The sequence below is a fragment of the Brachyhypopomus gauderio genome, chromosome 11 (genome assembly GCF_052324685.1).
Source record: "Brachyhypopomus gauderio isolate BG-103 chromosome 11, BGAUD_0.2, whole genome shotgun sequence".
NCBI lineage: Eukaryota > Metazoa > Chordata > Actinopteri > Gymnotiformes > Hypopomidae > Brachyhypopomus > Brachyhypopomus gauderio.
Genome location: NC_135221.1, coordinates 8,930,198 through 9,002,286, shown reverse-complemented (window position 1 = coordinate 9,002,286; position 72,089 = coordinate 8,930,198). Strand labels below are relative to the sequence as shown.

Below are 72,089 nucleotides of genomic sequence, written 5' to 3'. Positions count from 1 at the left end.
TCAAACCCAAACGTGATCACATGTGGTGTTAATGACCCCAGTAGAAGAAACATCTCACTTGGTGGTTAGACAGTGCATCATCTGTGGTTAATTGTTAATACAATTATGCCTTGCCCATTTTAATATATGAAATTTTACATGGATCTTACATGGATCTATATACAACCTATTCTCAAACAGTTGGTTTTACAGTTGATTTAGTGTGAAACGCTACTACTCTCTTGCTCTTTGAAGTTGGAATTGGACTATAAAATTGTCCAGAGCAGAGCTGCAAAGAACAGGACTGGCTCTAAATCCTTAGAACAGACATTTATACGCAGAGCATGTCAGAATCACAAACGATGTCCTTGGCGCTCATAACGTGCTGCATCGACCACAACAGGAGCAAACAGCATGACTCACAGTAGCATGTTAAGCTAAGATGCTAACCCTCAACCTATTAGCAGCCAAGCATAATAATTAGCGGTGTCTGACAAAATCCTCTTTCATCTCAAGAAAATACCACAATGCCTAGCATGGAGGAAAAGATCACAGCAGACTTTCTCTTTGTTGGAGTGCTGTGTATTTGTCAGACTGCAGTCTTTCTTTCTATATATCCATGAGTCCTGTACTACTCTGATGAGAATACAATGCAGCTGTTTCTGGGAGTGGGCCAAACCCAGAGGGACAGGCAAACCCCCTCCAGGCCTACTTAACATTAAATTTCCAGTACTAACAATACTAATAATGTCATAGTACATAGACACACAGGAATACAAACACACTCAGACAATCAACTCTCCACCGTTCCTTTCTATTTAAACATCGTGTGTTTGGCCTTGTGAGAGAGCAGGAACCTTTTCAGCTTACTCACTTGAGCTGGCTTTTTAAAACGGGCCATCGGCAGTCCCACACTCCTGACAGAGAGACCGAGCCTCGCTGAGGATCTGTGAGCCAGTCCTCCCAAACACATGGTCCAGAACAGCTGTGGATAATTCAAGTGGCTAGGTAAGTGGATTCAAAATGGAGCTGGGATGTCGTTTCACCTCATAAATGGGAAGGAACTAAGGAACATCTATTTATAACCTCCGTCCCATTTCTTCAAGTGTGCCAACACCGGTAAACTGAAGTGAGCCCTGCAAATGCCCAGTGGGTTTTATAATCTTGTTGAAACCTCTTCCCTGCTATTGCATTTTTTTTGCTTGATATTACATGACCAATGAAAACAGCAATAGTGAGCGAGCTGCTCAAAGTACTGCAATTAAGTTTCCCTCAGAAGCCAGTTAGCCCTTGGCTTTCTGAAGCACTAAACACAATAAAACAGAGAGAAGGGACACCCACTAACAGTGACAGCATCTGAAATGGTGTGAAGCTTAACGTGAAAGAGAGGCAGAGGAGGAGGAAGAGCAACTGTGTGAAACCACCAGAAAGTGACTGAAACTACCGCAGTTTCTGTTCACCTTGGAATTTTAGTGCAATTATCCAAGCTTACTGTTAATCTCCCTTATGCCAGGAAGCAAATGGAAAAAAATAATTCCCCATCAACACGTCAACATAATATATGTGGTTTGGACAAAGCTGGTCTCTATGTGTTAACCATGCAGAGTGACATGCAGCATATGTTGTAATTCTGGATTTTGAAACACCACCGACTCTGATTTCTGCATGCTGCAGATTTGCAGAATTTTCCAATGCCTCAGGTACAATGACTGGTCTTTGTAACAAGGAAAGACCTAATGCAGTTTGACAGCAGAGATAAAACAAAGATCTGGGCCCCCCATCTTGCTCCGTGCTGAAACCCTCAAAGCCTCACAATCAGCTCTTTGAGGTGTGAACCCTGCGTATACTCCAACCACGCAGGGTACTTCCCCAGCTCATTAAAGAACTGTGATTCATAAGGCATCTTTGTCAGACTCCATAAGACGGAGGTGTCTTGGCTTAATGGAATGAATGGCTCTCACTGTATGACAGGAAATGAATAGAGTAGAGACTCTATCTTAAGGATCAGAGAGAAGACATTTCTCATCCAGTGAAATATTATGCCTGTTTATTGATACCGTTTCCACTAATGGAAGACATTAGAATACATTGTTTATTGTGTCTGGCTCTTTTAGTTTCTTTGTAGGATTTCACTACAGCCCCTCTGTCTTTTAAATTATCTCCTGGCAAATTTCCCACTTTCACTTCTCACTTGCTTTTTGTCTTCAGATTGCTTCGTGAAAAGCAATAGAGCACTTCCAAGACTTTCTGCCCCTCGATACAGACACTTTATTGCCTCAATAAAATGAGAAAGGTCAATGAAAATTGATAGTGGTATATTTAATTCGGACGCAATTGCTTTGGAAAATGCAATGAGGTTTAAGGCTGTCTTGACATTTGAAATGAACCAAATATTGGAACATATGAAATTTGGCCCACTATTCCCATAAATGGCAGCTGGTTAAAGCGTCTCTCAAGCAACTCTTCCCCTGCGTAATGTAGTGCACTCTAATACATGAACTGTTTATCTTTCACACATTCAGACAATATCTGAATAAATTAAAGATGTACAATGCAACCTTTTTAGCTTAATGTTTTTTTTTTAATGAATTCTGAATAGCTGAGTCTAAACGCCACAGTCATACAGCACTGCAGTTTGTGTTAACGTTAACCCAAATTCCAGCATGACCTTGCAGTCTAATCACCCCTCTAGTGGTAATATTGCCACAGTCCTAGAGGGATGTGTTTGCAGAACTTGTGCTGACCAGAAATGCCCACATGGGGCTGCTAAAGGGTTTCATTTATTATTTATTTATGCACATTTTGATCACTTATTTCTGAATGCATAACAATGTGCAAAAGTGCATAAGAATAAGAGAAGAAGAATGAGGTATTCAGCCACAGCTACAGAAAACGTGAGTGTCCCTTTTCCAAAGTCAACACAAACACTGGAACTGAACAGAAGAGAATTTCCAAAACAGTGGAAGGCTCACTTGGATTACTAATTTTTCACATACATTCAGGTTAGTTTGTTGTTACTAATCAAATGCTATGGAAAGCCATCTAATTTTTACCATTCCTAACTGAATTTATGAGAGTTTTACCCACAAACGTATCTTAATGGGAATGGGACCAGTTTTGTTTTGTTTTCTAAAGAGCATCTGCTCTTTACAGCTGAAGTCATTATGGTTTCAAAAGCCATTTGGAATCATTCATTCATACCAGATTACTTATTATAATGTTATTATATGATTATGAATCTGTGATATTCTATGAAATGCTTTGTATACTACAGGTGGGTATACGACACTTGCACATTAATATCCATCCACCCAATAACAAAGGTCAGATGGATTTAGATGTGTATGAACTTGGGCTTGATGATATACTGCCAAAAGATTACATCATAATGTGCCTTTCTGAGAACATTAGATGTGCATACAAAATTTATTTACAGCAGACATGGATAAAGATAGCAAGATTATCCATTATGGGTAACAAGATTAAAGTTTAGTTGATGATAGATGTGGAGCTGGCTAACGACGGACCCAGTAATAGAACGGGGGGTCAAAATACAGCAACAGTGCATCTGAGGTCAAGAAAAAATGACATTACTTATGTTATTGCAACCTCCATCACTTGCATCACTTGGCATTTCAGAAGAGGGTGTGAGCAAACATGGATTCAGATGGTGCATCTCCAGGTATTCATAAGTTTAATTTCTACTGAACAGACCTGCCTAGACCGTCCAAGTAAGTCAACAATATTCTCTCAGTATGTGCAGTTGGTCGGCAGCTGAGTAATGAGAGGAAACTTTGAGCAGACCGTAGTTTGTTGCAGTTTTCCACTGGCCCTATTCTTGCTGTTAATAATAATAATCATAATAATAATAATAGTTGGTGTTTAAGAGTGCATGCCTTCAAGATATTATAACTCCCTCCAGAGCGGAGATTAGCTACAGTGATTAAAGTGCATGTTTCTCAGTTATTTCCTCTTAGAAGTAAGTCTCTTCTCAGGAACCAGTAACACATATATCAGCATAGTCAGGCCTTCTCAACAGCCATTTGATAATTATTAATATAGATTTATACTGTTAACACAATTGCCATGGACCCACTGTATGGATAAAGTCTGGGAACATTTCAAACATTTATTGTGTTGTTTCCTGGAACAAACTTTGCACAATTTCTGATGCGCCCAAACCAAAGAGCCGTAATGGCACTTTTAGATTTCACGTGATGTTTCACAGTAACTACAATTTTGCTAGGTGGTTTTTTTTTCTAACTTTTTTCTATACCCCCACAAAAAAGAAAATAATTTTTTTAAATGCAGGAACTCCTTAGAGTAACGTAGCATGCACCTATAAGACCCTCCTTCTAATCAATGGAACCAAAAACATGTTTTTCATCCTATTTACAATCCAGTTCATATGCATATGCATATGTATTCACATATTGCATCATCAAATTGTGTGTGAATATGCATTCGTACTGCCATCTAGTGACTGGGGGGGATGACATCCCTCTTTAGGAAGATACAAGGCAATACATCAAGTGCACAAACATGAGGTGTGTTCGCTAATTCATATTTGGTAAGAAATAATACTTCTACCAAGATTAGTGATCTACCGCACTGCAGTAACAAGAACAGGAATCGAACCACCTAAACATTGTCCTCTTGTATTTCTATATGATTTACATGTAAATACTTATAACATGGTACCAGACATCAGTGATCCTAGCACTGCTCTTAGTAAAACAAACAGAAACAGTGTTGGTATATTTTGGGTTAGGCATGTTGCCGCCTCACATTACTGTAAAGGTGAGACTCTGGAAGTCAAATTAGTGATTAGTTGTTCTCCATATGGGCCTGATAAAGTGGGGTGAATAACCGGGCAGTGTGAGTCGTGTGCTGTGGCAGGGGCCACATACTGAGAGTTCACCTGCTAAAGCAGCAACCACAGGGGCAAGAGCAAAGCTTCATCATGGACAGAGACCCTTTTCAATCCAATTAATCAGACTTTAAATGACCTCCTTCATTTGGGAAATGACTGGAAATGCATCGGCTATATAAAGACCATACCTTCTGTTTCAGCAGTGTTAGGCCTGCTATCTTACTAGGAATAAGATCTGAAAACGTACAACCGTGTTTCCTACCAACCTGTTACGCGTCCAATTACGCCGAACTCATCCGGCGCTCAAATGAAACGTTTTAAAGCTTGATCATTTTTCCATTTGAGGCGAGAGTGAGACCTCCATCTCAACGTTATGATAATGTAAATCCGGATGGGAAGAAAACACAGAGTGCCTGACAGTTCCTCCATCACATTAGAGAAGCTCTAAAGATGCGCTGTGGCTCAGGCCATTACGGCTCCATGTTCTGGCTGTGGCTCCGTACTAATGGCAGGAGCTCAGGTGCTGCTTGGGATCTCAGAGGAAATTTGATACCCCCTTCACTCGGGGAATTTGGCCCGGAGAGAGTGACCGTGGCTTGGATTCTGGCAGGGGGGCCAGCAGTGGAAGTGGAAAGTGAGCTTTGGGGAGGGGGATAAGGGGAGAGGCGTGGAGAGGAGGGGAGGGGGGGGCATAGCCTACCGCTGAACCGCATGGTTCATCCGAAGGCCAGCCACCTGTCACAAGGCTATCCTCTTACCTCTGAAAGCCTATGCCTGGCCGGACGAGGCACTGCTCCCTGGGCGGTTTCGTTGCCACACTGGCCTTCTGGTGCACACACACACACACACACACACACACACACACACACACACACACACACACACACACACACACGGACGGCCTGGCTAGCCTTCCGCATGACTGACACTCTTCCTCACCCATGGTGAGTGGCTGTGGGGGGATGGTGTGACAGCACTAGCATAACATTTCTGCTGTCCTGCGGGTGCTGTGCTTCATAATGATTGACCTTCGTGCTTCATGACCCACAAGGCATGAATGCGAGTCAACAATTATTGTCATAACAAATGCCAACATAACACATGGTGTGCAGCTAAGTGGAAAGGCTAGTCTAACTTTGGTTTATCATATTACAAATCATACAGTGTAGTCAGTGGAGCCATTAGATTGGAACCCAGTGAGCACAGAACACAGACCCCACAGGGTCTATTTAACCACTTGTTGCACCTTTGCCTTCAGGTAAACCCACTATTCTTTTGTGCTATTATTTAGCTAACAAAATCTCCTTTGTCACATCAAAGAAAATTACTGGCTTCTGGGTCAAAGTTGTTGCCCCAGGAGAGACATGAAGAATGTTTTGGATGAAGTGAAATAAAACTTTGCTCCAGCACAAAGGTTTTTTAATTCTCAAAAACCCTGGCAGTGATTCTCAAAGACCCTGGCAGTGATTCCCAAAGACCCTGGCAGTTTTAAGATTAAAATGGAAAATAGACAAAGGCCCAGAGCAGAGACCTGCCAATTAAATATACTGTAAATGAAATGTTAAAATGAATGCCATGAACAGAAGCCATGAACAGAAGCTGTGTCTATTATTACAGAAAGAGAGAGAGAGAATGAAACAATGAGGGGAAAAGAAGAAGAGAGACACAAAAGCTGTCACCACTGCCTACGCTGCTTACACTGATTATAGCAGAAGCATGTCGTACGATGCCACATAAATAATCATCTCAACCTAAATCAAGCCCTAATGACTCTGAAGTACCACACTTAGCTGTTGGAAGTCACAAATAGCTCTTCCTCATTGCTAATTACTCCAGGCCTTCTGGAGGAGCTGCCATGCCAGCCGATCTGTGGGCAGAGGTGCAGAGCACTGGGGCCAACCGCAGGGGCCACTCTCTGCCCACAGCTCCCAACACTACACAACATGGCCGCCCAGTTTAGGAGCCCAAGCCTTGCACACTAATTGGTGACTCATCACAGAAAGACTAAGGATAATATTATCTTTCACATTTGTGAAAGACAGATGCTAAATACGTCGGGAGCATCTCATGTTCACGTCCGTGGGTGTTTCTCAGTCGTTCTCTGGAGCCAGAGTAAAAAAAAAAAAAAAACTCTTTCCTCTCACCATGAGAAATCTCAGCTTTCACCATCGTGCTGCCATTAGGGTCTCGGCGGGAATGCAACATGCTGAATGGTGACCACGTTTGCGACGTTATTTTTCACACACAGTGGCAGGGCGCTGCCGATGAATGCGATGCTATCTGGCATCATGTTCCATTTGAAATAAAAAAAAAGGGAAAAGAAGGAAATGCTGAGATGGGTAGAGACTTTCCCAGGATCCCTGGCTAATTTGTTAAGAGGTATGCAGCTTCACTTTTGTTCACAGTGTGGATAGATTTCCTCTCCCGAGCCCTGGAATCCCGCGGCCGGAGCAGGAGGCAACAATGCCGGCCTTTATTTGTTCCTTAAGGCGCAGCGAGGTGCATTTGCGCATGGGGAGCGAAACACTGTGGTGACCCATGAGCTGTGGCCGTGACCTGGCAGAGTTTGAAAGCAGCCACTCCAGAACCACAGGGGACAGGGGGAGCAGGGGGCTCAAAGACGGGAGCTACAGAGGCGACACTTCACGCGCTGGGCACCGGCGCCCGGACCCGCAGGCCGACTTCATTGTAGCTAAATGTATAGCACTGGAGGATCGGAGGTGCCACTGACATTTGGCAAATCCCTTAATTGGACAGCTCGTGAGTCACCGGAGGTACTAATACGACAGGAAGGGCAGAGAGCAGCACATATACATCATTACTAGGAGAAAATGAGGGGAATTTAGCTCATGTGAAAATCAGAGAATTAATGATCAACTTGATGAGATTTAATAGCTGCCTTAATATATGCTAATTGTACGAGTCCAAAGTGTAACTTTTACTGATGGACGCAAATAAGCCATGTGGTATTGATGAGTTGCAAGAGCAGAGCTACAAGATGGATGCTAATAAATGTTATTTATATCTCTTGGAATATGGGCTCTTCTTATGATGGAGTTTGTATAACTGCAGGAAAAACTGCATAGATGCTGTCTTGGTCTCAAAATAGAGGCAATGCCCACAGCTGAGCTGTAATCAACCTTTGATCAACTGTGAAACGCCTCACGAGTTAAATTAACACCTGAGGAGTAAAAGGTAAAGGCTGACTGACAGAATGCAAATTACTACACCGCACAATGAAATATGAAAATATGCCTGGAATATGCATGATTATAAGGTGGCAAAGTGGCACTGCTTGTTAGAGCAACAACTCTGGCATCACAGTGGCACTCTCACAAAGATGTGTTTGAAAATCTGCGCCATTTTTCATTGTGTGGAAAATATAACAGCAAGTCGGTACAAGAGTAAAAAATAATTTCACGGAGGACAAAGCAATTGACACTGACTGACTAAAAAATTCCCTTGAAACTCTACCAAGTTGTCAAAAGAAAGAAACCGCCTCTGGAAGAGAGACTGAACTAAGTGAAAGGCACGAGGGCCTTCAATTCAAACTTGAGAAGTGTGTCTAAGAACAAACAGGTGCCATGAGACAGGCACCAGAATTATGGACGTCTAACGCTGACCCAATCATCACCTATAATCTCCTGCTCGGCGCATCTTGATTCAAGTGGCTTTGGTTAAACAAAATTTAGAAGGTCATGCTCTGCCTGTGTCCAGCTTTTTTCTAAAACACTCAAGTCATCTTAACGATGGCTATTTGTATCTTGGTCAACATCCACCCTGCTGAAGCCATTCAAGTCTCTCAGCAGACAAAACACTAAATAACAGCACTATGTGTGCTTAAGCTCTCCCTGTAGGACAAGTATTTTTATGTTCTGGACCAAAGCACTGTTGCCTCTCTGCTGTAACTAAAGTGCTTGTCTTGTTGGGTCTGATCACAAGCTTTTTGTGGCTTCCATATGGATTAAGACAGGAGGTAAGTAATTTGTTGGCAAGTTTGTGTAGCCTCTGGCCTTGAGTGTATAAAAGTGACTGATTTCACTTATCACCCTGAATTATTTTTTAGATCATCTGGATTATGATCATGGAAGCAAGAGGTCAGATATCAATCAAATAATTCTACCACATTAGTGGAAAAAACAGCAAAAGCAGATGACACAATGATCATTCTTTAGATTAATTTCTTAGGCCGCCACATGCCCCTTCCTTCCCCAATTCCCTCTTTTCTATCCAAATTTTAGCCACTAGCAAAGTGTCAATCGTGGCAACAAAGAATGTGATATTGTGTGAAAACGCTGAAAGCAATGCTCTTTTCCTCTAAGGTTATAGTATATCTTAACATACAACTAAGTGATACAGAATGTACATTTACAATAATTATTTCAGCCAAAAAAAAGGCTTACCACTTTTCAGAAACAATTCAGTGAAACCACAATGAGAACTACAGTAAGAACAACTCTCTCATATAACTGGCATATCTCACTAAGAATGAATAATCCACAAGTGTCGAAACCTTATGGTGCCAGCTGCCAGTCAGGGGTCATACATGTAATTTTCAACATTTAGTGTTTGTGGCCCCAGTTTACAATTGTGTGGCAACACTTAACACTGCTGATACATTCCAGACCAAGTGTCATACATCATTTATTCAGGCCACAGTCCAGCCAGTATCATATGCAATTTGGCCCTACAACATTTGGGTATAATCAAATGAATTTGATCTTCCCACATCAACCTCAAAACCTACAGAAGAGGATAACAGACGTTTTATGGGAGATGTGGTAGTTTGAGGCAGACCTCTCATGTTGACCATGATGGTAGTCCTCTCAACTGGGCCCTTTTTCAGGTATGAGATGTGGTAGTTTGAGGCAGACCTCTCATGTTGACCATGATGGTAGTCCTCTCAACTGGGCCCTTTTTCAGGTATGAGATGTGGTAGTTTGAGGCAGACCTCTCATGTTGACCATGATGGTAGTCCTCTCAACTGGGCCATTTTCAGGTATGAGATGTGGTAGTTTGAGGCAGACCTCTCATGTTGACCATGATGGTAGTCCTCTCAACTGGGCCATTTTCAGGTATGAGATGTACAACTGCCTTCATGCTACAAATAAAGCGACACGCCAGCAGAGCTCAGTGCAAACGACCACGGTCAGCTGCTCGGCACCAGGAGGTGGATGCTATGCTAGAATGAATTTGCCACTCTATGCCAAATTGTTATCAGCACTCTCTTCTGACACGTGGCTCGGGGGAACGTCAGACATTTAGGCTGAGCTCTAACAAACCCACAAAACCACACTGTTTGGACTCATACTAAGGGGGGATGACACTAAGGATCCCTTTCAGCACAGTTGTACTCTTACAAGGTTCTGTGTTCAAAAACAAAACAGTAGTAGCTGAGCTTTGCAATTACCTACCACAGTAGCAGTAGTGTATGTTCCATTGAGTCATCATTCAATGACTGCTGAATGTGTAAGGTATATAACAATAAAAGAGTCTATAAATCATCACATCGAGTGTAAATAAGGCACAATGAGTACGTCACGGGCATGAGAGAAAATAGAGTGCCTCAACTGGTTTTTGAAAACCACAGCAACGGTCCCAGAAAGGCAGACTTTATTTCAACCTTTATTTCCACAATGCAAGGACAATCTGTAAGTAAATTAAAACGAATTCTATCCCACAACCATTTCTTCTTGGGCCCTTGGCATAGTAAAGTGAATTACAGCAATTCCAGATACAAAAACTGTTAATCAATCAGGTCTGGGGCTGCATTTACATAAAACATTGGGCTCAATGTGAACTCGAGACCCTCTAATTGAATAGCAGACCCCTGATGGGACACTAATAACATTAATGGACTCCTTGTGGATTCTTGGCATTGGGAATATGAATAGAAGATGCATCTCCATGCTCTCTGCAGACACAACCTCTAGCTCTGTGTGAGAGAGCGATTGGTGGGAATAGGAATAGCCACCACAAAGCCCCGAGAAATATATCTGACACACTAGGTCAGCCGTTGAAAATTACCTTCTGCACTTTCCAATATCAAGAAACTCTTTTTTTTCCTGACCTGGTGTCATAAGGACACCAGACGAGATTTAAGCTGAAGTCCATGGCAAAAAAGCATGAAAGCAACATTTTCTCTATTGAAAATGCATGAAAAGTGAAGGAATTGGACAGCAGCTACTTTAAGCAATTATTTTCGGTTTGAACATCACCCAAAACTACAGAGAGGAAGATGAGGAAATTTAGCATAAGCAGAGGCAAAGCTGAAACATCACTGAGGAGCCCATATGAGGTTCCTTTCCTGCCTAAATGTAATCTTAAATGCATAATTTGAACCAGGCAGGGTTTGGAGGGGATTGCTGACAGATACCTGCCAAACTAATGCCAGGCTCTTTCCCTCGGACAGAGAGCGTCATCTGAGCTGTGACACCCATTAAAATTCAAACAGTACCTCCTTCAGCAAACAAAGGATATTCCAGATGGCCACAGAGATAGCCACCAAGGAAAAACACCTATCATGCACAACCTTACATACAGAGGGTTATCAGGGTGGAATATTGGGTTTCTCCTGCTCTTCTGATGTTCTTTATCTGTATACGCAAACATGAAATGTATTTATACAACAAAGTGAAATAGAGTAAGACCCATTATGTCACCTGTGTAAAGGTAAAAAAAAAAAACCTTAGCTACTGTCTTGAAGAAACCTGTGATGCTCACCAAATGCTCAAGTATGAAATCCCATAGGAAACTGTCAGCCCCCTAAGGTCATGTTCTGAGACACTGGTAAGAGCGTGACTAGGCAAGGTTAATTCTGCTGTGTTTGATGTGGCAGCTGATGCAGCAATGTGGGTGACGGTTCCTAAAGTAGGCAGTCATCGCTTTGTGAATGCCTATATGTTCAGAACAATACACAGATTCAATAAATTTCAAATTCAATAAATACTGCATAAGCAAAAGACACACAAACAAACAAACAAACAAACAAACAAACAAAAACTAAGAAGGTGAACTTCACTACATCAAAATATTTCACATCAAGCCCCAATTAGTTTAATTTAAAGAGCTTATAGAGAAATGGTTGGTGAAGTGTGTGTAGTTTCATAAACTCTTGGGGATTCATAATGCTGTGAAGATGTTCAGAATGCGGTTAACAGGTTGTTACCTCTACAACATTTACACATCATTTCGAAAGCAGCCTTTTCCAAAAGGCTCATAAGGTTATTTGACAACATAAATGGCACAACACTCGATAAAGAAGAATTTAGATAGCATGCAACATTACGCAGGAAATAAAAATACTATTTGAATTAAATCATTAAAGTTTTACTCTCCAACTTTTGACACAGGACAGTTAGAAGACTGTATTTTTAAACACAACCCAGCGTTAAAGCTAGTAAATAAACACACAGTGTTTGTACAGTGTGGCGTAGTGGAAGTCACATGTAAGTATTTTGGTTCTGTAGCTACAACACTGTAACGCGAGCGGCACCGACCGTCAGGCTGCCCAGCACTCACATGTAACATAACGTTCACCAGCCTCATGACAACCGTACGAAGACGTATAAAGGTTTATTGTCTTAAACGTTAACGTATCGTTAACGTATCATTAACGTATTATCGTTACGTGCGCAGTACTGATGATAAAACACAAATAAGTCGCTTACCTTGACTCGCAGAGACGCTTTCCGGAGACTTTACACTGGAGGTTGCGAGTGGACGTTTAGAAGACTTAGAAGTTTACCGAAATTGTCTACGTGATGTTGGACTCAAATGCCCATTTTCACGTCGCTTCACTCACGGACTTTGACGATGCTGTAAAACACTGTGGAAATATCGTAAGGGCTCGGCGACTGAAGTCTCCCAAACGGGAGCGTACAAGTCATTTGACGACATTCCCAAAGTCAGCGCTCCCCGAGGTCACGTGACTGTCCCACGGGGGTAGCTTTCATCTCACCCCGTCGGGACTCCTTATAAATAAGACGAGCACATCCTTACTAACTTTCATCATTCGCCGATGTGTGGGATCAGTTTGTCTTTGTCGGTGTCACTCCTTCATACATGGCCATCCATTATTGCAACTACGTCGTCTAGATGTAATGTTAGGCCATTAGACTATGTAGAATTCCTTCTACCAAATATAATAGACTACACTGACAAATGTTTGCTGCCTGTTTCACTAAATGCAGCTGATAATTGATGTGTTTTTTTCTTCTTAGACATGTTATTACTGGTAGGTACGCTGGACATTTTTCTATGCTATTTAACAATTTCCTAATTAGTATTTAACTGGCATTGTTGAGAAAAATAAGAAAACTAAAAGCTTGATTGTGATGGATTACACACTGCTGTAAGAATAATCAGAAAATCTATGACTAAAATTTGAATTTGTTCCACAATACTCTGTAGAAATCACATGGTGCGGAAGGAGGGCCACATTCCTGCAGGAAACCACATTGGGCCCTGTTCAAAGTGGAAAATCTCTCTGGAATGTCTCTAGACTCAAAAGCACACTCACTCTTTCACATTATGTAAGCATTCAGTGGGGAGAAATGTTGAAGAAATTAGTATTTAGTACAACTTAAACTGCTTTTTGTTAATCTTACAAAAATGCTTTTGTCCCTTGGAATTTATGCTACAAGCATGAAAAACCTTTCAAATTAGTTCCAGAGTGTTAAATGCACTAGGAAACCACTCAGTGACAGAACTGGCTGTTTATGGACCTCTAGTGCAGCAGTGGGGGTTCAGACTCTCCCCATTTCAACACGACGCAGAATGCATGCAAAATTTGGAATGGCAATAGCTATAGACTGCAGATTCCAGCTGAAAAGCTAGTAACTTCACACACCGCACTGTGTGTGAAACATAATACACTCCATTATGGAACACCGTTCTGACTGAGCAAATTATTATGCTTGACCACAGCTTCCAACATTCTCTGCTTCCAAATCCACCATACCAATGATCACATCGGCATTTGTCCTCAATGACTCTGATAATTCCCATTTGATTCAACGCACATATATTTGCAGGGTGAAATGATGATGTTAAATGAAAGGCCAAAAAGGGATTAAACTGCTAACGAACTACAATCTCTTGAGGGGCTGTTGAAAATTCTTAACACAGTCACTTGGTTCTCTGAAGGCCTGATATATATTATTTTCTTGTGAAGACTTTATGAGATGGATTTTCACTGATATTCCCTTCTCTTGCAAAACTATGAAGTCAGGATTGGAGGAAATGACAATATGATGCTGATCATCTAATGCGGCCACATCAGTGCAGTTATATCTTGTTTTTGTTTTATAGCCCCTCTGGTGCAAACTCACCCATAATCCGTTTGGCAAATGTCACCTAAGAATACAGGAGCTCACATCAACATCTGCCTTTAATCAGCAAGGCATTCAGTGGATATGCTGAGTAAAGGCTGGGAGGGAAGGATTATAACAACATGTGACTAAATCAAAGCTGAAAGTGAGGGGAAAACGCCTGACTATAAGTTATGAAACAGAGTGGCATTAGTATGCAAAGGCACATATTGGAGATGCCTCCAGTGTGTTTTCATGTAGACGGTTGAAACAGCTACTCATGCAGGCAGAGGCGAAGGGCAGGGCTGGGATATTGGAGGTGACAGATGCATCTCATAGTTTAACTGTGCAGAATGTTAAACAGGTCCTCCTCCTCCTCTTCATCATCATCATCATCATCATCATCATCATCATCACTAACAACAACACCAACATCAGCCTCTAATCCATGCTGATACCTCCCTCTCCGCATTGTGAACGTGTGGAGTCACCCGTACACTCTATTACTTGTGTAATAGTGAAAGGTTTGTGCATGCATTGGTGTGTAATCGTAGGAAGTCCTCAAACAGGTGTGTTGGTTCCGGATGAGCCAAAAACGGCATTTTCCCTGGATGCTCGTTAGTGCTGAGCTTGTTGACAGTGAGCATGTACGCATGGGAAGTCTAATGAAATTCCAGCAGGACAGAGTCATTCCCCTATGGAGTTCCTGCAGGGCCAAAGAGTATGCCATCACGTTTTCAGCTTCAACGGCCTTCTGTTTCAGAAAAGAATCTATTAGGTCATTGCCTGGTATATGTACCCATCCTTTTGTTTGTTCACATGAGTTTACATTAGTATATTATAAAATGCATACGTGCAACCTGAGGCAAATGCAGAATGAACCTGTGTGACCATCCAAGTGTGAGTAGTGTGAAAATGACTCCACCATATGAAACTAGTATAGAACTTCGATAACCGATAGGAAGATTGTGCCTTAAAACATATTTCAGTTCTCCAGGGGCACTGATTTCAATGGTGAATGTTTCCAGTAAAATAGATTTTCCTTAGGAGAGGATAAGTTTAATCTTAGATTAGACTAAAGTGTAATTAAACCAAGATAAAACATTTTGTTGGAACTCTGGGCCATGTGCCTTATGGATTTAACAAAGCAATCTTGTAAAGCTCTCTTTGCTAGTATTCTTAAGATTAAAGTACATGAATCTGATCTGAGCAAAAGGCATATTAAAGTACCACCAGCTCATGGCCAAAGCTTTTATTTAGTGATTGCTAGCCAAATTACAAGCTTGGCAATAATAAGAAAATCATTAAGTAAACTAGGAATATACGTCAACAGACCAAAAGCACAAAATCCTCTCTGGTTGAATGTCTCTAATGTCTTCCTATTTTTGCTGGATATTTGTCTGTTCGGATTACAGTTGGAGTGGCAGCAGGAAAAGTGACTGCTATGACCATCACTTCTCATGTGAATATATAACAAATATAACAGTGCCCCAAGATAAGACAATGTCTAATGAATTACTCCAATTTACATAATGATTAGTCCTCTGCATATTGTAAATCATTAAAGGTTTATAAATAGTTAATCAGGAATGGGAGGATCCGGCAGAATCTTAGGAATAATTGATGAGGTGGGCTACAGATGGGACACAATGCCTAATTAAGTTCTAATAAGCCATTTTCTTTAGTTATGGCTCAAAAACATTGTTTCAAGCATAGGTTACACCACATTTAAAGCACGTGAACATAAATGGTTTACTGTACAAAATGGAATGATGAATGTAATGTGTACATGAGGGATTGTCTGTGTTCTGTCCATTTACAAAAAGAGATTAGCATGAAGGATCTGAGGACAACCCCTTGGTTGTTGCCATGGTCATTCTTCTTGCTCTTTCCAACTGTCAGTAGATTCACTGGCTGATAAGGAAGTAGCTTAAGAATGCCAGCTGCTGTCCCTCTGTCTCCATATCTAATAAGGATTTTACCACAATCTGATCCCTCTAGTTCTCACGTAATGGTCTCTGGCTAAGGAACAGCCCATTGGGAGGAAACTGACTGGCCTCTTAAAGAGGAATATTCCACTCCAATGTGTCTTTCACTGATTCTATGAAAGGAGGCACAAAGGAATGTTTAACTGCCCCATGCTTAGCAAGGAATCACGCATGTGGAGTAGATGTACTGTATGTGAATAATGTATGTGAAGCTGGGAAAAACATAAACAGAAATGGACGCATGAACTCATGATGAGAATTTGAACAATTTAGAATAAAAAAGATGTGGAATGTAATTTAAAGTGTATACGTTTCATTGCTCTGTTTTTAATAGTTTCTCCACCCAGATTTCCTGGCTTAGACATTTACATCCCATAATGTAAAGCCTACCCTCCCTATTTTTAAAGATTTGGTTCCATTTAAATTCTTACTGACACCATAGAAAGACACCTGGGTGTTTTTCATGCTTAATATAAAGTAATTAAAAATGTCAAAGCAACATCAGTCTTGCCTCTGTCCTCTCATCATCAAGAGTCTGTCACTCACAACACAAGAGTTTCAGTACCACCTCGAGTTGGATCAGAGAAGATAATTACTTTCCCAGGTTTACTTATTCAATGCACAAAACAGAGTAGGGATGCTTTGTGTGGCTAGAGTCCTACACCACAGAGGAAAAGCAAACCATAATTTTAATGAAGTACTAACCCAAAACATTGCCTCGGAGGATGGCAGGTTTTAAAAGGAGTTTCAGAAAGAATAATCTAAAGAAAATATGGCTTGTGCTTATGTGTTATGAAGGAGTTTTCTGTTGTTTGTTTTTATGGCTGGGGTAAAAGGAGAATCTGGGGAAGAGGCACACAAGGAAGTCATGCTCAGCTAGATATAGATGGCAGGAGCCCAGGAACTAATAAATGAAGATCTGGGTTCCTGGTGCCTGAAGCTACCGTAGAAACACATTCTCCTTACCTTGACCTTGAGTTTGAGCACGAGCTTTGCAAGTGCCAGAAAAAACTAAACAGTGTTGTTTCTATGAATCTCAGATGTCACAGTAGTTCAGATTTCATCCACTCGCAAAAAAAAATCTATATAATATAAAAATATCAAGCCTCAGGTTATGAGACATCAACATACTGACAATGCTGACAGTCCAAGACTCCAAACTGGTGTGCATATTACCTGTCTAGTCCCTTTGTAACATGAGCAATCATGAAGCTGTTTTCATAATGCAGCTTCAAAATTGCCTCCAAGATACCATTACACTAGGAGATCTGTCTGGTATCATACTAACATACTAACTTCAGAGCTTTTTAAGTTGAATATGTGAACAATATGACCAAAAGTAGAAATATATGATTGCTGATAACCCACTATAATTGTATATATATATTGTGTTATATTCTTGTTCATTTTATTAGTGTCGTTTTCCTATAATATTGGGTTTATAGGACAATTTTAAACCCTTATAGGAATATTAGTTTGTTGACGTTCACATATGCTATCATACAGCATATCTGACACTTACTGTATTAGTAGTTGCATAATGTGGTTTTACTTCTGTCCGTTCTACGCAGAGGGGGCACCATACTCAAAATCTCAGGAAAGGTCACAAATTATCTAGGCAGGGTTGAAACTGTGGTCCATCAGCATGCAGTCTGTATTGTGGTCTGGAAATGAAATCAGACTGCGTTAAAATGGTGCACATGTCCCAAGCACAGAGACTTTATCAGCCTATTAGATGGAGCACCCGGTTAGGGCACAGCGAAAACAGACAGATGGTGCCTGGCCACTTCTCTTATTGGCTGTTGAAGGTCACCTCTCAAATGGTTGCTCATGATGCAACATAGCAATTAATAGGTGATCATTGATGTGCAATGTCCCTTGGAGACACCTGCAATGTGTTATAGCGATAGGGCCAACGAAGGAACACCACTTTACAAGTTTGTGAAAAGTGGAACAGATATGAATTTGTGCTGGAAAATGATAGTCTGATAATTCTGTGAAAACCTTTAGGGTTAATAATATGATTCAACTGTGGCAGGGGGAGTAATGGATGAGTGGAAGCAATTTTCTATTATCATGTGATGAAACTACAGCTTTGACTTCACTGATACAGGATCAGCAATATCTGCTGAACATACTGGAGCGCTTCCTCATAGCCAAGAACCATGTGGCTATGATATGAGAACTGCTATGATATCCCACATGTCTAGTAATTACGAATAGCTCCATTCAAAAGATATTATGATATATCAGAACAGATAAGTGAATGAAATAAAAGCAATTTAATGGTTCTTATATCTATCTTACAGAAAAAAAATCTTATACTAAAACAAATAAGATTCTTGCAGGATAAATTCTATTAAATAAACTATTCTATTTTTGTCCCTGAAACTAAAAAAGGTGGCCCTAACAGTACTTTCTATGCTGAATTTGAATATGTTTTAAGTGAATCTGTTCTATTTTAAGTGACAGAGCAAGTAAATTTTACAATAAAAATGAATTTATTCATAAATTATGCTATTACGCTTAAATACATTTAAAAATCTATGATTTTTTTGTATCTCAGATACATCCCTCTTCGGTGTTCAGCAGTGTCCACACTATACTTATTGACATACTGGAACAAAAAGCACTACGAGTGATAGAGAAATTCTGATAACCGTATTAGGATTCAGTGTGCAAAAATACACAAGAAGCAGGGTTTTGTTTGCATGGGACAAAATCTTTGTTAACCAGTGTAAGCATTTGTTGTGTAATATCAAAACAGTGCATTTCAACCACTGATCAAATGCAGAGAGACTGAGATCTTTCAGCCTGCACACTCTTGCCTAAGGCTGTCCAGAGAGTTTGGGAGCTAAGCCTAATCACCTCATGAATAATCACTGCTCTTTTCAGTAAATAAAGTTGTTTTGAGACATAACTAGCAGATCTAGAAGAATGGATCGCCTGTGAAATGATGATGTAACACCAACATAGTAACCCAACACAGACACTGGAGCTTTGTGAGTGGCTATAAAGAGAGCAGAATAGATGTTAGATGTATCACACAAATCTGAATAGGGAATCGTGGGTGGTTGGATGACTTCCGTGGTTTGCAATAAGGGGTAATTATGGGATAGCATCCCTCTGATGTGTAAAATGGCAGGGCTTTAGGTCAAGCAAAAAAAAGATAAAAAAAAAACTGCAGGAAAATTGCTAGAATATAAACATCAAGTGAGATTTGATCTCAAGTATCTGATGACCTGAAATGAGTCATAATGAAGACATTCAGTTCATCTGTGCTGACTTAAAGCAAAGCTAAACATATCTGAGCCATGTTGCAATATGACAAAACATCATCAAAATGAACTTCATTGTGTTTAAATGACAATTGGCAGTCTGATGGGAATGTGCTTTGATTGTTGGGAGTGATATTCTCAAGTGAAGGTTTTATACTGAAACTCTTTTGTGCTCTACTTTTGTCATTGAAACTTTATGCATCTTTATGGCTGCTCTGCATATAAGCGAGTCCTTTGTCAAAAGAACAAAGTGTTTAAAAAGAAACCTCCTCTTACGTGTTCACACTGGAGTCATGGATGGACCATAGTCACTGGGGGACTGTAAAACCTCCCAGACCTATTAAGTTAGACCTATTAATAGACTGAGAGAAGGAAGCAGTGAGCCAAATATAATCAACTGTTTTCTGTCATTCCTTCCCTCAAGCCCTGAGTCTGGGGGAAAGTGTGAGGATTTCATTTATTTTAAAGGACATACATTTCACAATATCTTTATAGACAAAGACCAGGAGGACAGGGAGTATGATATAAAGTTAACAATCATAAGAAAAAGTTCCTAATTTATTGTCACAGCTTTATGTAGTCTTCTGCTTACAGTCCCTGAGAAAGACCAGTGAGTTCAATTTACTAGCATCATTTTCCGTAATAAATGCAGGGAAGTAATATTGGATTGAACACTGGAAAACAAAATATTTTGAGGGGAATCCAAGATCACTTTCTCCCCAGAGGCAAAAACTATCATGCTCCTATCAAATTAGATTTCTCTGTATATATTTCTAATGGAAGCTAGATATTTGGCGTGTTCTTCTTATATAACATCAGGAGGAATCAGCTATCTCTTCCCTGAGAAGCCTCTCAGTTGCTTGCTCAGTCCTCAACATCTCAGGACTGGACTACTGGAGCTCACTCTGGCAGGCCTCACTTCACATGCCACCACATCCTTGCAGCTGATCTTGCAGCTGTATGACTCATTCTCAACCTTCCCAAGTTCACACACATCACTTCACTGCTACGTTCCCCCTCCTGGTTTCCTGTAGTCAACCGCATGAGATTTAAAACCCTGAAACTCGCCAACAAAGCCAAAAACAGACCTGCCCCCTCCTACCTGAAAGCACTTTTCATGCAGCACCATATTTTCCACCTTTGTGCCTAAAGTATAGCACATCTTGAAACATCGTCCCTCCAGGGACAGGGAAGACATGCCTCGAGACTCTTTTCTGTACTAGCACTCAAATAGTGAAATGAACTTAGTAACTGTCCCTACTGCCAAGTCCTATTTTCAAACACAGACTAAAGATCTCTTCAAGAAGCAAATGAATGATCCTCAGACACTTTAAAGCACTTAACCCCCCTAAAAACCTAAGCGCTAAGCTAATAAAGCTGTCTATGTATGCACTGTGTATTTCGACATCCTGCCTACCCCCTCGCCATGATAATAATAATAATAATTATTATTATTATTACTATATTGAACAGCAGAAGAGTCCCATAGGGACAGATAAAAAGCTTGAGGAACACCAAGGGCTGTGAGAAGAGTTATAAAGATGATGAGGGTGATGGGAACCCTGGTGAGCACTGGGGCCTCCAGTAGATCCCAAGTGCAACATCTTAGATTTCCAGAAGTGAGCAGACCTGGGAACAGCTACGATGCTGCTAAGATTACCCAGGCAGTATAAAATGAAAACAAATCAAAGAAATATAGAAATATAGAGAATCAATAAAAATATAAAATAGTAACAGTGGTGCTAGTAAAGTCCAGGTTTACATTCAAATGTTACAATAAGCTGTGGAAATCACAAATGATTTGTAAACATCAGTATTTGGTTGTGCAATGAGAGTTAAGCGTTTTATTGAATAAGATTAATTTCACATTGATAAGTATCAAATGTCAAATGTTTAAGTAGCATTTTACAATATTATGAGGATATATAAAAGGTTTGCAGCTGTGCAAATATCGAGTGAGTGTACAAAAATCAAGGTGAGACAATACTACAAAAACATCTTAGGATATAGAATTGAGGGGCGTGTTAAGTTGAGAGAAAAGGCTGTTTCTGAGATGGGTTGTCTGGGATCAGAGAATTCCCGTAGTGTTTCCCAGAGTGCAGGAGAAACAACAGACAGTGGCTGGGATGAGTGGATCTCTGATGATGCTGAAATATTTGCCCCAACATTGTTTATGACAAATGTCTTTAATGGCAGTGAACTGGGAACCAGTGATCTGCTGGGTTGCCTTGCCAACCCCCTGTCAGGCTTTTTGATGCAAAGATGTGAGGTTACTGTACAACACTAAGATGTATCTTGTAAGGATGCTCTCAACAATACAATGATAGAGTTGACTGAGTCGTTTCAGTGACAGATGGGCATTTCTCAGCTTCCTCAACAAACGTGGGGGAATATTAGTGTTAAAGACAGAAGTAATCGATGACCAACAACCTAATGTATGTATTCCAGTTGAGTCAGGGCAGTGTGCAGACGACATCTTCTGCAGACCATTTCAAGCTGTGGGCAACGTCAACGTGGCATGAATCGAGAGAAGGTTTTTTTTTATGTAAGACAGTACTTGTCTTTCAAATCATTTGATCACACTGGAGGTGATGATTTCCTGCAGATAGAGATGATGGAGGCAGTTTTGAGACCTGTGGGAACTGTACCCTGGGATAATCAGAGGTTAAATATGGTTGTGAGGACTTCAGAGTACTAGTAGGACCTGCAGTTTTCCATCTGCTGACCTTGCAAAGTGTTCTTGTAACTTTTGTTGTGTGTTGTGGATCTGTGTTGTTTTTGTCAAAGTGAGCAAAGAAAAGATTTAGTTCATCTGGGAGGGACGCACTTCAGACAGCAAAATGCTTTGGTCTGGGGCGTTCAGGAGCTGCTGAACACCACTGGTCATCTGGGTTTTGGGGTTGTGACAGTGTTTTTCTTGTAGTGATTGTTTCAGTGCAAAAATTGATGTAGGATAACACAGCAAATGTGCAATCATTGATATTAGTATGGGTGCCATGCAAAGCTGAACAGGCAAACATATTCCAGTCAGTGATTTCAAAACAGTACTGCAGGTCAGAGACGGCTCTTTCCGACTGGACAGGTATTATTTGTTCTGTTGGCTTGATTCTTTTTATGTTTTCTAGGCTGCGGTCAGAAACAGGCCGTGGTTATCAGAATACAGCACTTATAACATTAACACACATTTACAGTACAACAACACATAATTAACACACATTATAAGGTATATAGTTACAAGCATAGAACGTTCATAGTTCCTACTGCTTATGGTGAAAAGGATTTATTATAATTGTTCTTAGTATACTCAGGCATCTTATAATGCCTGCCTAACTGTATCAATTGTGAGTTAAGAGGATGTTGTGTATCCCTGATTACTTTCAGTGCCTTTTAATAAGTCTGGTCCCTATGCAGGCTTTCATTCTGTACAACTACTTTACTGCCAATCCTCACAAGTCTCACAAGCTTTCTTTTGCCCTTACAGCTTTAATTCCCAAACCATTTTCGTAACACAGCTTTCAACCAGGGAACGATGCGCTAATTCTATAATGTTCTGACTAACCTTGTACTTAGTTTTGAATGAGGTAAAGCCACTGGCATCAAGGTTTTCCTCAAAGCTCTGGTGGGTGTCCAAACAATGTCCAGTTCCTTTGTTTTCTTTACATTAATTTCCCCTTTACTATTATTAAACTATCAATTAAATAACTAATTGAAGTAATGAATAACTAACATTAGATTTTCTATATTAAAAACAGTAAGAACTAAATACAATGAAAATCAGGTGACAGCTATCACCTCATTTTCTTTAGAAACCATTGGATGATTTTTGCACTGTGCTTTGGAAAATCTCCATACCGGGAGCCACCTGTCAGCCAGTGTGTTGGTATATCAACGGGCGCTCAGAGCACCATGGAGAAATGTCATCTCCCCAACACCTTTTGCACTGGTGCAGCCCCATATCATCGCACTAACGCCCTCTGTGCCTCACTGTCAGGACTGTGCATACATTATGTTACCCATGTTGACACTTAACATGCTAGACACTGCGTCATCTGAACAAATGTATCTCGGTCCCATCTGAGCGAAGAATGTGCTCCCAATATTTATCAGGCTTCTTACCACGTTAATATTCTGTGCAAATTTGAATCTTGCAGTTTTGGGTCAAAGAGGAAGGATGCAGGCCACAGAGGTGGATGTCATGCAATGTCCTTCACGCTGCCTGAGTTGTCACAGCAATTCTGATTTTCATTGAGTTTCATGGAACTCCAGCACTCTGCTCTAACCGTCGGTGATAGCATATGGTGATAGCCGTAGCCGTCGCCGCTAGCAACGCCGAGCCGCAGGAGAACGGCACACACGAGGAGGTCAAAGCCCGGTGCGGCTGCTACACCGCTGCTACTCTGCTCTACACCCAGCCCGGTGCGGCTGCTACACCGCTGCTACTCTGCTCTACACCTAGCCCGGTGCGGCTGCTACACCGCTGCTACTCTGCTCTACACCCAGCCCGGTGCGGTTGCTACACCGCTGCTACTCTGCTCTACACCCAGCCCGGTGCGGCTGCTACACCGCTGCTACTCTGCTCTACACCCAGCCCGGTGCGGCTGCTACACCGCTGCTACTCTGCTCTACACCCAGCCCGGTGCGGCTGCTACACCGCTGCTACTCTGCTCTACACCCAGCCCGGTGCGGCTGCTACACCGCTGCTACTCTGCTCCACACCCAGCCCGGTGCGGTTGCTACACCGCTGCTACTCTGCTCTACACCCAGCCCGGTGCGGCTGCTACACCGCTGCTACTCTGCTCTACACCCAGCCCGGTGCGGCTGCTACACCGCTGCTACTCTGCTCCACACCCAGCCCGGTGCGGCTGCTACACCGCTGCTACTCTGCTCTACACCCAGCCCGGTGCGGCTGCTACACCGCTGCCACTCTGCTCTACACCCAGCCCGGTGCGGCTGCTACACCGCTGCTACTCTGCTCCATAGTCTACCCGGTATCGCTGCTACATTTGACTTTAATTTGCTCTATATTGTTCAGTATCATTTGTATCTGGACTGCATAAATAACCATTTTTAATGGGTCCATACTGTCAATGGCTTCCTCCCCCCGGAGGTTTTGGCCACACCTTTACATCTAATACTGTTTCCCTAAATACCATTCCATCCATCTGGTCTAATCGTACACAACCTTCACGGAGTCATTTCAAAAAACATGTAAACTCGGCGAATCTCCTCTCTGTTCCTTGTTCCTCACAGCAAAGTGTACAACAATGCCACCTGAAAATAGCATTGCTAAACACTCGCTCACTCAACACCAAAGGCTCATTACTTAGTGAATTTATTTCAGATAATGAATTAGACATCTTTTGTCTTACAGAAACCTGGCATAAACCCCTTGATTATTACTCACTAAACCAGACGACACCAGCAGGATTCTCATATATCGATAAGCCTCGTATGGAAGGGCGAGGCGGTGGCATTGCCACAATCTACAGGGATGAGATCAGAGTAACCCTGTTGCCTATTCCAGCCGCTCCTTCATTTGAACATCTTGCCTTCAAGTTGTCTGGTCCTACTCCTTTGGTCATCGCGGTGGTGTACCGCCCCCCAAAGCCTAACCCTTCATTTCTGCATGACTTATCTGATTTTCTAACCCAGCTCTGCGCTCATTCATCCTCTGTACTTCTTATGGGTGACTTTAATATCCACGTCGACAACATCAACTGCAAGTTTGCAGAGGAGTTCAGAGAATTACTGCATTGCTGCAATTTCGCACAACATATAAACTTTCCAACCCACATCAAAGGCCATACTCTTGACCTTGTCTGCTCTACCGGTGTCACAGTTCATCAGCCCACCTGCCACAACCTCAATGTCTCAGACCATCTGACAATCATCATGGTCATTGAGGTCCCTGTGCCTATCACTATGACTACTCGGAAGATATCTTTCAGGAATCTCAAACACATCTCTGTCTCTTCTCTCTCTAATTCTCTCGCTAATAAGATGTCCGTATGTCCTCCTCAGGCTAACAATTTATCTGACCTTGTGGACTATTATAATGACACTCTCTCCTCCTGTCTTGACCAACTGGCTCCATTGAGAACTAAATATGTCTCATTTAGGCGCTCTGCACCATGGTTTACACCTGAGCTCCACCAGATGAAATCTCGCAAACGCCAGCTTGAGAGACTGTGCAAAAAAACTGGTCTAACGGTCCATCACCAAATGTATAATGACTACCTCCAACAATATAAGGATGCCCTCACTGCAGCCCGGTCATGTTTCTACTCCAATCTCATACATGCTGAATCAACAAACCCTAAGACTCTCTTCTCCACAATAAACAAACTCCTTAAACCAATAGATAACACTGCCACTTCCTTTACAGTAGACAAGTGCAACGAATATCTCTCATTTTTTCAAAATAAGGTTGAGACCATTCATCATACTCTCTCTGTGTCCCATGTCCTCCCTTCCTCTCTGACGGCTCTACCACAGCTACCTACTCAGCCTCTGACTCAGTTTTCTCCTGTATCTCAAACAGACCTTTCTGAAGTCATGATGGGGATGCGTAGCTCCACGTGTGTTTTGGATCCTGCTCCAACTAGACTAGTTAAAGGCTGTTGTCCAGTCATAGCTCCACTTATTACAGAGATAGTTAACTCCTCTCTTAATTCTGGTTCAGTCCCACATTCACTCAAATTGGCTGCTGTCATCCCCATACTCAAAAAACCTGGACTTGATACTGACAAAATGAACAATTTCCGGCCTATTTCAAACCTCCCATTCTTGTCAAAAATACTGGAACGTGTTGTTGCTTCCCAGCTCAAAGAACATCTGACTTCTAATAACCTGTTTGAAACGTTTCAGTCGGGGTTCCGTCCCCAGCACAGTACTGAGACCGCTCTTCTTAAAGTTACAAATGACCTTCTGCTTTCCTCTGACTCCGGTTACTTCAGTATCCTTATCCTCCTTGACCTCACTGCAGCCTTTGATACGATTAGCCACTCTATTCTGCTTTCTCGTCTCAAATCCACCATTAACATCACTGGAACTGCCCTCTCCTGGTTACGGTCATACCTTGAAGACAGAAAACAATTCATTAACATCAATAATTGTAGTTCTGCCATCACTTCACTATCCTATGGCGTGCCCCAAGGTTCGGTGCTTGGTCCCCTTCTGTTTATCTTGTACATGCTCCCCCTTGGTGATATCATACGTCAGCATGGCTTTCATTTTCACTGCTATGCTGATGATGTCCAGCTTTACATCTCTTCAAAATCAGTCACCACGGCCCTCCACTTCCGTCTGATGAGCTGCCTCACGGAAATAAAATCATGGATGCAAGCTAACTTTCTCAAGTTTAACTGTGACAAATCCGATCTGATCATCATTGGACCCAAATCACTAACAGCAACCACTAATACACTTCAGCTTACCATTGACAATCACACTCTGCTTCCATCATCTAACATCCGAAATCTTGGCGTCATTTTCGACAGTAATCTTACCTTTGAACAGCACATAAATCACATCACCAAAACTGCATTCTTTCATCTCAAAAATATAGCTCGTCTCCGTCCTTCACTCCCCTTTTCTGCCGCTGAAACGCTCATCCACGCTTTCATTACATCCAAAATTGACTACTGTAATAGCATTCTTTATGGTTCATCTAACAAAGTCCTCAAAAAACTTCAGTATATTCAAAACTCAGCTGCCCGTCTCCTTACTCACACACGTTCTCATGACCACATTACACCTGTTCTTCAAAAACTTCACTGGCTTCCTGTCCCCCAACGCATACAGTACAAAATGATTCTGCTTACGCACAAGACCCTCCACGGTCAGACCCCCTCTTACCTCACTGATCTTTTACATTTTCATACTCCATCCCGTTGCCTTCGCTCCTCCAATGCCAATCTCCTGTCAATTAGCACTAGGACCAAGCATCGGACCTGGGGTGATAGAGCGTTTTCTGTTGCTGCTCCATCACTTTGGAACTCTCTCCCTCAACAATTACGCGACTGTTCTGACCTACCAACCTTCAAATCACTCCTCAAAACCCATCTGTTTCGATTAGCTTTTAAATTGTAATTTTATTGTTTTATTTTTATTGAGATTTTGTGGCCTTAGTCCTAGCAATTATACTGTTGTTGTTGTTGATGGTGTCTGTTTTATGCTTTTATGTTACTGTGAATACTATTTTAATGTAAAGTGTCTTTGAGGTCTCTAAAAGCGCTATAGAAATAAAATGTATTATTATTATTATTATTATTGACAGTCCCTATGCTAAGCACTCGGCCCTTAGACCTAGACTGTGAGTAGCTCACTGCCCATGGCATCGTTTCACTAGGACAGCCTCTACCTTGTAAAATGTCGTTGCCTTGGGCAGTTATTTTCCATGTGGGGCCATGATGAAGACACATTTTCTGCACAAAACAGATTTAGTTAGAGTTTAATTACAGGTTAATCATGTGACATTTAAGTGTATATATAAAGATAACGCTACTCAGCTTCTGATGGGCTCTAACCCTAACCCATCAGCATAGCTACAGTGTAATATCGTTATTTACTGTAACACCAATAACACAAATGTTGTTAAGCAAATGGCAGGAGATGAAGACACAGGCTACCTTTAAAAACACATATAGTACTATTAAATAGCATGTCAAATAGTATGGCCATTATTATGCCAGATATCCTTAACATATCACTTCACATATATCATATCAGTAGGGTGCCCAAAAGGTGTTCAAGCAGTTTGTTTATGAACAGTAAGATTCATATGCATAAAATGGCAATAACTTGTATTTCCTCATTAGCGTCATAATAGAGAAATAACTTGTTTTTCCTCATTAACAACATAATAGCATAACAGAGTAAATATCTTTATGTTCTACTGAACAATAATGTTTTATAATAATGTATTGAATTTATTAAAATAAATTATTTGGGCACGGTGTTATGACCCAATTGAAATTACAATTTATAATTATGTTTGTGTGACTCTGTGTGAGTATGTGTGTGTGCATGTCTGTGGGTCTGTCAGTGTGTGTGTGTGTGTGTGTGTGTGTGTGTGTGTGTGTGAGTGAGTGTGTGTGTGTGTGTGTGTGTGTGTGTGTGTGCGTGCGTGCGTGCGTGTGTGTGTGTGTGTGTGTGTGTGTGTGTGTGTGCGTGTGAGAGGGGTGGGTGGGTGAAGCTATGTCATTAGCTTCTATTCCCGTTGGATATGAATTCAATAGTGCCATGGTATTTGTAACAGTGACCTTTAGACCTTTAGATGGAGTGACATGACACTGTCCCCTGTGCTTTAAATGTCCATCCAGACCTTGTGCCAGGACATTGTCCTCTCTGCTTTTATCCCTGGCCCACTACCTGCCTTGACACATCAGAATAAAATGTCTCTTATGTCCAGCTTTTCCAAACCATATACTGTACAGACTGTGCACATGCACACAAGCATGATCCTCTTACCAAAGACAAGCCTGCTCTCATTCAAACAACACTTTCATTTGGGCCAGAACTTTAAGGCCACGATATTGCAGAGGGAAAAAAGCAATACTGTGAACACAGGTTCTCAACAAGGAAGCAGAGAACTTGAGCACGGCTGTATATTTTGATGCGATCCCCTGTGAACACACTGAAAGATCCCATCAAGAAGAGCAGGGGGGTTGATAGATAGGGACTGTGTTGGAAGCTGACATGACCCAGTGTTTAAAGACGCCTGTTTCTGCAAGTGCTGAGTGATTCAGAAGTGTGCTGTTTCATGCTCCCGATGATGAAAGCAAAGCCAGAGAAGATATTCTTCTGAGAGCACAACCTCTTTCTTTCTTTTTTTTGTTTAGACCTCCCAGGCTCTGCTGAGTTTTACTATTCCTGATACTTCAAAAAGCTCTGCCAGGGGAAGAGCATATAAAAGAGAACAGAGAAAGAGCAAGAGCAGGAGAGAGAGAGAGAGAGAGAGAGAGAGAGAGAGAGAGAGAGAGAGAGAGAGAGAGAGATACAGACAGACGGAGAGATACAGAGAATGGACTAAAACACAAGAGAGATGCGATGAATAGATTCCATGAACAGGAACCGAATATTCTAACTGTTAAAAACATGATTTAAAGTTAAATGGTAAAATTAGATAAAAGCTGAATAAATCATGCCATAGAGCCCATGTTGTGAGGGAATGAATGTATTGCATATGTGCCTTAGCAAATATCATATTATCAACATAATGTCAGTAGAAAGAGAAAAAATATTAATATATATATAAATATATGTGTACTTTGCTACCTTCATTCCCACCTATAACATGTAAACACTCTTCAATTATTTGCAAATTCTCCAGTTTGAATTCAGACACTTATTTAAACAGAGCCACCTGAGGGAAAATAATTAAGAAGATGAGTCACTGGTAAAATTCAGAATTTTGGAGATTGGAGGGAACCTTTGACCTACAGTTAGAATTCACACACACGCACACGTGCACACACACCACACCCACATATTTGAAGGTATGTATGATTTAGTTCTAGTATGATTACTATGAGATTTTAAACGAATCGAGGTGCTGAATACCATGTGTGCCTTTGCAATTCAGGAGAGGTGTCCCCATGGGTCCTGCTCTGGCAGGATGCCCATAGCTTGGGCTCCTAAGGAACTTAATGCTCTCTCACTCCCTGTGAAAGGATGGACCATCTCACTGCAGTGTCACACACGCTCTCTTGCAAACAAGCTGATTTTTCCCATAATGCCCTTCTGCTTGTAGCTCACAAATGATGCAGTGGCATGTTTTATGTGCCAGGCTCATTTCGGAGAAGAATGGAGGTGTTGTCATGTTAAACAGGAGAGAACCCATATTGCAATGTAAATTAACTAGAGCAGAAAACCAGTCAACAGTGAATAAAAAATGTGTCCGTGCAACTTGCCTAAGTGACATACTAACAAATGGACGATTGTCTTTTTCAGTTTCAGGGACAGTTCTGTGGCACCATTTTCGCCTGCGGTTTAATTATCGCTTCCACCCGTATGTGACAGACGCCACCGTGCAGCTGTGGTTCTGACCCCAAGTCCATCTGTCTCTCTTCAAGCCCCAGAAAGGCAATAATGCTGAAGATGTAGTCAGCTCTCATCAGGGGTTGCAGAAAGTGGGGAAGACTGACCTTTGGTTTTTCCAGAGTCATGGTTAACCCTCAGAGACGTAGTTTACCCTCAGAAATGTAGTTTATCCTCAGAGCTGTAGTTTATCGTCAGAGACATAATTTATCCTCAAAGGCAATTTACTCTCAGAGACGTAGTTTATCCTCAGAGCTGTAATTTACCCCCAAGAGACACAATTTATCCTCAGAGCTGTAGTTTACCCATAGAGACATAATTTATCCTCAGAGCCGTAGTTTACCCTCAGATACGTAGTTTATCCTCAGAGCCATAGTTTACCCTCAGAGACATAGTTTATCCTCAGAGCTGTAGTTTATCCTTAGAGACATAATTTATCCTCAGAGCCATAGTTTACCCTCAGATACGTAGTTTATCCTCAGAGACGTAGTTTACCCTCAGAGACATAGTTTATCCTCAGAGCTGTAGTTTACCCTCAGATACGTAGTTTATCATCAGAGCTGTAGTTTACCTCCAAGAGACACAATTTATCCTCAGAGCTGTAGTTTACCCTCAGAGACATAGTTTATCCTCAGAGCTGTAGTTTACCCTCAGTCATAGTTTATGCTCAGAGCTGCCATACACTGCTGTTTACAGTAAGTTAGATGCTTTGAACCCACAGTGGCCCACTTTTAAACCATCTCACTCCGGTTGCCTAAAGAAGAGTCAAATGGCAGTAAAACCCACCCATAATTGTAGTAATGCAGCCATTGCAGCCATTGATCAATGTTTGCTATTATATATAAATACATTTTAATTGCATATCCTGTACGAGAAATATGGTTGCTTGAATATTCAGAAGTGCAGTCATTGAATGTGGTGCCTTCTTGCAGATGCTGAAGGTAGGTAGGAGTGCTATTTTGATTGGGTCAGCCCCTGAGCTATTTTGATTGGGTCTGCCCCTGAGCTTTTTTTGATTGGGTCAGCCCCTGAGCTATTTTGATTGGGTCAGCCCCTGAGCTATTTTAAATGGGTCAGCCCCTGAGCTTTTTTGATTGGGTCAACCCCTGAGCTACTTTGATTGGGTCAGCCCCTGAGCTATTTTGATTGGGTCAGCCCCTGAGCTATTTTGATTGGGTCAGCCCCTGAGCTACTTTGATTGGGTCAGCCCCTGAGCTATTTTGATTGGGTCAGCCCCTGAGCTATTTTGATTGGGTCAGCCCCTGAGCTATTTTGATTGGGTCAGCCCCTGAGCTAGCTGGCCCCTTGTGTGCCATCAAGGCTGCTGGCCTTCCATTAACCTGTGAGATCAAACGGCCATGAGGTGCCTGTTACTGGGAGGGATTTATGGAAAGGACCAATGGACCTAAAAAGAATGTGACGGGCACTGTGTAATTTCTATGGATGATAAATAGATATATGGATTATGCAATGTTTGTCTTGGAGTGGGTGTATACCTCTGCTAAAGCCACAAAGACTCAGTGTGTTTGACTAAGTCAGACTAATATGGCCACTGGAGTGTGAACTTCACTTCAACGCAAATCCTGCTTCATTCCGTTGGATCACAGCAAAATACAAACTGTTAATTTGCTGGTCTCACTTGTGTATAGAATGTAATACGTTATTATAGCTACTCAACTCCTGTTTCAGTAAAACATGATTTGGTTAATATATCAAAACACAACAGTACCTTAATATTTCTATTCTTTCTCAGGATACTGTCTCATCATGGATATTAATAACTACCAGGTCTAAAAGCAAACAGGTAATTAATTGCCATTCCCCATATTAACAACAGCAACGTATTTCTCCTAATTAATTAGTAATTTGTGATATCCCCAATAAGAAATGTGACTAGGGCATCTATTTTCATTCCTCATGGAGCACGAGGAGGAAGCGTGATGAGGAAACAGGAAGAGGAAGAGGCTCCTGGTGACTTCAGTAGACTCTGTGAGGCCTGTTTCCACAGAGCAGCCTAGCAGCAGAAATACCCGGATATATCAACTCGGTCTAGTCACGGTACTCAAGTCCTCAAGGGACACGCCCACTTCAACACACACACTCACTGCCCCTCTCATCATCACCTGATTATTAGTTCACTGTTTCACCTGCTGGTATCCCTAACCACCTGCAGTCACTACTGAAGTCCCAGTGTCACCGACGTTGCCCAAATGGGAGGTACGACACCTGTTCCTGTGCTAGTAGTGACGGTAGTCTCAGTTTTATCTGCTGCATTGTCAGTCTTTCTTTTATTTGTCTGACGTCTTATGGAGAATGAAGACTAAACAGAAGCCTCACCTCTCACTCCCTCTCTCCCACCACTACAGGTGTTTCCTCCATGATACCAAACTGAAATGAGGACCTGTTTGACTTAGTCACAGCAGCATCCTTCAAACCCAAGAAAAACAACCAGTCACGTAAACAACTGAGGGACACTGGGATGTTATATTTTAGAATATGATGTAAAAACTACACTCCATCAGACTGATTGAGCTTTAGGTCCACACAGAACAGTAAATCTTTGAATCAAATTAATCTTCTCTCTACAGGGTGGCCAATTTCTTTTAATTTGGCCCAGAGAAATCCAGGCCGCAGCCATTCAACCATCTGACTGTCGGAAAAAAAATGGATGACTATAATTACAAAACACTAGTGTGCAGAGGAGCAGCTACTATGCAGGCTGTGGGTAGTTTGACAATGACACAGCTATTTTTGTGTTTTGGCTCTGTATTCCAGCCCACTAGTTTAAAATGCTTTTGAGTTCAACAGAGGTGTCAAGCTTCTGTTTAATTTGACAATATTTTATCAGCCATAAAGGAATCACGGCGTTTTAAAAATATATATTCTTCCTGCTTCAGGCACCTGAAGAAATTAACATATTGTTAAGTGTCTTATTTTCAAAGCTCTCTATCATACGTTCACATTTCTTCTTGCTCTGGTAGAGGGTCCATCATAGAGTAATTATTTCACTGACCTCTAATCTGGAAGTGTTTCAGGACTTTGTTCTCCCAGGTTAAACTGCAGCTTCTGATGTGCTCCATGCCAAACAGGGCTTAATGCAGCACTGCTCTCCATGGCAACATGAAGTTATCATCACGGTATCCCAACATTAAGAATCACTCTGCTGGGCTTTTGCCATTTGCTGATTCATTAGACATGGTTCCACCACTCACTTTCCTCTGACGTGGAGCCACGAGGAATATCTGCCCAACATAGTGAGACGTGGAGAATGCTAAACACATTTCCTATGATAACAAACACAAATCGGGCCTGGGAACAGATGAAAGAGGCAGCTGGAAAAATGGGCCTTATCAAAATGCAGGCCTGCCTGGATGATCCTGTAAGCCGTCCTGCACAGAGACCACTGCCTTACGCCCCATGCAGATGGGCTCAGGCACCCGCCATTTGATTAATGTTGGCAGGATAAATAATGAAGCCCATGGGTATATTTCTCAGGCTACACACAAGACAAGAGCGCATACTTCAAAGAATATCCGCTACCAAAGGAATTCCTGATGTATTTCCCAGGAGCAGTCTCTCTTATACAGTCCAGTATGTGTGATGAAATGACATAGAGGGGTATTAGTTTTAAATGATAAATAAGGTACCATAGAACAGCCTGTTTATCATCCTCCTTGGATGATACACGCAATGATATATTCCTTTAAATCAGAACATTACACATTTCTTATTAACTGTGATAAACTGTGCGTATATGTGCTAAATATACAAGTTTTCACAATCATCTACATAGCTGTAACTTCCTTCAAATGGCAGTTCAGTGGCAGTTATAAAAATGGAGCATGAAATGATTTCTTGAAAACATCTGCTCCCACAAAGACGTGTGTAGGATTCTGGTTTGCTGCAAAAGTTCTGAGCCTTTGAGGCTATTCAGCCTGACAGTCAGACACAGCTTGTGCGCTAGATTTAGAGCTGTCTGTAGACATCATGAGCATCAGAACCTGCTCACATGGCCCAGTGCTGTTATAGCACCTTGGGCATCCAAGTTGAGCTCTGATTAGTTAGAACCTCCCATCTGAAATGGACTCTGACAGCTAAATGATGTTGTGGTAAAGTTGGATTAAAGAAGGACTCACATTTGGTAATGTTTTAAACTATTTAACACTATCCAAATTAGCATTTTATGGCTACAAACCTCATGTAACGGCTTTAATTTTCAGAATGTGTTGTGACAGGAGATCTCTTGATCAGTCAGACCAAATCAAGTGCTTAAATCCTTGACTTTAAAGGAAATGAAAAACAGCTTAAACACAAAAGATAAATTTGCTGGAAACGCTTCATTAAGACCGTAAGATTCTCCAATCTGTGCAGTTCTACTCATATAGTCGAACAAACACAAGGCTAAGAAAAATATAAACAAGAAACAAAGCCAAGAAAGGCTAATAATCAGCAATATGTTTAAATAGCAATATGTTTAATCAGCAGTATGTTTTAACAGCAATATGCTTAATGTATATCTCAGAAAAAGGCTCTACGCTTTTACTGTTATTTTCCAGCAAGACCAAAAAACAATAACATTCCCATAGAAGTTGTATCACCTAGATGAAAAAAAAAAACAAAACATTTTTTGCCAACAGGAATGTTGTGAGTCGCAGTATTTTTTCACCCAGTCTGTGCAAGCTTCTGGCGTTCTGTACTTGACGGGAGCCTCCAAAGTATTTTCCAGTATATGGCTATTATCTGTCAGCATGGTCTGTCAGTTTTTAAATTAAAAAACAACAACAAAGAAAGAGAACAGGTATTTATGGCTTTGAAGTTGACTGGGTTAAGGTTTCTCCTCTGTCAGCTGTACAAGGCGTTTGGGACCGTTTCTGTAAGACAGAAGCAGTGAAGGTGCTTTGTGGGATAACAGCGCCCTCTGCTGTTTTGCCCGCTTTTGAAGCATTTTTCTGAGTGTAATGAAATAAGAGAATTCAGGACAGAAGCATTGACATTTCAAAGTGTGTACATTTGTGTGTGTGTGTGTGTGTGTGTGTGTGTGTGTGTGTGTGTGTGTGTGTGTGTGTGTGTGTGTGTGTGTGTGTGTGTGTGTGTGTGTGTGTGGTGACACGATGACAACTCAGCTTGGCCTAAACTGGGAAGCCCCCTTTTTAATCTTAATGTCATGTAAGAGTGGCCCTGTTCTTAACAGACACCCAGTTAAAGGGTTTAAAGGGTAATGTGATTATCATGGGCTGGATCTGAGCAGGGATGCTAAAGTCATCCATCAGACACTCCTATATTTAGGATATTTTTTTCAGCAGACCTATGTTCAAGAAAGGCAGAACGTTTTATGAGTTTCAGATTCAAAAACAATGTTCAGATCTTGGTGTCATGTTCAATAGGGTGTAATGTTTTATAATGTTAAAACACAGTTTAAACAGATATTTTGTCATTTTTTCTCTGCTTTTGAGAAAGGCAAACCAGACAAACGTCACACTTTCTTCAGCTTGGAATACAAGATAAGGGTCTCAGCAGTGACCACTGTATACAATAGATCTGAAGTTACACATTAGCTGCTTCAGATACCAGTCTTAAGATACCAGTACTGTGAGAGATATAGTGTCCCTGTTTTGAACCATAAAATTAAAAAAAGATTAACATTTATCTCAGGAGAACTAGCACTAAAGCATATATTTGCATATGAAGCATATATATTAGTTTTTGCTCTGTTTTTCCATAATGTGTCAGTTACTGAAGCCAGATAAATGTTCACATGAAGCCAGGCCCTATCAGACCTAAACCAGACCCTAATCAGGCCTAAAGCAAGCCCTAACCAGGCCCTAATCAGACATTTTGTGGGTTGATTATTTGTTTAAAACAATGCCCTACTGAAATCTGCTAAACAAATGCCCCATTTGCTAGTACAAAAATATATAATTTTGAATTAATTTCATGGAGCGTGAGATCGACAGACGGATTGGTGCAGCTTCTGCAGTAATGCGGTCGCTGTACCGGTCCGTTGTGGTGAAGAAGGAGCTGAGCCAAAAGGCGAAGCTCTCGAGTTACCGGTCGATTTACGTTCCTACTCTCACCTATGGTCATGAGCTTTGGGTAATGACCGAAAGAACGAGATCGCGGATACAAGCGGCCGAAATGAGTTTCCTCCGCAGAGTGGCTGGGCGCACCCTTAGAGATAGGGTGAGAAGCGCGGTCACTCGGGAGGAGCTCGGAGTAGAACCGCTGCTCCTCCACATCGAGCAGAGGTGGGACCAAGTCAGTGTTTTGCAAGTCTCAAGTAAGTCCAAGTCTTTATACCTCAAGTCCCGAGTCAAGTCTCAAGCAAAGACACTCAAGTCAAGTCAAGTCTCGAGTCAAGACAGGCAACAGTCAAGTCAAGTCCCAAGTCTGAAACTTGGAATTTCAAGTCCTTTCGAGTCTTTTTTTTTTTTTTTTTACCAATGTTGCAGGTATATTTTAAATGTAAATAATAGACATGCGTTCTTTTTTAAATCTGTATTCTCCTCAAATCTTGATAAAACGTGCAACTGAAAACACGAAGTATAAAAAAAATTAAAATTACACCTCTTTATTGCACAGTTCAATTTGTTAAACTTAGCTGCAAAAATATTCAATTTTCCAGAAATAAATATTATGTGAAAAAGTCATAAGTAGAACTCCATGTTCAAATAAAAAGTGCTGATATTTTCACAGTACAATACAACGAACCATAACAGCATTTTCCCTCTCTTCTCTTATCTGGTTTCTTGGAGAACATGTGTGAGTGACACAAGACAAACAAATATAAGAACTGAACAATTAACAGGAATCTGCAACTTTAGACATTTCAGTAAACTATTCTGCATTGCATTTGCTGGCCAAAAGTCTGTATGTCATTTGTGCACGATGAATGATGTCCCCATAGCTGAAAACTCGCTCCACTTTTGTCAATATATTTTTTTCTCGACGTAGATGTCTTCAAATACACAATCCATGCTGAGATAGAACTGGATATTATGATGGTGACAGAGAGAGGCTCTCTTCCCCGAGTTCAGATACAGAACCCAGGGTTGCCAACTCTCACGCATTGAGCGTGAGACACACGCATTTGACCGTCTTCACACGCTCTCACGCCACACATCCGATTTCTCACGCCGGAAAAAAATCTAGTTTATTTACCTCTGATCCACATCTATGATTCAATGAGTTACTAGTTCGCTCTGGCACCAACCACTGGCGATCGATCGATCGCGATATAATACTTAATTTGTGTCCATTTTACACCCCGCCCGGTAAAAATTTACGTTCGCCAACCCCCCATTTGATTGGTTGTGCTGCAGCTCATGCACACACACACGTACAGAGTGTGGAAAAGCAGAGGACTGGTCTGCGTCAGAAGGACGGAAATGAAATTAATGGGGCGCACTTTATAAATATTAATATGCGTTTTAAAATTTAGATTTGGGGTAAAAAAAATGAAGTCTTTGCAAGTAAACAGGTTCAAGTCCAATTCAAGTCCCAAGTTATTGGTGTAAAAGTCCAAGTCAAGTCTAAGTCTCTGAATATTTTTTCAAGTCAAGTCAAAAGTCTTAATATTAATGACTCGAGTCTGACTCGAGTCCAAGTCATGTGACTCGAGTCCCCACCTCTGACATCGAGAGGAGTCAGTTGAGGTGGCTTGGGCACCTGTTTCGGATGCCTCCTGGGCGCCTTCCTAGGGAGGTGTTCCAGGCATGTCCCCCGGGGAGGAGGCCCCGAGGAAGACCCAGGACACGTTGGCGAGACTATGTCTCTCGACTGGCCTGGGAACGTCTCGGTGTTCCACCCGAAGAGCTGGCTGAGGTGTCTGGGGAGAGGGAGGTTTGGGTTTCCCTGCTCAGACTGCTACCTCCGCGACCCGGCTCCGGATAAGCGGTAGATAATGGATGGATGGATGAATTAATTTCAAAACATTGGTACAATATTATACAGTTGCTGACAATATTGCCCCTTGTTTTCAAATGTATTTTACAGGGGGAATGAACCTTTTAAAAAAAACAAATTTAGCATTAAACTTAGAATATATTTAATTGCAACATTGGTTGCTGAAGATGCTTTAATCGATTGTATATTCTTGATACCATCTAGCCACTGAAGTAGTCCACTCACTCTAAAGCCTCGACCTCCAGAGCCCTTAGCTTTACCTCTATGTTAAGGCGATTTACGTTAGGCTAATTGACTTCCTGCCAGTTGGTTATCTGGACGGACTGCCTCTCTGTACTGAAGTTTGCAGATTGCTTAACACAGATGGACTTTTTAATCTGCTTAAGTACTAGCTATCAGAATATAACAACTTAGCCTTCGAGTGTTCTGAGAATAGGTCACCTACATGTGCTTTGACTTCATATTGGCTGATAATATGTAATTACTCAGTCACAGAAAATATTTTTTTGTCATCCAACAAAAAGGGCTGTTTTAGATCAGTTTTGATGCATGCTGATGGACTGGATCAAAGTGATCAATCTGTTGAATCAATGTCCTGGCTCCTGGAGCATGTAATCGGTGTCTGGGATCTGGTAAACACTTCAACAGCATTTCATGACGGATCGTTACATAAATCACTCGTTTGGTTTCACAGACAAGTCTCGTGTGATAGATGTATAACGCTGGGTTTTTACGGACACCTAATACCTTGTTTGGAAGCTGCCCTGACATTTACTGGAGAGGACATGAACAGCACTACAGTGACTGAGGGGTTTTGCTGACATGATCAGTATATTCTACAAGCAATTTGGTATTTTATCTTAACAAAGTAAATGACCAGCTGCCTTTGTGGGCCTTGGGGTTTTGAGTTAGTCAAGATCTTTGTTTTTATCGTGAAGTGTAAGAGTATTATACACTATAGATCATTGCACATTATAATTTTAATGACAATTGAGGTCTATTTTGCTTTCTGTCATGGTGCACTCGACACTCACTTTGTCATCATGGTGCACTTGGCATATCATTCACACACACACACACACACACACACACACACACACACACACACACACACACACACACACACACACACACACACACACACACACACACACACACACACACACAGAAATTGCACCTGTTCCACTCCCAATTACATGTTTACTAATCATGTGTACAAGCCCCTAGTTTGATATTCCTCTATTTAAGCCCTCTCCAGTTCTCTCCTCTAGAACTGTGCATAGTTAACAACCTCAGCACTATGAGGGTTACGTGTTTTGAGAGTTTTTGCCTGCTTCAATGTTTCAAGAGTTACTCATTTCTTTAGTGTTTTGAGAGTTACACCCCTCTTCAGTATTTTGAGTTACTGCCTGCTTCAATGTTTTGAGTTACTGCCTGTATCATTGTTTCGAGACTTCCTGCCTGCTTCAGCATTTAGAGAGTTACTGCCTGTTTTGATGTTTCAGGATTTACTGATTCGATATTTCAAGCAAGAGTTACCTGACTGCTTCAGTGTTTCTAGAGTTACTCCCTGCTTCAGTATTTAGAGAGTTACTACCTGTTTTGAGATTTACTGTTTACTTCAGTGTTTCGAGAGTTACTGCCTGCTTTGATGTTTCAAGCGTGAGTTATTTGCTTATTTCATCTGCTTTGTTTTTGTTCTTCTTCACTTGTTGTTGTGCTTGATTCGTTGCTATGGAGAAGACTCCGCAACTGCACATGCCTCTCGCATCCTCACTGTAACCATGACGCTTTCACAAAGCATCCAGTTCACCAAGCAGTTCATCACTGACACAAACTGGGAAAGACATTCTTACAAAAATAGAGCCACAAGCAGAATTCTCTCTGGGTTAGTAAATCACTGTGACGCCCCCTTTTACGACAAATCTTATTACAAGCAGCTCCTGCAACTAACACAAGGATTTGAGAGTCTGCTGAAATCACCCATGGCCTGTATTGCACTTCAGTGATGAATGGATGATAACATTAGTGCTGAAGTCATGAATCTCCTAAAGCAGACCTGGAGGAGGGGGGGGGGGGGGGGTGGGGTTTGGTTGGGATGGCTGGCTTAAGGAGGTTGAGGGGGGGTCGGTTGGGGTGGGTTGGAGTGAGAAGGTTGGGGAGGGGTGATTGGGATGGGGTGGGTTGAAGTGAGGATGTTGCTATTTGTCCAGACCCTGGTCACACCCAAGTCTGGTTTTAAAGTGCAGCTGTATTAATCATGTACAGCAGACCCCAGAGGTTAAGTGGTTAAGACAATCCAAGATCTACACCCAGGCCAGGTAGCATGATTTAGCCTTTCCACAAGTCCAGTCCCATCGTGGTGCAGCCAAGCAGCCCAGACCAGACCATAGCTGTAACAACGTTTCAGCCTGTCACTGTAAATTAGCCAGTCAAGCAGACATTGAGTGACCATCGGTGACACCATTTCCAGTCCTGTCCCTCCAGCTGATATGACAGGAGGCAGACGGTGTGCCTCTCGCCTGCGTGGCGTGTAGGTGACGTTGGGGAGGGAGACGGGCTCAGTGTGAAGGTTTGGGGAGATGGTGCTCCTGTACGAGGCCCGAAGGCATGAACGAGGAACGGAATGAATCTCAGCGTGGCTTTCTCTACCACCAGTGCTGGATGAACATACAGGCTGCTGCCCGTCGGTGAAAAGGTTCTGCAGGTAGAGACGACCTTGGAGAAAAGGAGCTGGTTTTAACGGACCGATATGTATCCTAAGGGCAAGGGAACAGTGAATCAAGTATGTGGCAGGAATGGCGTCTTACTCTAATACAGGGTTCTTTAGCTCTTCTAATCAACATGTTCAGTTTGCATTTTTCAGTTTTTGCAGTTTTCATTACGTCCAGTTGTAAAATTGGACAAAAAGTATTAATAATTTTGATTATGAAGTATTTTACTAAAATCTAAGAGATGTGGTGAACAACATTACAGGCGACACGATAGCAAGTTTCTGTTGAGGAGGTACGTGAATAACAGCCCTCGATGCCTCGTTGATCCCTGTGAGGTTATTAATGTTTTTGATCTTAAAAAGTAGGACACTGTTCACCTAAAAAAAACTGATTACAAAATCCATGACCTGATTTGTATTCAAAGTCCAGATTTGACTATCAGTGCTGTATTGCATCATGCGGTTGTTATTCTTCTCACACAGCTACCTTCTCCTGGACTCCTCGACATTCCAGTGTTCCATCAGCAGGGGGCAGTGTTCAGTTTACTACATTTAACTTTGAACCTTATCAGAGTCCACTTCTTTGCATTTTCTGTCTCTATACACAAGATACCTCTGGAAAAAAGCCTCAGTAATATACAAACAGTTCAATATGTTGTCAATTGGGTTGTTGCAGGGATTAAATTGCTCATAGATGTGGAAATGAATATATTTGTATTGTACTTTATTTAACTTTACATGCATAAGTGCGTCCTGGTCAAACAGTTACACTCTATCAATATAACAGGAGGCAGGTGGCAGAAGAGCTTTAAAGAGACTGACATTGATTCACAAATCAGAATTGTGCTTGATGATATATGAACATTTTCACATTCACTATGCTCTCTATCCAGGTGGGAGCTATTCTTGTCAACATCAAGCTGTAAGCTTGAAGTGACATGTCATCATCAGTTTTCGTGATGCTTCAACACTTTGAGCACATTTGTAAAGCGATATCTACACCTGAGCATGAAGCCACGTCGCGCCGTGCTTGGCCCTGTGTGATGAAGCGGACCTGTTTCTTGACTTCTGCGTGCAGAAACCACAGCATTTTTCGATCTTGTGAAAGCACAAACAACAGGAACCTGTTTGCGTAATCAGCGCACTGAGATGGTGGTGTCCAGTGTGTCCTCTTCACAGAACGTCCTGACACTACTTACCAGTTTGGTCTCGAAATATTGGAGAACTAAACAACTAAAAGATGCATAAGGAAAAACACAGTGGAGAGGAACCATGTTTAGTGTTACATAACCCAACAGGACTTTAGACAGGCTCATCTGTCTGACGAGCTTGCAGTCACACACACACACACACACACACACACACACACACACACACACACACACACACACACACACACACACACACACACACACACACACACACACACACACACACACAAAATACTAAATCTAAACTTACCAGTAGGTCTGGATTGGACACTTAGACTGAATCAGTAGTCATGAAACATTTCATACAAAAATCACGCAAAAAGAGAAGAATGGTGAGTCTTTCAGAACTTTAGTCAAACAACATAGACCAGAGACAAAGAGAGACAGAGAGATATGTACGTCTAAATGTGTGTTTAAATGACAGAATTAATCTGAAAGGAAGCTGCTTGCTTCCCTGTGTGAATGTGCGCACGTGTGTGCTTGTGTAAGCGTGTGTGGGTGGGTTGGTCCTGTCGCTGTTCTTCCCCAGTCAAAACAGCACATGTAGCTGAGCATGCTCCAAACTCAATGTGTTTCTCTATGTGAGTTTCTCCTCCAACTGTGGTGTGGAGCTCAGAGGTTAGAGCATGAGAGAGGAGGGCCCCTGTCTGCACAGCACAGAGTCTCTTACCAATCACAGAGGTTTCCCGCCGCGGACTCCGCCCCCTCCGCCCCCCCACCCCCTCTGTCTCGCCCTCGCTCTGTCTCGTCTCTTCCTGTACTCACGCACAAGGGCAGGGAAAAGTGCACAGGAGGGGGGGTGGAGGGGGGGGGTGGACTGGGAAAAAAAGCTAAGCAGCTTCTGGTTTTGCTTTTAAAGGCATTCCTGCTGAAGCGCGTCGCCTCCCCTCCGCACACAAAACCGGTGTGGCACTTACACACTTGAACACTCTCGCTCGCACACACACCCGATACACTCACACAGCCATCGCACCCGCACACAAACACACCGCCTCGCCACCTGGTGCACAAGGAACTCCCAGCGCAGGATCACCTGTGAGGCAGCCGGCTGAGGAGGTGACAAGGGATAGACTACACACACACACACACACACACACACACACACACACACACACACACACACACACACGCACACGCATGAGTGTGAGGGAAAGAGGGGAACTGTCAGTTGTAGTGTCTCACGCACGTGCTCACGGCGTCTCCATGTCGGACGAAGAGTGCCGCTCCCCCATTGGTCTGGACTGCTGTAGCTGCTGTCTGGAGCTGGCCAACGGCTGTGAGCCGGACACGGACTCGGACGCAGAACCCGGCCGAGCGCGGCTTGCCGGCCTGGGCAGCCCCACCTCTCTCAACAACTTCAGGCAGCTCCGGGACCAGCTGGTCTACGAGAACCTCAACACAGACAAGCTGAACAACATCATGAGGCAGGACTCTCTGGAGGCGGTTCTGCGTGACCCCTGCTACCTGCTCAACCAGGGCATCTGCAACAGCAACATTGACCAGACCATGTTGTCCATCCTCCTCTTCTTCCACAGGTAGACACACACACGTGCATGCGCACACACACGGGGAAGAAAACCACACTTACTAAGTTAAGTGCTATAATAAAAGCATCACATTCTTAATAAAAATTATTATAAGGTTATATATCGACAATTTTTCGAGTTTTGGTAATTAGAAGGAACTCAAAGTTTCGTGTCCACTTTAAGAACATAACAGAACTTTGGGTTTGTAGGCACAGCAATACAGTAGCAAAGTGAAATGCCAAAATAAAGGGAAACGGAGTGTGTTTGTAGAGCGTGTGTGCTGACAGGACTGTTAGGGCCGCTGCTGAATGGTAGTGTGCATTTTTCCACTACCTAATTATCAAGCTTCTAATAAATATGATGACAAAACCAACCAATCAGGATTTTCTCAGTGCCTTAGTATGAGGTATGCTACTCAGCCCATGGAGCAGATTCCAAAGGGAGTTGAATTACCTCTCATTTCCTGACGCGATGTGTGTTATGCTCCATTATAAATAGAAAAAGGATTAACACTCAGAAAGCGAGGCCGCACTTGAATGGTATACTTATTTTTCTACATCATTTGAGTGGAAAGAAGTAGGCAAATGTGCTTATTTATAAAGCCGAGCTGATTCAATGCTGTAATGCATCTGCTGCACCTGCATTGAGTGGAAAACAAATTCCAAGAGCTGACTTATGTATGTTCTTAAGCCTCCATGATCACGGCCCTGCTCGCAAAACGAGGTTCATTAAGAACCCCTTGAACCTGCTATGCTTGACTGAAACTAATAACTGCCAGTATGTCTACATAAGGCTGACAGGCACACTGAAACACTGCAGCAGATTAAATTGTCAACAACAGATTACATGACACTTAAGCATAAGGCAGGTAGATCCTATGGGTGTGTTTTTTTCCATGCAACCACATCAACTTATTAAAGGTGACATTGTTTAAATGTTTAGCCTGGTTCTGAATTCAGAAGAGGTGCCTTGTGGGTAAAGTAGTTATCTGACAGACAGATGAAGAGGCTCAGCAAATAGAGGCATCTGGCAGGATAATATTACAACTTAATAACACAGTGCCTTTTAAATACCTTATGTCTGGAAATCTGTGCTTATATTTCTGCCTGGTAGAGGTATGGGTGAAGTCATTAGAACATACTTTGTTAGCACATTGACTTGAGTGACACCTGACATGGTAATAATAAAAAATGATTTTTTTTCCTTTCAGTTTCTCTTGCTGACTGTCATCTGACATTACTGAGACCAACTTGTACTTGTAATTCTGAATTAAACACAGTAACAGAAATAGCAAACCAAGAACTGTAGCTGACACTCTAAGAGAGAAGCCAAAATACATTTCTAGGGTGTATAAAATAAGAGTCAGGGAGAAAGTTTTAGTCATTATGTTACTGTTCTGCTGACACTCTAACAGAAAAACACCATCTCCTGATTAGAATAACAGCGAACAATGCAACTTAACACACATAACCAATGATATCTGCACATCATAAATCCCTTGAAATATGCACAGACCTACATCATTTACTGGATCACTGATGTTTTTTATAGTTGGACATATTTCAGTAATAAAGCATTGGCACAACTATCCCATTATCCCATCATCATTAGTTTGTTGCATGTCTCAGTGGCTCACATATATAATAATATATATATACAAATACATGGCACTATACTTCAAAACCCTCACTACTAGGTCTAGTTCATCTTTATCATGATGTCCCTCGTTTTGGTCCTTAAGGGTCCCTGTCAATGTCATTTATTGATATTGGTCTGGGCATCATACTGGTTCCCAGCATCATGAACCAGTTCCACTTTCTCACTTTGCATTCATCCCATTTCCATTCTGGTCCATCCGGATCTGGAATGTCAACTGAACTGTGTGTGCTATGCTTTCTACAACACTACTACAAAACAGAGGTTCTCCTTTTAATGATAAATGTAAATCTTTTCCCCTCCACCCTCCATACATAATAAGGATAATAATAATAATATTATAAATAATAATATTTCTGCTGAATATTTGAAATAGTCCTTTAAAATCGACTCGATCTCTCTTTTTTACCCAGCACAGAAGCCCCTGATACTCTGTGAAAGGAACACAGTGTTATTGATATGTTGGAGATAAAAGAGGCGTGTCTGTTAAATAGAGCTTAGCACAGGGAGGAACCTGGCTTTTGGAAGGAGGAATTCTCTTCTGCAAGGACTACAGGGAACTCAGTGACCTGCTAAAAAAAAATGCACGCACTGATGAGTTGATTTAGTTGTTGAAATGTGCTCAAGGGAGCTCAACCAAGCAGAGATTAGGATCGTTGCACTTTTGGTCTTCAGATGTGTGCATTGCAACACCATGCAAGAACCTGGCCTATCACGTTCTGTGAAGGTCTTTGAGGAAACCTGAGAATAAATGTGAGAAGGCTTGTATATAGGGTGGGATTATGAGTAAAGTCATCCCCATGAGCCAAACGTGCGTACTGGTGGGCCACATCTGCTTTGTGGGTGCAGGGTAGCATTGAATGCAACACAGATGCTACTGTTCGACTGACAAAACAAGACACAACCACATCTGGGCAGAACACATTGTTCACAGGCCTCCGGCTGAAGTGTGGAATTCTTGGTTGGTATTTTCACGGCGTCACTCTCGGTTGAGGGGATCTGTCGTGGTGGTTGAGTGAGCGGCTAGAGTCCAGCCTCACACAGCGGGAAGAACGTGCCACTGCCTCGCACGCAAAGATAAATGGCTTGGGCAGGGCCCCGCCTCTAACATAAACCGAAGAAAAACAACAAACGCACAGTTGTGTCTACAGCCCGCGCGAAGCACTAACAATGATGGCGTGGTAGCCCAGTCAGAGACGTAAACTGTGAGGGAGGGAGCTCGATGACAGACAGTCCAGACATCCCACGTGGAAAACGTGAGGGGACGGCGTAGACGCGGGTGAGATTAACTAACGTCTACCACATGCGAGCGCCGCCTGTGTTCTGCTCAGCACTTCCAGATCCAGGGGCTGGAGCGCGGCGCTGTGTAAACCGGTTCTGCTGGGGTTGTTTTGCTGTTGATTTTATCCAGGCACATCACTTCTGCCTGTGGCCGAACAACACCAGCTCATCCTAAAGACAGAGATTACAGGAGCAAGAACGGCATTTTCATAGATTCTTATTGAGACCAAGGGATTTCTTGAAAGGAACAGGGGCCAGGCCGATTACCTAAATCCTACTGGGGTCATATAAGGGAGCTCACCTCAGGAGCTTCTCTTTGAACATTGTTTTGAGAAAGCAAGCCTGATTCTACAAGATAGGGAGAGGGAAGCAGACCTTTGAGTGTCCCAAGCTTGGCTCCTTTGAGGATAAACTTCCTCCTCCATCAGACCCTCCATGGATTCTGTGACCTATTGGTTTGACATGGAAGGAGATCAGATGAAGGCGTTTCACACCCGCTTCCCACAGCTGTGTGTGGGGAAGGGAGGTCTGGGCCAGACCGATAAAAGACAAACAGTTCTGAGTTTCACTGAACAGAGGCACTGACTCAGAGAGACCCTGGAAACGTAGTGGTCTGAGACCAAGCTTCTGTTTTTCTTCACAACTTGAAAATGCATTTTTAAGATGAAAAAAAGGAGGAATAACTAATTTTGACTATTAAACCTGGCCCTGCTGATAACATTAGTATGCAACTTTTCATAAAAACTGGTGTACCCATATCCAAGTAGCAGTCCCAAAATCCTATTGGAATAACTTTCAAAACTTTCTCTCACTTTCTGAGTTCATTATACATTGTATATATAACAACCATATATAAAGTATAATACTTTAATTTCACCTTAAATTCTAATATATGGATAATATCCACTATCTAAGGCTTTTAATGTTGACACTACATCTGTCTTGGTCCATACATTGACCTCATTCTCAAGAAGTGGCAGAATGATACTATGTAGCTTCACACTCAAGTGGCAATATCTTCTACACTATAATGATAATAATATTACAATACTGTCTATAATGTGACTCTATAGGCAAATATAATCTTCACTCTGATATAAAGAGACTAAAGGGTTTAGATGTAAAACACATTTTGTTTCTCAGTTACGTTTTAAACATTGCGCGATGTCCTAAATGAGACGGTGAATAGCAGCATTGTTGTGATCAGGTCAGTGGAGGACTGGGGAGGAGTCTGGGGCAGAGAGCCAGCCGTGGCTTTGTTGCTTGGTGGAAGGTGTTCTGTTTACAGAGGCAGGACCGGGCATCGAGAGCCACTGTCTGCAGGACACACCCAACACTGGTATTCACACAAACACCTCAAATACCGGAGGGATATAAAGTTGGGCAGATTAAGTGTAGCTACACTGATAGAGGCACACTGATAAGGCGTGAATCATGCATTGTCAGCTTACTAAAACATGTTGCTTATGGGCTTGTGTGGGCAAACATGACAGAGTAATTAAAGGAGGAGAGAGAGAGAGAGAGAGAGAGAGAGAGAGAGAGAGATTATCCATCTCAGAACAAAATGTAATTTGAGATAAAATGTTGCTAGATTAAGAATGAGCCCATGAAGCTCACCCAATGGTGAAGGACTGGTGTGCAGGTCAGAGCTGCACGGGGCTGTGTTCAGTGCACTGTAGTTGTGGGGCTGTGTGAAACAGTGACTCCCTCTCGCACAGCTTCTTCGATGTTTATTGCACGGACAATGGATGCCTGATTGTGTGCATGTGACTGGCAAGGCAGACACAGTGGCATTTGATCTGGGAGACGCAGGAATGTGTCTCCCGAGGTTCATTCCATACCCAGCGTAATTAGGAATGTAAGGGGTGAGGGAGGAGAAGCCGCACGCCTCGATTCTGTGTGGCCTGGACGTTCGTCCCCAGCTACGTCTGCAGGTCAGCGTTTGTTCAAGTCGTGCAGTGAGCCAGAAAGCGGGTGCTCAGGGCGTTCCACTGTACCCAGTACATTCTGTTTCATGACCTCAAAGGCCCCTGGCAGGAGGAGCGTTGGATGGAATTAGGTCACCTTTGCTTTCAGACCTGGAACAATGTCCTAAAAAGGCCAAAACAGCCCAGCCCAATGTTCCTAAAAACCAACTCAGCATCCAGAGCTTCCACTGTCACTTGTAATTTGAGTCAGTATTGTGGATCAAACCTCTGACAGAGTCACATCAATTAGGCAGACATTAGACATGTGTTTGACATCGGTTTTAAGTATCTACGCCCATGTTTTTAAGTATCTATGCACACCCCTCTGTGTACTTAAAAAGGAGTGCCACCTATTCACTCTCAACGCGCTGAGATGTTAGCTGAACTTTGTGCACATAGCCAACACACCGCTTGGAATAGCTAGCAACTGCATGGGTTATGTAAGAGGCGAACGGACAGGCTGAGATCAGCTAACTGGGCTGTGGAGATGTGCTGGCCCATATTAGCTTTATCTGCTCCCACTCAGGCAATGGCATCTGTTAAGATAAGGAGAGGTCCTGTCAGCAGGAGCCATTCCCCAACTGCGCCATATCAGAGCTGTGCTGTCTGCAGGAATCGGCTGACTCATGCAGTCTGGGCCTGTGTACCGCAACCTGGACGCAAACCGCCATTATAAACACTGCTAACGCGCTGTGTACTCCTCGTAAATATCCCAATCAAAAAAAAAGAAAACAATTTCAGTGAATGAACTGAAACAAATTGTGAGGTCCTGGTCCTTCTAATGTGCCAGAGGTCCACGCCCGGGGGAAGCCTCCATGTAGTTGAAGGCTTTTCTGGTGCCGTGTTTACGCCGCACTGAGATTAACCCTGACATGCCCTGGCTGTTCCTGGGCTTGGCCCGATCCGTCTGGAACGCCGAGTTCTGCCTGCTTATCCCACGGGAAAAATGAATCACCCGGGCCATCACAGCTCATCCTTTGTTCCAATGGAGAGCTCTAAATAAGGCTTCCCCAACCTTGTCCTTTGGCACTCAGGAGCCCGTGGACCTTCACACGCACCAAGTATTCCTGCTGCATGCCAGTAAGACAGTGGGCCCCTGCTGGGTTGGGTTACCTTTACATTCATGTAGGGGTCATTGTGCACACGCTGCTCCATGTAGAATGAGCATGGCGTGCAGTTGCGTAATGGAGTCTTTCTTCCAAAACAGCCTTTCATTGGTAAACAACTCTAAACTGTTTTGGTTTCTTGGGCTTGGATAGTTAATTATAGGAGCTCGGTTACTAAAAAAGTGTCACTGTCACGCAACAGGTCACGCAACTACATGACAACCTGCAGACAAATAAACAATAAAAGACAGACTTTTTTGCTTAGTTGAGACCCACTCTCAGTGTAGCATGCTGAAGTAGTTTGTTTAATACACCAATGTCAGAGGGTGCAGACTTATTTTTGTGTACAAACAGTATATGAAGCAACATTTGAACATGGTTGTAGACTTTATGTTCTGATTTTAATCACAGAATTGAGAAATTCACCCTCCATATCTTTCACAAGATTTCATAGCGTGCAGAAATTGACTGTGTTGCAGCTAATCACCTCTAACATGAGCAGAGAATGGCTAAGAAACGTTTCCCAAGGGGCCACGTGCGGAGATGGAGAAAGAAGCACTAGGTCTTCAGCAAAGCTCGGAAGACTTTTTCTGTTGAGTAACTGTTTCGTAGCATTGCTGTGACACCGGCCTTTCTTAAGTAATCCCTTGCTGCTTGATAGAGGGCACACCCTTCAGAACGCACATCAAAGTCAGAAGAACAGCAAAAGGAGGAAATTTTACAAGTGAACTCATTTACATATTGAGCCTGGTTGGTGAAACAGACACAGAAAGCTAAACATGTAACTTGCTAGGCTATTGACTGAAACTGAATTAGCATTAGGGAGTAACTGAAGTAAAAGTAAAAGGATATGGCTTCTAGTGACACGTAGTGATGAGGGATTCGCTGATTTTGCCTTTTTCACACCCCTGAGATGTTTAGTGCAGCTGTGGGAAACTCAGGATGGTGAGAAACTAAGGGTGGCAGTTAGGCAACCTTCTCTATGTTCCTTAGGCAACATAAGGCTTTAGAGGAAACTATCAGCCTCTCCGGGAAACACCCAGTTTTATGTCGCTATGTCTGTGCCAACTGTGTGTGTGTGTGTGTGTGTGTGTATTTATATTTATAACAAATCTGCATGACATGCTAACTGTTAGATAATCAGTCTGCTAGATTTTCAGATTTTTCAGTCTTTCCATGCATAGATTACTCTCGCCATGTTCTGTGATGCTGTCTTTGTCTTTTGTCCTGGCCGCAATACAACGTGGGCTGAAAATGTCAAAATTATAAACAAGATGTATCTTGTCTGAGTGTCTTCTTTCTCTGTGTCACTTCTGCTCACTCTATATCAGGGCACCCATCAAAGTTGCTGGGCTCCATAAACACCAGGCCTTCTGTTATTGGTACACAAACCAGTGATGCCACAGTTCATGACAGCATTTTTTCCCAGTGGTATGTCATAATGAATTATCAGTGAGAAAGTGTGTAGCCAACAGTAAAGCCTAATGAGTTAACAGAGAAGGAATAGCTTATTGCAGAGGAGAAAAACTGCTTAAGACTACAGCCAAAACTTCACCAGAGAAGGCCAGGAGAATGGGGAGTGGAACGTAAAACATGCTTCCTGCCACGGTGGAAAGCGCAAACACCTTTCAGTCAAGACTGTGGTTGAGCTTCTCTTCATGACTCTGTCTGGACTACTACACAATGTTTAATTATTTAAAAAAAATGGGCAGTGTAAGTCCAGTTGTGATGCCTTAGTTCATGTTCACATGAGACTGTAGCCACGGACCAGTCCCCTATTTGGCACAGAGTGAATATTGGGTTTAGGAGTAAATAAAGCCATTGAATTTTTTAACTGAGGAAGTACTTGTTCCTGAATATAATTTATGACTGTTATGCTTGAGGAGTTTCTGCTTTAACACATTTTAAAAATATGGAGGTCATTGTTGTCCAGCATTATCCAGAATTACCTTCAAACACATGAGAACCAGGCAAGAAATACATTCTAAAATATTTGATGTATAATGATTCATGATCTATAATGATGTGTGAAGAGACATTGTATAAAACATTCTGAGTGTGATATGAATACAGAGCCATGAGTTTCTAGTTTATAATCATGTTTAGATTAGTGGATTGTTTGTCCACTAAGAATGTTTCATCAGAACTAACATTTACTTTAGTCATCTTGCTCACGACTGGACAGATCACTGGAGATTTGTCGCTAAAGAAGAAATGTAGTTTAGTCATAGAGAAATGAAAAAACAGGTCTAGTGTGCAAGATCTGATTGGTGTTTGGTTCTACATATCAAATAATTGTAGTTTACTTATACAACCTGCAAAATCATATCTGATATATTCCAAAGGGCACATCTTAGAAATGCCTCAGTTCATAAATAACTGTACCATAATCTAAAGCTAGTTGTTTTTTGCATTGCCACCTGTGGTGGACTATGGAATATTGGTCCAAATTACACAGCGAGCAGGTAATAACAAACGATATATTAAATGTTAAGAAGAGATATAGCATGTTAAGAGCCTAGCTGTAAGCATGTCATTCAGTTCGATAGTACATGGATGATGAGAAAACAGATATCAGATTGTACCACTAAAGCTTAGCTTAATAGCTCTGCATTACGGGCATTGTGTTGCTTAGTTGAAGAGCTTCAAGCTTGTGTTTACTGGCCCGATCACCGATCTCCTCCAATCCCCAGAATTCTTCTTAATCAAGCCCTGAAGTGTAGTATTCATTTCAAGACAGTGCTTGTCTCAAGTGTTTTGTATACAGACAACAATCAGAGTCTGGTAATGAATTTCCAGTTACAGCCATCAGAAACCCAACATGTATAACTCCTTCTCAATCTGCGCACATTTCTTTTGAGGTGTCATCGAAAGTGAATTGAAATTCAAGAAGGCGTTCTTTTACCATTTATATCTGTTGCCATGGCTACGAGAAGAACAATGGGTGATGGCTGTCATGGGCCAGGACAAGTTTCTTCATAGCATGTCTTACTCAAGAACGATCCTTGCAAAGGGTAATGTACACCGAACAGATTAAAGTTTTAAAGTGTGGCCCATAAGCTTATCCAGTAGTAAGAGGCTAACAATTTTTCATATGTCAGCATGTTCATACATGTGAGGGGCGATGACATTAAAAAGGGATCTGCACTTGATTTCACATGTACGTGTGGAATGACTGAAGCATAAAACATATTCCTTACACATATGTTCCTATGTTGTTAATGGGAAACTACTGCTGAAAACCAGGGAATTTGTTTTGTTTTTTTTTTTGTGAGAGTGTGCTATGGAAAAATCTTGAAGCATCCCAGGTATCACCTAAGGCTCACAGTTAGTGTCTGCTTTGTCTTGCACACTTGCACCTTTTTTCTACCTAAAATACTTCCAAGGTGATTGTGTTGCTACAGTTTACCTAAAGAACTGGGAGTACAGCCAAGCTCACTATCAGAGGAAGCCCAATAGAACAACAGCTGTGAGATCCTTCACTCCCCGCCTCTTTCTCTTCCGCAATTTTTTTTTATTTCCCTGTTTCACTGTTCCCTCACTGACAAGCACACACACACACACACACACACACACACACACACACACACACTAGCATACACGCACAAGCGTGTACACAACCACTCCCACAAACACGTCATCTGTGCCAGACAGTAACAGGACACCCTTCACACAAACACTAGACAGGCTTGTATCACGCAAGTGTCTGGTGCTGCTGCTTTAGTCAATCAACAAAACACAAAAAAAAAACTGTGTCTGGTATTTGTGCTTACAACTCCAGCATAAGTCATTAAACCCAAACCTCTGCCATTCTGATTCTACTAAAGAACAAACAAAAAACAAACTGAACCCTACATGCTGACAAATGAAAAAGGTGTGATAACGAATTTTGTAAACAAGGTTATTACAGGAACTAAAGAACAGCCTCAGCTGACGACCACTCTTTTGAGGGATCTGTGTATACTGTATGCTCTGGATCGCTTTTCTCATGTAGCTCTACCTCAGGAAACGCCTCAGATACTCCGCGTCATGAAAGCCCAAGGGTTTAACCCCCACTTCCAGGGGTCTCTGTCTAATAATAGGGTCTTTCTATTGCCACTTTCCTCTGGGTCCTCATGTGAGGGTCATACGGAGGTTCAATGTGGGGATTGTTTATTTACCACGCTGCTAGGGAACTCTTGGTGATCGGGTTTCTATGCAGTACAATGTAAAGTGTGGCTAGGTTTTGACATGTTTTTTGATACATCACAATTGTTTTGATCACTATACAGTGATGTATATTGCAATGCAGTATTTATGGCACAATTATTTCCTAATTTATCAAATCAATAAATACCTTTTATTAGAAAAAAAGATCTAGAATAAATAATGTTCTCCCACCTAAAGAAATAATAGCTGACCACAAAACAGCTACATTAATTACGTACATGTGGATTACTAATTAGTTTCAATTTCACTTTGATTCAGTGTATTGTATTGCTATTTAGAGCACATGTGTTTTCAGAAGCCTGAGTTTTCAGAAGCCTGACTGATGTTCACCAGCAGGTGACTAGAAGACAGTCGACACCCTCTATCAGCAGAGCGTGCAGGAACACAAAGAGCAGGGCTGGGGCCAGGAGACAGTGCAAACGTGGCTTAGCATCGAGTAAACACACGGATCAAGGCAGGTTGGCCCGATTGCCTCACCTCGCAGCAAGCCCGTAGGCATTGTGTACAAGCAACGCCTTCGCTGTGAGCCAGACAGCAGATGAGCAGTCGCAGACGTGTCAAACACACGCTAATTACCAGGGTTTGGGGGGGAGGGGGTGGGTGGGACGTCCGTCTACACACTTGCACGCTTCAGTCGGGTGCTGCTCAGTTTGTTGACACGGTACGAAGATTGCAGCAAACGGAAAGTGTGGAGGGATCACCGAACCCCTTGGTGCTTGAGTTTCAGAACGAGTGGTCCAGGAGCTGTTTGAGCATGTTTGCTACCCGACAGTGTGGTCTCAGTGAAAGGGCTCGCCTCACCACAAAGACTCCTCCCACCAGTCAGCTGCACTAGTTGGGGATGCACGTTGTGGTGGAGTTGATTGTATGCTTTCAGACAAAAATAATAAAAGCCATCTACGTGAGGTATTTTGGTAATTTGACTTTGTGTAATGATGGAAAATGATGATGGCGTGACGATGGCGTCGTGTTGGTCTAGTGCAGGATTTCGTTTGTTTTTGCGTGATCTGCTTTTGGAAACCATTTGACTTAGCGTGGGCGCGGCAGCGTGCCTTTTTACCTTTCAGTCCTGTAAAAGCTCGAGCTTATAAGCAGCTAGACGACAAATTAAAAAAATTGGGTCAGGGCGTAATTGCTGCCCATTTAAAGGGCTATTTTTCAGCCTGTAGTCCAAGCCTGCTTAAAGGACACACTGTGCCATATGGGCTGATAGAACCTGCCAATTTCCCTTCACTCTAAGGGGATAAACTTTCCATTTGAACATATAATGGATCTGACTGCTTCTCTGCTGTGTTCTGGGAGCAGCGCTTTCCGTATGGCACGAAATAAAAGTTTCAAATGAGTCAGAGTTCATTATATAACAGCTGCGGGCAAAGGGTGAGAGAGGGCAAAGACATGTACTGTGTGTAAACACACCACAAGAGCCCGTCTCGCACGTTGTCTGTGTTAACATTTGACATGGGACTCTCAGAGTTAAAAAGAAGTGTAATCAATACCTTGAACCTTGCATATTAAACTTTCGACCAGATTTGCTCTGTTATGAACACATATACATATATTAAACACTTGCATGCGGTCAATGGATTGGCAGCATTTCAGGGAAAATCATAAAATCCATTCCACAGTGCTGTAGGGCTTTTGCACTGCTGCTTGTAGTGTTCTCCCCCAGTACTGGAGTAGCGCCAGAATCTCGCCACCTTTGTGTGAACCACCTCCAGCATGTCGACGTTTCCAGATTGCAGTGCAGATAACATGACAGCCAGCCAGCTCTGAGCAGCAGCTACGTGATCGAACCCCCTACATTATCTACCTCCATCTCTGTTCTGTTCTTTCATACCTGTACACTTCTGTATGCCTGGTTAACTCAGATGAGAGATTTTACGTCACTGACTTTTCTACCTGCATCTGTATTTTTTTTTTGGACATGCTTTTAAAGGTCTAAAACACCTTACACAAATATGCAGTTTGATACAACACATATACATAAAGGGCAAGTCCATTCGCTATAACACAAAGAAACATACAGTACATAAACATATCATGCATGCAGATATTAGACATGTGCTTGTCTTCAAACATGCTTAAGCACGCTACTTACTAAAGCAACCATGCACACTGGCAGACAGGTTTGAGCGTTAGTCGGTCCCCAAGCAGCACTTTTTCTGGAACCACTCTCGAACTGAGGTCCGTTCAGATCTGGCTGGGAGCGGGGATGGGTACATGTCTGTGGAGCAGTGAGGTAGAGATGTAGAGGGAGGAAGAGGAGGTAGAGGAGCAGTTCATCTGGCCTGTCTGTGTCTGGCAGACACACCCTGAACACTGCTTCCAATTCTCACCGTTATTCCGGACCCTTGATGCTAGCACAGACAGATCACAGGGTGGCGTTTAGCAAGAACGTCTGTGTGTGGGGTGCAATGTCTGTATGCACTATGCATAATATTTTTCAACTCTCCTTTGACTTCTGGGTTAATAAAGAATTAGTAAAATATTGTTTAGCTTGTGATTTATTAGGTAACTGATACAATTCCATTCTCACTGAACACCAAATGATTTGCTAACTTAAACCCCATTCTGAATTACGTAAGTCACTTTAAGAGTGAGGAGGATCACTACAGAGGATTAATGAAAGCTTTGTGGTAACCATTTAAACATGACTAAGCAATTTGACACAAGTTTCAATAAAGGAAGAATAATTTTGCCTGTAGAGAAATCTATCAACACCAGGTGTATTCACTCAAACTCCAACACCAGCTGTATTCACTCAAACTCCAACACCAGCAAATTAACATAACACCAGCTGTATTCACTCAAACTCCAAAACCAGCTGTATTCACTCAAACAGCTGTTTTCACTCATAAACAATGTAAACAAAAACAATATGTCATCTGCGCCCCCTGCTCTCCAGTTATGTTAATTTGATTTGGTGAGCTTGACTGCGTGAGGTAATGAATTCAGTGCCTCGTTGCGAGACACCACAGGACGAACTATTGAATGGCAATACATTTGCATTCATTTACAGGCCTCATTGCCTACAGCAAACAAACCAGCTCTCCCCTTGCCCTGCGAGACCGAACTGTGTCTTTGAAAATAAATGAGACACGGCGTGTGTGCAAACGGGGGTCGTCTCTGAGAGAACGCACTAATGAGAGCATTTGGGCCGACATTCTCCTGAGCTCCCCCGTGCGGCCCCTCTCTGCCTTCTGTGCACATGGAGGCTCATCCACAGGAGAGTGGACCCTTGGGCGAGAGGTCTGCCATCAGAACAGCGCCGCCCTGCCTTGCTCCTGGCAAGTTCAGTGGTTCTGTTCAGGCCTAACCCAGAGCCCTCGGCACGGCTTTGGAAGCAGGGGCTCTGTGAGCTCCCAAACCCTGCCTCAACCCAATCTGTTATGTTTTCACCGAATCTGTGACGCGGCCGCTCTCGGTTCTCCTCCGGTGGGAAGCTGATTGGGAGACTAGTGCGTATGGAGATGGCTGCTGGGTCCTGGCATGGTTTAATGGGATCTACATCCATTCATGAGTAGGAACATGCTGCATTGGCAGGGACTGGACCTGTGGCTTCTGTAGGAGGCACTGCAGACAGGGTCCCGATCTCAAGGCTGTTGTAAGATCAGGACCTTCCCGCCTTCTTCAGAAGTAGCTGAGATCACACGAGGCCCTGTGGAAAAGGCCCCATGTGCGGTCATGCACGAATAACCTGCTCAGACATTTCTGGGCCACCACAGATAGCAATGCATTATTAATTGGGCCCGTTTGCAGGAGCGATGATCCTGCTGCATGGCTGACACTATCACATCTGGAGCAGTCGGTCTTCATGCCTGACCCGCGGGGGGTTGGTCTGCACGCAGCTCACGGACCTGGCCGAGCAGTAGCTTCCTCGGAGACATGCTGCACCAAGCCTGACAAATGTTGTCTCCTTCCAGGCAAAAACATTAAACTCAGCTGAAGGTGCAGCCGATAATAAAGCACAATATTATAGCTGGCTTAGGGCTCCTGTTCTCAATCATGTCAATTCAAGAAGTCAGAAGTTCTTTTTTAATTGCATCAAAGGGGGACCCCTTGAAAGGGGCCTTTCGACAGAGAGATTCTTCATTTACCAACAAAGTCCCATTGGGATTATGAAAGCATAACTCATTCTGGGACACTGGTGAGATTGTGGCAGGGCAGAGAGATGCTAAATCAGTTTTTCAAAGATCACTGCCATAATTTGTGGTTGGGCTCTAGTTCCTTCTGCTGTTCCTTCAGCCTCCCGCCGCAGGGAAAAATCACATGACATCTATGACAATGTTATGAATCTGTAAGTTCTTTTAGCACTTGGTATGCCAAGGCTGGTGTGGAATGCAAGAAATACGCTGAAGGTGACCTGGAGTACAAAATCTACATTAAATGTTTTGACAGAGGTGCAGGAGCAGTTATAATGTACTGTAGTCTTATAATGTCAGGATTTGGCTTCTGCTTCTCACATCCACCTAAATGAGCATAAGAAAACAGATTTTAAACATACATCTGCATATTTTTTGCCAGGTAGCGAAGAGATCCCAAGGTGGGCGATTCCGTTTTAACATGTAAAGCATTTCTGCTCTGAAAACCCCTTGCTCAGAGTGTGTGGAGAAGAGCCACACACAGCTGAGCTTACAGAATGTGACCTTTTGTTCTGGTGTGAAAAGCAACATTTTCTTGCTATGTAGGCACACTGTAAGTTGCCCAAAAGCGCCTCCTTTGGGGCTGTCACAGCTTTAACGCATGCACATCGGCCCTGCCCACTGCGGGCGGGCTTATGCTCAGAGAGAGGACTGCCGCGCTTCACCGCACGTCAGAGCTGACACAATAATGGAGACGTTCACGCCTAGCAGGCTGCCCAGCGTGCAAGGAACAAATCTCACCATCGCCACACTTAACAGAGCTGAACGCAGAGCTTTGGGGAGATCAAACTGGGATTTCTCAGCTGGTTAAGTTTGAGGTAGTGTTATTCCCATCTTCACTAAATCAAGGCAGAGCCATGACTGGGTACCCTTTCCCCATCAGTTAAACTGCCTCGGTAGTAATCAGCTTGAACAGTCAGACCAGGAGTGTTGCTGGAGGTGACATGAGGATGACTGCATTTGCTACACTTAAATATTCATTGGACTGGGTGGCTTGGTTTGGCCTTCCAGACACATCAGACAGCTACAATAAGCACCTCTCGGCTACAGTCAGCCTGAATGTGTGCGGAGTCTACCGCCTATATCAATCCAACATAAACTTCATTGGCTGTGAGTAATCTCCTTTGACACTTACTGTCCAATAGCAGTTAGCCATTCATGAATAATACACAGCATGGCCTACAGCCCCTTGTTTTCTGTGCTACAGCTGGGCACTGATAAGACAGATGTGAGGGCAGTAGGAGCAGGGTCAGGCTCTCACCTGCTTCATTAAGCCATATAAACCTTCATACATACATGGACACTGGCTGTTCAGTAACTGTTCAAACAAAGCCTTACATAAGTGACCCCTGTGTCATTAGGTAACTTCACCCTAGGGTGTCACATGACCTGTAAACAGAATACATTTGTGGGAATGGAGGTGATATAACTTATTAAGTAGCAACTCGTTTGTACATGTTGATAGAAAAAAACATTTGAAAACTCAGGGATAATTATTATTACTACAGGTAATTCTTGAAATAGTTTAGAGCCTGTTTCTAATGTGGTAAACGTTACTGAATTATTTTTTTAAAGCAGCCAGGACAGTTGCTGTGGAAAAGCATCCCACATGCATTACTGACATAGCAATTATGACAAAATGCACATATATCACTTAATACTAGAAACTAGAAACTCTTCCGTTTATGTTACTTCCCATAATTCTATCACAAGATTCAATGCGAACAATTGCAGGTGTCTGCAAAGAGTTACACCTGGCAAACGATTGGTCCTTTGCTTCCAGATTAAGGGGGCAGCTACACTCCACCGTTGAAGAAATATGTGAAGAATTTTCAAGCAGGTGTTCGTCCAGCTTTAAAACTTGACATTATGTCTTGATTTGACACTTTTACAATGGTACCACTGAGCATATTTCCCTCTGTAGCATATGATGCCATTTATTGAAACTCAAACACTAATATCATGCCAGTAGAGGCAAAACAAAATGATGTGCTCAGATTCCTGAGGTGTCAAGTAATGAAGTACAAATACTTTGTTGCCTTACTTAAGTAGACAGTTGGGGTATCTGTACTTTTCTGAAGTCATTATTTTTCAGCCGACTTTTTATTTCTATTCCTTACATTTTTGTGCAATTATCTGTACTTTCTACTCCTTATGTTTTAGAAATTGCCTCGTCACTCCTATTCATTTCATTTTTTCTTGTTCTCAAACTATCCAGATAAATTGCGACATCCAGGTAGAGTGGATTTGATTGTGGTGGGATCAGAAGTACTATAAACATATACCATTCCTACACCGTATTGCTTTGTGCGCAATGCATGGCACATGTCAAGTCCCACTCCAGTAGTGAGATATTCATTGCTTATATCATGGAAAAAGAGCTAAATGCTTATAAAGAGCTGGTGCCCTATAGGCCCTGAGATGCGGCCTACATTTTTGTCCTTAATGGCATCCCCCCCCCCCCCCCCCTTACATTACTTTTATACTTTAAGTAGTTTTGAAACCAGTACTTTTACACTCTTACTTGAGTTAAAAGATTGAGTCAATACTTCAACAGAAGTATTTTTAAACTTTAGTGTCTATACTTCTACCCAATTAATGTGAATACTTTTGACACCTTTTCTCTGGGAAGAAGAAGAAACAATTATGTTAGTAATATGAACTGATTCTGGACTGAATATGGGGTAAAGAGTATGTAGGCAAAGCCCAGCTCTCCCGGCCTTTAATCAGACCATTAAATATGAAATGCTTTTCTTTTTTAAGTGAACACTTAATCTTTCATCTTGGATAGCTCATGCCTTAACGTGTTTTGTACAAACCCGTCAGTAATTCCTCAATATCGAAGGATATTGCACCTTGTAATAGTTCACCTTTGGGTAATTTTGAAGTGCTTTACCTGTAACTGGTTTCTTAACATTCACTTGTTACAATGGTGTCTGACAGCTGAAACATGTTGAGTGAATCTTTTGAACAAAAGTACAATTATCCTCTTCAGAAGAGTAAACAGACCAGATTCGTGGAAACTTTTACATAGATGACAGTTCAAGACATTTCAAGAAACAACAAGACATTTCAGGGGCATCATAAAAATAAACACATTAACTACACACACACCCATCTCTCTCTCTCTGTCTCTCTCTCACACACACACACACACACACACAAACACACACACACACACACACACACACACCTGTTCTTTGTGACCCTCTATGACCCCATGATTCACACCCACTACTATTTCTGTTCACATTTTCAGCGTTAGCTCGATGCCACATGAAAGTCACTATTCACCAAACGCTCATGTCCAGTGGCATTCTGGGTATTTGTCTCATCGTTCTGAGAGACAGAGGGAGTGTTGAACAGTCGAAAAAAAAAAACTGCACGGCCCAGAGAAAGCAGCCCTGTCTGCCTGTGCACTCTCCTCCCATTCAGCTGGGAGAATGGGACACTTTCACCCCCATCACTACACCCACCAGCACACTGTGCATCACTCTTCCAGCGTCCAGGGCCGAGATAGCCTCTCTCCCAGCAGCCCCGTGCTGCACGTTCGACAGCGGCCATGAGCTTCCAGCCACCCTACTCACCTAGTTTATTCAAGAGAAGAGACAGGCGGTAAGTGCCGATATGACCCGGTCGAATGGTTATGGGTCGTGTTGACAGCTGATGGATTGGTTGTGTGGGCTTGCATGGGTGAGCAGAAAGGAGTGCTTGTCTAACTGCTACGGCACTGCCAGGCTGGTGTTGTGAGGTTTGTTCTACAAGGTGTTAAAAAAGCTACGGCTGTCATTACATGTCTAACCTCGTTACTGTAATGAATGACAGGTGCACTGTTCAGATACTGTACAGGGAGTTCTTTGGAACTGTGTAGTTAAAGTTAATTTGCACAATTTAAAGTCAATTACACAATTGCCTTTAAGTGAAGGCAAGGCATGAATGTACAGTATGCTCACAATAATATTTCATGTTTTGTTTTACAGTTAGCAAAATGTAATTATGTGCATTTATGCCAGTCAGCATGAAGGGCTTATGTAGGTGTCATGTAGTTTTCTAGACAGTAACCTTCAGAAAAGTGTCGCCGAAAATGTTAACACAACTAAATATATTAACATAACTGTAGCATCATTAACAGTGCTGATGCTCTCATAGACGCCCACATTATTGAAATGCCCTTGAAACATAAACAACTGCAGTTTAACTTATTACTGATTTAAACCACTGCACTCTTTGTATTCAGCACTGTATCAGCACGTCATGTCCGTTTTTAAGAGCATATTGAGCTTATTGGAGGGAGCGGGGGACATTTCCACCCCCCCCCCCCCCACCCCCCATGGTGACGGCTCCGGCAGGCACGCCAGATCTTCTCTCTGTGTGATGCTCACGGCCTTTGTTAGGCCTGGTACCCCTGTTCTCTCTGCACCAATCAGTTGAGGCATTGAGCCTGCTCACACAAATGAGACTGGGAGACGTTTTATATTGTGGCACACACAGGAAGCCTGTTGTCATCAGATGCCTAATCAGGGGGCTGTCAGGATCCACTGTGTGCACAGCAGAGGGAGCAGAGTAATTATGGAACAATGTTACACTGGTGCACGAGTGCACTCCTTTGTCACATTCACAACAACTCCTAGAAAGAAAACAGCTCCCTTAACGGCAATTACATAACGGGGAGCTTGCCTCTCACTGAGACGATCTGTACCTTACCACCTGCAGGGCTTTCATCATGACGCAGAACCCTTCTGACTATTCAAAGGGTTCCTCATGCCCTCTCCAGCCTCCACGCTATGGCCATTGTTTCGTACGGTTCAGAATAATCAACATCCACCAATTAGCCTAACTGCAGAACAGTAGGAGTCTTAGACCAGGAGACGACATGTGAGGGTTTACCTGCCTCAACACCGCAGCTATGAAATTCAACCTGGCGTCTTCACAAGCTCTGCATAAAACTAAACATGACAGGCGCTGCTGAAACTAGACCAGACCAGCGGAGAACACCGTTCTTACTGTTGCAGGTGGGTTGGGATGATTGATTCTTCATCCCTTTTGAATTTGTATAAAACCTCTGGAGTAAAACTAAGACGTTGCACCTTCAATGTGATAAACATTACTGAATGATTTTTTTAAGGCAGCCAGAACAGTTGCTGTGGAAAAGCATCCCACATGCATTACTGACATAGCAATTATGACAAAATATCTACTCGATTCATCCGTTGTGACAAAAACAGATGTTTTTTCTTTCGTAAACATCTGTCAGCCTAACCAGCTCATTCCCTGCCCCCAAACGCTACAGATTAAACACTAAAAATTTGTCTCATTTATATGAAACTTCCCACTAATAAAACACTATTGTTGCAGGTGGATGTTAGCAAGTCCCTACTGCTTATTTACAGGGTCAATCATTAATCTCATGTATCATTTCCCAGTGGAAGTGCTCTCATCTACTTAGAAACACCAACACTAACGACTGGCAAGTTAAAGATCGTGATCTTGAGATAAAGTTGTCTGCTACCTCAAGAAGCTGTGTTTACCTACTAGAGGCAGCGAATGCATTGATCTCTCAAATCAATATGCAGCTCCTAGTTATCTGCAGGGTCATTGTCTAAAAGTGCAGAACATTGGTGCACATTAATAAACGGAGGCATATTTAGGCTCACAACTACAGCAAAAAACTGTAGTCCTATTTCCCTGAGAGGATCAATAAATTCTTAACTTACACCTACAGAATACCACTAACTATAAGTTACAGATATTACTATACAGTTTCCAACAATGTAAGCTGTTTCTGGTCTATATTGTTTGACACATTTTACCTGGAGTTTCCTTGCCCCTTAAACCAGATACTTTTCCAACAACATGTGTAATGAATAACCAATCTAGACCTGCTCTGCTTTCTATTTCATTGGTTTTCTTTATGTGATACTGCAACCGTCAGTGTGGGGTATCTGTCGTGAAAAAAACCCTGCTCTGTACTCATAAAGTGATTAACTGATTCTAATTTAAATTCATAATTGTATTTTGCAGTCCTGTTATGAGTCACAAACTTATAATTTTATATCTTGCAGCTGAACAGTTACATGAGGAAAATGGGTCTGGACTGACTGTGTGAATGTCTTACTCAGTCCTGTCTTATGTCTGAACTTGATCTGGTTAATCACAAAAGGGATCAGCCTATTGACCTGAATCCTGTGAATGATTTGAACAAATATAGAAACTTTAACCATGAAAATATTAAAATGCCTTTAAGATTGAGATTACAGTATGATATATCTACTGTAGTGAACAGGTTAAATACAGCTAGTTTGTTAGATAAAAAGACAATTTTAAGTTACTATTTTGTTTCTTAAATTTGTTACTAATATATCAATATTTCAATCGTAGACACAAAGTAATAAGCATATGTAGCATAATACTCTTGAAACTCAGCTCGAGTGGCAGTGCAAATTATCTCCGTATCTGTAACACACTGTGTAGCCACTAGAGGCCGAGAATGATCCGGTAAAAACTGGACTGCAAAGAACGATATCAAGTGTCGAAAAAATACCTCTGCAGGAAAAGTCTTAAATATTTCTTTCCTTCAATTCTGCTGCAGACTGATGTAATAAAATCCGACTTATTATATGACTTTATTCAGAGTTGGTGAACTTGTACATTCTTTCTCTACATTTATTAAAAAGCTGAATTATGCTGTAACCTATGTAAATATTTTATATGCGTGCACTTTTCGGATAGCCTATGATTTTTTACTGTAACGCACATTCTATTGTTTTTGTTTTGATGTTCTTGTTTTTTGGTTACTGTTCTTTGGGCGAGTTCAGGGAGGGGTCAATGCGAAAATCTATGACAGCGGATTCATTTGAATAATTTATTCATGCGTCATATTGCGTCACTTTACAGTACATATAAATACGGCACTGCAGCAGAAATAGTATCACTTGCCGACAGTGTTTCTTTGAAACCACATTAGAATAGAACACCACGTCTTTCGGACGCATTGCAATAGAGCAAGGCGAAAACAACAGGAACTTAACCTAGTAAACGCAAAGACGCAAAGGTGGCGAGAAGCATCATACAAACGGGTTTAATCCTGAACATGAGTACGGAAATGTTCAAAACGCCAATGGAGCTGGCTGTTTACCAACTGCACAACTTCTCAATCTCCTTCTTTTCTTCCTTCTTGGGAGGGGACGTTGTATCTGTTAAACTTGACAACAGGTAAATATTAGATCTCTTTCGTGCATCGGTTGTGTTTTATAAGTTGAATACTGCAGCTAGGACTATGTTTTGGACCAGGATTTAATTAAGGCCAGTTCTTGCTTGAGGGGAAAGTACTGGTTCTGTTTGTGTGAAATGACCCAGGCGAAGAGGTTCCGTAGAGAGCTGTGCCCGCACTACAGACCAGTCTGTATTGACTTGGAAACATTCGTTGTAGCCACGATGTCATTTAGACTCCGAACTGGTTGCTCCGTTGTTCTCGTTTGAAATGTTCACATTTTGTTTCTGTTTCCATTGTTCCATCGACCATGTCTGTTTACTCTTTCTTCTGAGTAACGTTTCTCTTCCTTTCATTTGCAGTGCCTCTGGTGCAAGCGTCGTTGCAATTGACAACAAGATCGAACAAGCAATGGTAAAAATATATTTTTAGAAATACCCTTTGCTCTTTTCGTAGTTGGCTGTTTACTTTCTTTAGAGTAACTCAGTTATGACATATGAAACTATTTGTGTAACGCTTTTAAAAACAGCTGTTGACTAGCTTTGTGAAGGCCTGTCATAATATCATAATACAGTGTTCTATAGTTATCGTTGTTATGCATGCTAGATCCAAAATTAAACTTTTGTGGTTTGCCGTTATTACAAAGCTAGACTGAAGGGAGTCTAAAGACTAAACTTCTCTCCCTGTCTTCTTGTCCAGGATCTTGTGAAGAACCACCTCATGTATGCAGTCAGGGAGGAAGTGGAAATCTTGAAGGAGCAGATCAAGGAGCTGGCAGAGAAGAACAACCAGCTTGAACGTGAGAACAGCCTGCTTAAGAACCTTGCCAGCCCCGAGCAGCTGGAGAAGTTTCAGTCACGACTTCCCTCGGAGGCCCTGCTCCCGCTGGAGCGCCCAGAGCTGAATGCATCCGAGCGCCGGGGCACGGGATCGGCCGTGTAGGTGGCTCTGTCATGGGGCGGGCGGAGCCACGGCCCTCACCTGAAATGGACCTCCTGAGTCGCCTTTGTTGTTGCATGGCTTCCGAGAGAAGCTGGCTGTACAGACACGAAAACCCGACCAAGCGACCGCATCCGACGATCCGGGAGCCTTCGCCTGTTGTGTAATATCCGACAATCTCTTCGGACTATCGTGCAAAGAGAGAGCGCTGTAGATGCCCGAGGTTCCTGTCCAACAGGACCGTCAGCCGTGCACAGCAGGGCCCTGCCTGCTCTTTCTCCTGCTCCCTCATCATGGGAAGAGAGAGGGGCTCTTCTGACGGGGCTGGCCCGTCGGCCCACGCTGCGAAGTGTTTCGGTCGCGTGTCCTCGGTCTGTCCGTGTGGAGCCAAGGACACGGTCCCTTAAAAAACTCACTTCCAGTCTCACAAGAGCCTCACGTGGAGTTTTCACTGCTACAAGCAGTTTGGGGTCTTTGGCCTTGGTTGACTGCACCACACACTCGTGTTAGTGGTCCCTCATACACAAGACCACAAGGGCTCATGTAGTTGAAAACTGTTGAGCTGGACTTTTGCAGAGCACTTGTCCTCTCTGCCACAGTGGTAATTGCCATGTGATTCCTATGAATTGCTTGTATTCTCTGCAGATGGGGCTTGCTGGTTAGAGGGGAATCGCCTTTTTTTGAAACTGAACAAAATCAACTTGTTTATATTCTTTGTGTATAAACTGATGATTGTTGTGGGGATAGAAGTATGTATACGTTTGCTTAGTTCTGTAAACTAGCACATGATGTAAAGTGCTTTTGAATGATGGGGCAGAAGAGGCTTTGCTCTCTCCGTGCACCTGGACACACCTGATGTTTGTGCTCTGGTGATCTCACATGCCAGCTGGCCCACTGGTAGGACTTGTGTGAGTACATGTTGAGGACTCCATGCTCCTGAATTAACTCTGTTCTATAATTACCAAAGACTTGCCTCGTACTCAAAAGTCAGCCAGGACCATGTGTTACTACACAGGGCAGAGGTGTTGTTTTCTCCCATCAGCAGACGTTTCAAGGTATTGTTGCTTCACTGTGTCCATAGAACGGTGGTTTCCAATGATGTATGGATACAAAATGCACATTGCAATAAACCTTATGTTTACACAAAAGTATTATTGCTTCCGTTCCGTTTGCTTTTTGATTTTGCATTCTGAAATGCAAAACACATACATCCATTATTAGCTTCTGGCTAGCTTGGCTACAGTAATAACTAACAAAGCAATCCATGAGCATGCAATGCATCTAAAAGATGTAATTCAACATGAACTTCTAAGACCTTAGATCATCTTTTTTACTTTATAAATAAGAGAAATTCTTAAGCTGTATTCCATAATAGTTTCCCAATTTTCCACACCATATTAATATAACCTTCCACCAGAATCTTAGAAATCTCAGAAGCAGAACTCAAGTCATGATCATACATTTTTTAATGGTATAATGATATATAAAGTATAATTTTTAAATGCCAGTTCAGTTGATTTGCTTACAGGGAAATATAGAGATCTGAGTGGATCACTTGAACAATTATACTCCTATTATAGTTGGGCTATGGCTGTGGATATTATTACTTTATTATATATGGTTAACAAGCTCTCTTCCTTCTGTGTTCTTTGTACACTATTATCACACACAACAGTCCAGGAAAATATTAGGTGTTTATGTACCTGCCCAAGGTAATAGTGAGGACCATGTACATGCTCCTAGTGACCTTGATCTGTCCTACTTCTTTACGTTTGTTCAGATGGCTGCCCTAGTCATGTGTGGGCTTATTATCTGCATTTAGTTTGACACAAGTACTACTCCAATGCAGTAATCCAGCAGGCAGTAAGTGGCCTACATCGTGGGCAGAGGAGATGGTATTCTGGTATGTTCTGGCATGTTTGGTGAACCTGGACTTGTCCACGGTTCCCTGGTGGCAGGTTTATATGTAAGAACAGCTCTCCTTACAAGGTTCAGCATGCAAACAGATTCTGCAAAGGTTATGCAGTTCAGCAAGCTCTTGTGGAATGTCCACTGGGTCCAATTTCACACTAACTTCACATCAACTTGAAAGGAAGTGTCCTCTGTTGGTTTCAGGATCCGAATGTTCACTCTGTGTCTAAGCACAATGAGAACTATTGACTTTTTCTGTGAATGGGTGACAAATATGAATACGTGTTACATAACTAATAATTGTGCTCTACATTACTGAACATTCAAAGGACGCAACATGAAAAGGACTTGGTGGCCTTTTAGCTCAGACATCAGCACGATGTGCATGAACTTTGGGTTCAGGGACAGACGTCATTTAGGCTGGGGATGCTGAGGATGTGGGAACATGTCCTCACCACTTTCTGAAATCACCAATTTTGTCCCCATACCTTTTTGAAAGCATTCATTTTGCCCCCCCCCCCCCCCCCCCCCCCAAATTTCTTGAAATAGTTTAATAGAACATTTTCTACAAGATGTCCTTTGCTTCCTTAATTCAATAATAATTAAATAATGTTTGTATAAATAAATTGAAATGTGTGATCCTAATGAGAGAAGATTGATATGATCCTAATAATGAGTCCAAGAACATCATGGAGACCTTCTTGAAGGATACTTGGCCTTTAGCTGGATCCACAGAACCTTGACTTCCATTTGGATCGACACTTATGTAATAAATTATCCACTCAAATAAATTGCATCCTTGATGCAGACGAGAACAAACGAGTGCCTTTCCCCCTCTTTTTTCCTGGCCACAAGAGCATTTAGAAGTTAGATAATTAGTTTTTGTTAGGGATACATGTTCTGACTAGAGTGACTGAAGGGTTCCTGGCTGGCAGCAGCAGCTCGAGTTCAGGGAGTGGAAAATAAATAAATAAATAAAACAAGCAGCTGTGAGATCTGTGATGTTACGTAATTCCCAACATCTGGTTGAGAACAGCCTTGTGGTCAGCTTTGGATATCAGAGCCTGTCTGAAATGCGATTGGGTTTGCATGCAAGTAGATACTTACATTGCGTTGGGTCTTCTAAATACCTGCAGTGTTTGCCCCTTTGAGTAAATACAGCCTCACAGAAGGTTGTTTGTGCTGCACATGGCCGACACCACCACCAAACCCTCCTCTAATGCTCTGCAGAAATCATGGGTGTTATATGGTGTGTGCATCTGCTTAGATCTTTCATGCCTGGTGTACACAGCCTCTCCTCTTCTTCCAGGTGCATCCTGTTGTGGCAACATCGAAATGCAAAAGGTGTTTACATGAGAAAGGACTTAATGTCATAGACGTTCTTGGCATAAACATTTGCAGGCAAGCTGGCATGTTTATGAAACGTTTATTAAGGTGTTAAAGGATTTGATTGAACATGAACTGGGACTGATGCATTTCCTCTGTTGAAAATCAGAAGAATAATATTTCAAACTCAGTCCACAACTGTTCCTTGTATTCTTTATTTCACAGGTTTTTAAAGCATAATTTCACACAGGTGATTTACAGACATATACTGTAGTTGAGGATTTCTGAAAATGCATCAAAGCCATTTGCTGCACAGGAGGGTAGAAAAATGAACATTCGAGGTTGCATGTGCCATGCTGTGCAAACACACAGCGAGCCAAGATATTCTATATTTAGTACTTAGGATTTCGACCATCCCCACCAACTCATATTGAAGGTGGCACACATATCACTACTACAACCATACAGTTTATATTAACCATGAGGCCTCGTTTCTTCTACATGACATTTACACACCTTCACACATAATTCACGAATCTATAATCTGATTGATGTGTATTAGCAAATAATTAGGATGTGTGGGAATGACCTTGCAGTTAAACTTTTTGTTCATGTCCCATGCTTATGCATTCTCAAAACAGGTGTTTGTGATTTATTGTTTGACATTTTCTTTGGAAAGTTTCTTGTTAGTAATCTCTTCTATAAGAAGTCTCTGCAAATTCATTGTCTGACACACATTTATGACCTCTAAGGAAGGTGCACTAGCAATGGATATCCATTAACAGTGGCCTTTGGAACTGAGGCGCTAAGTTTATCTTCTCAACTCATCTATACAAAATTATATTGTCTGGAACAACAAAGCCCTTATTCTCTCAGATATCCACAACTGTGGCTTCAGTGGGATGACTTTGCAGAGCCAGCCTCTGTCAGCCAATGACCGAGCTTCTCTCACGCTTGGCTAGCAGGGGTGTGGAGCACTGCTTGTGACTTATTGCACTGCACACTCAAAGAGGATTTTGAAAGCAACATTTCTTAAGCAGCACCACCCTAAAGGAATGTTGCCACTCTTTCATATTCGGGGTCCGCCCTCCACCCCTGAGTCTGGTGTAGTGGTTAAAGAGGTGAAATATACCATAATATATATTTTTAATCCTCCTGGTTTAACTTGTCATATCTGTTTGAATGAATGTCCATACTTGAGAAAGATTATGGCCTTTAACACTGACTGCCCATTTTCTATTAACGTAATGGGTGAATTTTACTTTTCCCTTGTGTAATGCCATGTAAAAGTAATCCTTAGCACTTATTACACTGGAATGTGTTGTGCACTGCCTGTGTGTTGTGCACTGCCTGTGACCTGCATTGACCAAGATTTGAAGGGAGGATCTACACAGATTTCATTAAGCCTCTTGCTGTCTCTGTCTGCCTCTCTGTCTGTCTTTCTCTGCCTCTCCCTTTGTGGATCCAGCCATGCCAGGAATGGGATTGGCATAGAACATCTTATTTTAAACAAGTGGGTCACAACAAAAGGTAGCTGGATTACCCTGAGGATATGGGGTAAACCCCCAAGGGTCATGGACACACATAAGCTGATGGTTCACCAGGGGATGTGCACAATCTGATATTTCACCATGGGACATGTACAAGCTGAGATTTCACCCAGGCATGTGCAGTGGGTGTATGTTGTTAGGGGAGCAGGGAGAGGCTGTACCATTACATAATGGCCTACAACAGTGTCTGCCAGAAGGCATATATATCTTCCTCAGACTGACAGGACTGTTCTCTTCCATGTGAAGCAGGGGCATAGTAGCATTTTAACTGGTTTCCATTCTCTTCAACACTTGGTTTACTTAGGCTCAGGGTGTAGAAACACACTACACACCAGCATGTTTGAGTAGTGCCATGGTGATCCAAATCTAGTAGCCATAGCCAGACTGATCTCAGGTCATTGATAGGAACTACGCAATTGGTTGCCCTTCAGCTTTAAGCTTGTATGACACCTCTGGGCTGTGGAAAGTTAAATGGTTCAGTACCGATAGTGTTTGCAAAGCAAAGAGTTCGGAAATGAGGGCCTTTGTGGTGACATGTAACGCACGAAATGCCCGGACACTGTTTTTCTTTGCAAAAAGCCACTCTGTGAGGCGTGAATCCCTCACGAGCCAAAGTGTATCTGTCTCAGCGGTAGATGGAGAGCATGGAGATCATCACAGGTCAGTCACTGAAGGGATGAAGATGCCCTCTTGCCTTTGAGCACAACACATGTCATACAGAGAAGTCCAATTCCAGATCGACTTCCTCAAAGTTACATATCCAGACTGTGAAAATAAGGATGTCATATCATGTTATGTCATGATGAGATTATCAATAAGATTGAGGGTCAGTGCTAGTAAAGCAGCCCCATGTGGCCTAAGGATCAAAACACTTTTTGATACCAACACATGGAAACAAGCTAGCCATAGTACATATAATAACAAAGCAAGGAATACCATCACACTGGATAGCTGATGATCAAAATGATCAA

The 72,089-nt window shown here is 42.3% G+C and overlaps 2 protein-coding genes and 1 long non-coding RNA gene across 7 annotated transcripts in view; 1 reads left to right on the top strand and 2 right to left on the bottom strand.

Moving 5' to 3' along the window:
* Window positions 1-12,849, bottom strand: part of mid2 (midline 2) — an 88,066-nt gene extending 75,217 nt beyond the window's left edge. For 2 of the 4 annotated variants that reach the window (XM_077021722.1, XM_077021727.1), the window contains exon 1: window positions 854-974. The gene's annotated coding sequence lies outside the window, so the exon portion shown is untranslated. Of the gene's footprint in view, window positions 1-853; window positions 975-12,522 lie in introns of those variants that run through there. The other 2 variants (XM_077021723.1, XM_077021721.1) reach the window with 2 other exon arrangements.
* Window positions 12,850-41,787: 28,938 nt separating this feature from the next.
* LOC143526919 (uncharacterized) lies at window positions 41,788-42,993 on the bottom strand. Its single transcript, XR_013133997.1, has 2 exons — window positions 42,546-42,993; window positions 41,788-42,317 (listed from the first exon to the last, which is right to left on the bottom strand). It is a non-coding gene; the product is annotated as an uncharacterized LOC143526919 (long non-coding RNA).
* A 156-nt stretch (window positions 42,994-43,149) lies between these two features.
* Window positions 43,150-67,482, top strand: tsc22d3 (TSC22 domain family, member 3). Of its 2 annotated transcripts, none has more exons than XM_077021717.1 (3): window positions 43,150-43,830; window positions 65,755-65,806; window positions 66,092-67,482. In XM_077021717.1, the coding sequence occupies exons 1-3, from the start codon at window positions 43,433-43,435 to the stop codon at window positions 66,332-66,334; spliced, it is 693 nt and encodes a 230-aa protein (XP_076877832.1). In that variant the 5' UTR covers window positions 43,150-43,432; the 3' UTR covers window positions 66,335-67,482. The 2 variants fall into 2 exon arrangements, with proteins under 2 accessions (XP_076877832.1, XP_076877833.1); XM_077021718.1 differs by lacking the exon at window positions 43,150-43,830 and adding an exon at window positions 65,080-65,394.
* The last annotated feature ends 4,607 nt before the right edge of the window (window positions 67,483-72,089 follow it).

What these genes read in the sequence shown, in the direction of transcription:
- tsc22d3 (XM_077021717.1), top strand. Translation starts at nt 43,433, where the DNA reads ATGAGTGTGAGGGAAAGAGGGGAACTGTCAGTTGTAGTGTCTCACGCA. An exon ending in ATCCTCCTCTTCTTCCACAG is followed by an intron (nt 43,831 to 65,754) that starts GTAGACACACAC and finishes TTTCATTTGCAG; the next exon opens with TGCCTCTGGTGCAAGCGTCG. An exon ending in ACAAGATCGAACAAGCAATG is followed by an intron (nt 65,807 to 66,091) that starts GTAAAAATATAT and finishes CTTCTTGTCCAG; the next exon opens with GATCTTGTGAAGAACCACCT.